The sequence below is a fragment of the Microtus pennsylvanicus genome, chromosome X (assembly GCF_037038515.1).
Source record: "Microtus pennsylvanicus isolate mMicPen1 chromosome X, mMicPen1.hap1, whole genome shotgun sequence".
In the NCBI taxonomy this organism is placed as follows: domain Eukaryota; kingdom Metazoa; phylum Chordata; class Mammalia; order Rodentia; family Cricetidae; genus Microtus; species Microtus pennsylvanicus.
The window spans coordinates 108211738-108283826 of NC_134601.1; the positions used below are offsets into that span (position 1 = coordinate 108211738).

The 72089-nt window shown below is 36.1% G+C and overlaps 2 protein-coding genes across 2 annotated transcripts in view; one reads left to right on the plus strand and one right to left on the minus strand.

The window, feature by feature from the left end:
- Window positions 1–31189: 31189 nt before the first annotated feature.
- Window positions 31190–35400, plus strand: LOC142840484 (odorant-binding protein-like). Its single transcript, XM_075956979.1, has 6 exons — window positions 31190–31240; window positions 31623–31762; window positions 32659–32729; window positions 34187–34297; window positions 34988–35089; window positions 35384–35400. Exons 1-6 carry the CDS (start codon window positions 31190–31192, stop codon window positions 35398–35400), a joined length of 492 nt encoding a protein of 163 aa, XP_075813094.1.
- A 31856-nt stretch (window positions 35401–67256) lies between these two features.
- The window catches only part of LOC142841084 (odorant-binding protein-like), a 6077-nt gene continuing 1244 nt past the window's right edge, over window positions 67257–72089 (minus strand). Inside the window, exons 3-7 of the mRNA XM_075957821.1 lie at window positions 71608–71678; window positions 69153–69263; window positions 68485–68586; window positions 68080–68109; window positions 67257–67465 (exon numbers count right to left, since the gene is read on the minus strand). Coding sequence (XP_075813936.1) covers window positions 68093–68109; window positions 68485–68586; window positions 69153–69263; window positions 71608–71678 — 301 coding nt within the window. The 3' untranslated portion in view covers window positions 67257–67465; window positions 68080–68092. The remainder of the gene's footprint in view (window positions 67466–68079; window positions 68110–68484; window positions 68587–69152; window positions 69264–71607; window positions 71679–72089) is intronic.

The window sequence follows — 72089 nt, forward strand, 5'->3', positions numbered from 1 at the left end:
CAATTATAAAAGTGTTAAATTGTTTTCTTGATTTCCACATTGACCCAATCTTTGTTCAGCAGTGAGTTGTTCAGTTTCCATGAGTTTGTATATGTTGCTATTGATGATTGCCACAATTCATGGTGGTCAGATAGGATGCAGAGTGTTCATAAAACATTCTTATATCTGTTGATAGTTGCTTTTTCCCTACCATGTTGTCAATTTATATAAAGTTTCATGAATGGCTGAGAAAAACTATATAGATATATAGTTTTATGTAGAATGTGCTACAGATTTCTGATAGGTCCATTTGATTCATAAGAAGATTAAGCTCGAATAATTCTGTTTACTCTTTGTCTTAATGACCTGTTTATTTGCAGGAGAATTGTACTGATGGTATCCAGCATAGTAGCTTTCTAGTCAGGACCATGCCACCAAATAATGACACAGAGACTTATAGTTAACTCTGAGAGGCTCAGCATTAGCTTATATTTCTTTTCAATTAGCTCTTATAACTTAAATTAACCCATTTATATTACTCTATGCTTTTCAACAAGGCATTGCTTCATCTCTGCTCTGCCTAACCTGCTTTCTCCAAGTCTAGCTGGCAACTCAGCCATTCTTCTTCCCAGAGTTCTCTCTCTGCCTGAAGTCCTGCCCATACCTCCTGTTTAGCTGTTGGCCATTCAGCGTTTTATTAAACAAATCAAAGCAATACTTCTTGATATGGTTTCCAACATTTTCTCACTTTTTTCTAAGTAAAAAGGAAATATTTTGATTCTAACATAGTGAAACTACATACAAAACATATTAGATAAGAAATTGATTCATAATGTTTAGCCCAATTGTATTTGGAAAACTCTGAAAAATTACTCTATTATGTATTTTATATTGATGAGTCCAATGTTTTATACCTAAACCACTTTTTATCATAACTTGTGTTACCATTGTAAACTAACTTTTTCTGCTGTAGGGAGTCTTACAGCCAGTGGTTACCGGCCCATTGGGGTGGGGCCTCTTATACCATTTATGCTGATGTAGAGCATGTGTTTATCCTCTTTTCTGACGATGGTATTTGGTTTCTGTTCTCCATTCCAGCAGAGCATTCAGATTTGTGCATCTACCCACAATTCAATAACAATTTTTTTTTCAATTCTGAGCTAGTATGGGATTTCTTTTAAGCATCCTTCATCTTAATAACTTGAACTACCATCCTAAAATATCTTTTTAAACCCTAAAACATCTTCTTAGATAAAAAGTTAAACTTTTATGACTCTCAACCATATACATTTTACACCTCTTTTATGAAGTTCATTCCTGAATTTAGTAATAAGGAAAGTTGTGAATATAACTATCTAGTCTTCAAGCCCATCAAAGACTGAGAAGGTTATAATTTTACCTGAGTAAGTAGGAAGAGCAGAGCAGTTAACTTCCAAATATCTAGAAATGACAGAAAAATTGACTAGAAAGTAACCCAAAGTTCCTCTGCAAGTTTGGGAAATCCAGGCCTAGAATACTTGATAGATTTTTCTGTGACAAAAGAATTTTGAAGGATTGTTTTATCTTGTCTTGGTAATATTTGGCAGTCTTTTTGTCCTGCTTGTCCAATTTTGAAAGCATACTGTCAGTAGTAGAATCAAGACAGTTTATTGCCCCATGGTTAACTTTATCAGAAAGAAAGCAAACTTCATTTGGAGGGCCTTTGATATCCATCATCTTTTTATGAAAGTAGGTGTTTTCAGGGGCAGACATGACTCACTGTCATGAAAAGCCTTATGTTATCAAAACACTTTAAATGCCACATTTTGTAATATCTCCAACATGTTTGAAGACACCTATCTATCTAAAATATGTTTGTTTGACCTTGAAAACATGCCTAACATGGCCATAAATTTGATTGTTAGATGAATATTAATGTATATTTCTTAATTATCCTATATAGTTAGTAATAATAATTTCAAGGTCTAGAATATTACATTATATTATTGAATAAGCTGCATAGGTACAATACTTTAAACAAGGGGAGAAACATATAAACAGTATAATAAATTATCATTAAATTTGTATCAATAAGTAAAATTCATATCAATATTAAATATTTGAGATTAGTAATAGTTTTTTTAGTTTAAAAAGAGATTCCATAATCAACCATTATCCTATCATTGTATTCCCCATTTCCTGTTCAGAAAGAGATCCTCAAATCTAACATCTTTTGTTTAGATTTTTTTTTACCATGACCAGTAATAACTTGTAACTAACTCCCCCTAAACAATGATAACCATCTACTGAATGGCCAGAAATCACCCATTCCTGAGAAGGTGGGCATTGTGTTCTCTAGACTGCTTTCTGTTGGATTTCTTGTAAATGTGATTTTGCTTAAACTCATGTGTGCTTCAACCAATGTTTACTTGAAGGCAAGCCAGTCAAATTGAAGTTGTTGAGGGTCTCAAGAGATGACTCAATAGTTAGAGTACTGGCTGCTCTTCTTGGGGACTTGGGTTAAATTCCCAGTACCTATTTGTTCTGGCTCAGAATTGCCTGTAAATCCAGTTTCAGGAAATCTAATGTCTTCCTCTGACTTCTGCTAGCATCGGGATAAATGTGGTAAACATACATACATATAGGCAAACACTTAAACACAAAAATAATAAAATAGATTATAATTTGTTTCTGGCAAGGGTTAGGATTACATAAGTGTCTTTTTGCATTTTTAAATAACATTCTCATCTGATTATCAAAGAGTATTCTATTCATGCACCTTTGAATATTTTGTTCAATTTCCTTAGTATATGTGTGAAATAAACCATGATGAATGGGATAAAAGAGCAAGATGCTTTATTGTAGAGATGAGGGATAAAATAGCCAGAAGTATCTGGAAGGGTCCAAACTGAACTGTGCCATAAGGGGATGAAAGGGTTGGGAGAGGAAAAGAGAGGAACCAGGAACCAAGAGGCCAGGAATAAGCCAAGAGACCAAGAGACCCCATATCCAAAATGACTGAAGGTATATAAAAATGTAAGGTTTTGTAAGGGAAGTGATGCTTAGGTACTCGATTTGTTTAGGGTAAAGAGTGGGTAGGGTGAGAAGTGATGAGAAGCCAGGACTTTGTAACTGTTGCAATGGAACATGTATTGGAAATACTGAGAAAGACTGGTTGGGAAGCATCTCCTTTGATATATTAAATAAGCATCTCAGGCACTTGTCCTGAATTTGAGACTTAACACATGTAATTTCTGAATCTATCTGGTTGCTTCATGGAGGACTGATTCAAGACAAATTAGGAGATATGAACTAGCTGGTTATGACCACGACAATTGTTTGGTTTTATAGGCAGCCTAAAGTTTTGAAGTTATGAAGATTCAATCAGCCACTGTCCCTACAGGTTGATGACTGTTCAGATGAGTGCAACCCTACAGTTCTAGAAGGCAGTCTTATTTCTAAAGGGGAAATTCCCAGTGATGGCTTTTTGCAGGACAAAAAGCATTGGTAGATAGGTTTCAGAAAACACATGAATCTGCTCATTTTTAGTCATGATTATAATTTTAGTAACAACTTCAAAATGAATACGAATTTAGTGATCATGTCATGACAGAATATCAGTAAAAAGGAACATGGAAAATGAATCATTTGAGAACAAGAGACAGATCCCTGCAAAGTGCTAGTAGGTAGAAAGAATTCATATAGCTTTTGTCTGCGACATCCCTGGCCAGCAAGGGGACCTGATCCTGTACCAGAAGATCCATCAGAGGGGTGAGTGTGTTTCTGACTGAGGGCAGAGCCCTGGAAATGTAGCACAGGCTTTCCTCAACCCCCTAATCTTTTGGGCCATTCTGCAGGGGCTTCTCTCCATGGCTACTGCCTCTCTCTTCCTATACCATCCCAGCTTTTGCACAGGCACTCCTTCCCTTCTTTGGAGCTATAAGACTGCCCAACTCAACGTGTTTTGGGGCTGGGATGGGTTGGTGACTGCAACTGGGTGGGAGTTCCTTTGTTTCACTAAGCATGCAGGCAGCAAGCTAGGCCTTTTGTCTGCAAGGTCCCTGGCCAGCAAGGGGCCCTGTACCAGAAGATCCATCAGAGAGCATTTGAAGGAGGAGATGGGCAGGTGACAATGCAAGAATTCCTCCAACAATCTGAAAAACAACATGATAACAACAGAACCCCTCAAACATACAACAGGAAGACTTGAACACCCTAATCCAAAAGAAATAGAAAAAAAAATTGACATTATGAAAGTGATAGAGTCCCTTAACCAGAATGTGAAAAACTCACTTAAAGAAATGGAAATGAGAAGAATAACAAATGTTTAAAGAAATGATTAAAACCATAAAAGATACCCTAGGAAACCAAGAAAAAAACAATCAAACAGCTAAAGGAAACAGTTCAAGACTTGAAAAATGAAATGGAGGAAATGAAGAAAACACAAACCTAGGGGCAGCAGGATATGAAAAATCTAGATAAGTGAACAGAGTCGACAGAGACAGGCATAAACAACAGAATACAAGAGATGGAAGAAAGAATCTCAGATGCTGAAGACACCATAGAGAAAATAAATGCACTGATCAAAGAAAACAGCAAATCCAACAAATTTGCATCACAAAACATCCAGGAAATCTGGGACAAAATAAAAAGACCAAAACTAAGAATAATAGAGGTAGAAGAAGGAGAAGAATTACAACTCAATGGCACAGAAAATATATTCAACAAAATTATAGAAGAAAAACTTTCCCAACCTAAAGAAGGATATACCTATGAAGGTTCAAGAAGCATACAAAACACCGAATAGACTGGATCAAAAAAACAATCCACTCACCATATAATTATCAATACACAAAATATACAAAATAAAGAAAGAATATTAAGCGCAACAAAGGAAAAAAGTTAAGTAACATATAAATGTAAACCTATCAGATTTACAATGGACTTCTCTATGGAAACCATGAAAGCCAGAAGGTCCTGGATAGATGTACTGCAGAAACTAAGAGACCATGGATGCAAGCCCATACTACTATACCCAGCCAAGCTTTCATTCACTATCAATGAAGAAAACAAAATATCCAAGGATAAAAACAAATTTAAACAAGGCATAGCAACAAATCCAGCCTTACAGAAAGTAATAGAAGGAAAATCACAACACAAGGAATCAAACAATGCCCACAATAACTCAGATATCAGCAGTCCTTCACCAGCACAACTCAAAGAAGGGAAACACACAAACTCTACTACCAAAAAGAAAATAAGCGGAGTAAACAACAACTGGTCATTAATATCACTTAATATCGATGGACTCAATTCACCTATAAAAAGGCACAGGCTAAGAGATTGGATGCGAAAACAGTATCCAACATACCACTGTGTACAAGAAACACACCTCAATCACAAAGACAGACATCTACTCAGAGTAAAGGGTTGGGGAAAAGGTTTTCAATCAAATGGACCTAAGAAACAAGCGGGTGTGGCCATACTAACTTTTAACAAAACTGACTTCAAACTAAAATCAATAAGAAGGGTTGGAGATGGACATTTTATATTCATAACAGGAAGAATTCATCAGGATTAAGTCTCAATCCTGAATATCTCTGCCCCTAATATAAAAACACCCACTTATGTAAAAGAAACATTACTAGAACTCAAGGCAGACATCAAGCCCCACACAATAATAGTAGAAGACTTCAACACTCCTCTCTCACCAATGGACAGGTCAATCAGAGAGAAACCTAACAGAGAAATAGGAGAATTAATGGAGGTAATGAATCAAATGAACATAACAGACATCTATAGAACATTCCACCGAAATAGGAAAGAATATACCTTCTTCTCAGCATCTCATGGAACCTTCTCGAAAATTGACCACACACCAGATAACAACGCAAACTTCCACAGATACAAAAAAATATTAGTAACCACCTGTGTCTTATCAGATCACCATGGAATAAAGTTAGAATTTACCAAAAATTCTACCCCCAGAAAGCCTACAAACTCATGGAAGCTGAACAGTCAACTAATGAACAACCCCTAGGTCAGGGAAGGAATAAAGAAAGAAATTAAAGTCTTCCTTAAGTTCAACAACAAAAAGAGACACAACATACCCAAACCTATGGGACACTATGAAAGCAGTGCTAAGAGGGAAGTTTATAGCTCTACGTGCACACATTTAAAAAATGGAGAAAGCTCACATTAGAGACTTAACAGCACAGCTGAAAGCTCTAGAAAAAAAGCAGACTCACTCAGGAGGAGTAGAAGACTGGAAATAATTAAACTGAAGGCTGAAATCAACAAAATAGAAACACAGAAAACAATCCAAAGAATCAATGAAACAAAGAGCTGGTTCTTTGAGAAAGTCCACAAGATTGACAAACCTTTATCCAAACTAATCAAAAGCCAGAGAGAGAACATGCAAATTAACAAGATCAGAAATGAAAAGGGGGACATAACAACAGACACTGAGAAAATTCAGAGAATCATTAGGTCTTACTACAAAAGCTTATATGCCACAAAGTCAGAAAATGTAAAAGAAATGGACTTATTTTTAGATAGGTACCATGTGCCAAAATTAAATAAAGACTGAGTGAACAATTTAAATAGTTGTGAGGAAATAGAAGCTGTTATAAAAAACCTCCCAACCAAACAAAAAAAGCCCAGAACCTGATGGCTTTAATGCAGAATTTTACCACAACTTCCAAGAAGAGCTGATACCTATACTCCTTAATGTGTTTCACATAATAGAATCAGAAAAGTCATTGCAAAACTCTTTTTATGAAGCTACAGTCACCCTGATTCCAAAAACCCACAAAGACCCAACCAAGAAATAGAATTACAGACCAATCTCACTCATGAACATTGATGAAAAATTCTCAGTAAAATTCTGGCAAACAGAATCTAAGAACATATTAAAAAAAATTATCCATTACCATCATGTAGGCTTCATGCCTGAGATGCAGGGCTGGTTCAACATGTGAAAATCTAGCAATGTAATCCATCATATAAATAAACTGAAAGGAAAAAAACCATATGATCATCTCATTAGATGTGGAAAAAAATTGATAAAATTCAATACCCCATTATGATAAAGGTTTTAGAGAGGTTAGGGATACAAGGATCACACATAAATATATTAAAAACAATATGTAGCAAGCCAACAGCTAATATCAAAATTAAATGGGGAGAAACTCAAAGCCATTCCACTAAAATCAGGAACAAGACAAGGCTGTCCACTCCCACCATATCTCTTCAACATAGTTTTTGATGCTCTAACAATAGCAATAAGATAACATAAGGAGATCAACGGGATTCTAATCAGAAAAGAAGAAGTCAAACTTTCGTTATTTGCAGATGATAAGATAGTGTACATTAGTGACCCCAAAAACTCTACCGAAAAATTTCTATAGCTGATAAATGCCTTCAGTGATATAGCAGGTTACAAGAGCAACTGAAAAAGATCAGTAGCCCTCCTATACACAAATGATAGAAAAGCAGAGAGGGAATTTAGTGAAACTTCACTTTTTATGATAGCCACAAATACCATAAAGTGTCTTGGGGTTACTCTAACCAAGGAAGTGAAAGATCTATTTGACAAGAACTTTAAGGCATTGAAGAAAGAAATTGAAGAGGACACCAGCAAATGGAAGGATCTCCCATGCTCATAGATGGGTAGGATCAACATAGTAATAATGGCAATTCTACCAGAGGCAATCTATAAATTCAAAACTATCCCCATAAAAATCCCAACAAAATTCTTCACAGACCTTGAGAGAACAGTATGCATCTTTATATGGAAAACCAAAAAACCCAGGATAGCCATAACAATCTTATACAATAAAGGAACTTCTGGAGGCATTATCATCCCTGACTTCAAACTGTATTACAGAGCTACAGTAATGAAAACAGCTTGGTATTGGCATAAAAACAGAGAAGTCTTCGACCAATGGAATCAAATAGAAGACCCGGATATTAACACACAAACCTATGAACACCTGATTTTCTACAAAGGAGCTAAAAATATACAATTTAAGAAAGAAAGCATCTTCAACAAATGGTGCTGGCATAACTGGATGTCAACCTGTAGAAGAGTGAAATTACATCCATATCTATCACCACGCACAAAACTCAAGTCCAAAGGGATTAAAGACCCCAATATTAATCTGAACACACTGAACCTGATAGAACAGAAAGTGGGAACTAGTCTACAACACATGGGCACAGGAGACTACTTCCTAGGTATAACCCTAGTAGCAGGGACAATAAGGGCAATATTGAATAAATGGGACCTCGTAAAACCGAGAAGCTTCTGTAAAGCAAAGAACACCATCATTAAGACAAAAACATAACCTACTGATTGGGAGAAGATCTTCACCAACCCGCAACACACAAAGGTCTGATCTCCAAAATGTATAAAGAACTCAAGAAACTAGACTTTAAAATGCTAATTAACCCAATTAAAAATGGGGCACTAACTGAAAAGACAATTCTCAACAGAAGAATTTCAAATGGCCAAAAGACACTTAAGGTCATGCTCAACCTCCTTAGTAATCAGGGAAATGCAAATCAAAACAACTTTGAGATACCATCTTACACCTGTCAGAATGGCTAAAATAAAAAAAAAAATAAAAAAAAAACACTAATGATAGCCTTTGCTGGAGAGGATGTGGAATAAAGGGAACACTCATCCATTGTTGGTGGGAATGCAAACTTGTGCAACCACTTTGGTAATCAGTGTGGCGGTTTCTCAGGAAATTTGGGATCAACCTACCCCAGGATTCAGCAATACCACTCTTGAGAATATACCCAAGAGATGCCCTATCATACTACAAAGGCATTTGTTCAACTATGTTAATAGAGCATTACTTGTAATAGCCAGAACTTGGAAACAACCTAGATGCCCCTCAATGGAAGAATGAATAAAGTGTGGCACATCTACACATTAGAGTACTGCTCAGTGGTAAAAACAATAATATCTTGAAATATGCATACAAATGGATGGAAATAAAAAACACTATCCTGAGTGAGATAATCCACACCCAAAAAGATGAATATGGTATGTACTCATTAATTAGTAGATTCTAGCCATAAACAAAGGACATTGAGCCTGTGGTTCACTATCCTAGAAAAGCTAAGTAAAACAAATATAGATCCTCTTGGAAATTTGAAGCAGACAAGATCTCCAGGAAAAAGTTGGGATCATAGGGATAAGGGGAGGGTTGGGGAGAGCTTGGGAGTGTGATATGTTTGAGATGGTCGAAGGACATATATGGGAACAGGGAAGAAGATATCTTAATTAAGGGAGCAATTTTGGGTTGGCAAGACCCTTGGCTCTAGAGGGGTTCCCAGGTGTTCAGTGGGATGTCCCCAGCTAGGAACCTGGGCAGTGCATGAGAGAGTGCCTGAACTTGCCTTGTCCCATATTCAGACTGCTGACTATCTTAAATATCACCATAGAAACTTATTCCGGTGACAGACGGAGATAGAGGCAGAGACTCACATTGGAACACTGGACTGAGCTCCCAAGGTCCTGATGAAGAGCAAAAGAAGGGAGAATATTAGCAAGGAAGTCAGGACCACGAGGGTTTACGCATTGAGACAGTGTGCCTGAGCTAATGGGAGCTCACTAAATCTAGCTGGACTGGAATTGGATGAGCATGGGATCAAAGTGGACCCTCTGAATATGGCTGACAATTGGGCCAGAGAGGCCAATGATATTGTCACTAAGATTTGTCTCTACTGCATGTACTGGCTTTTGGGGATCCTAGTCTATTTGGATTCATACCTTCCTACGCCTGGATGGAGAGGGGAGGTCCTTAGACTTCCCACAGGGCAGAGTACCCTGTGCTCTCTTAGGACTGGATGGGGAAGGGTGTCGGGTAAGTGGGAGAGTGGGAAGGAAATGGGAGGAGGGGAGGAAGTGGAAATTTTGAATGGTATTATTTATAAACCAATAAAAATAAATAAATAAAAGACAAAAGAAAAATAAGTAAAACAAAATAACACTGACAGTTCTTGCAAAAAGCCTGAGTTCAATTCCTAGCACTCACCTGGCAGCTCACGATAGCCTATAATTGAAGTTCCAGATCCTCTTCTGGCCTCTCTGAATTCTAAAACCATGTGGTACACTAATGTACATGCAGACAATCATCCATAGATGCAATAGAAAAGTTAATTTAGTTGGTCGAATAAAATAGGGGTAAATATACATTCACACTGTTCAGTCATCCCCAAGAAAACTGAGGACTTGAGAAGTCTAGTTATCTAGGGAACTCTCATTTAGTGACAGAATAATGACTGTGCCTGAGATCTCATCTTTGTTTCTTTTTTGTTGATTTTTATTGAGCTCTACATTTTTCTCTGCTCCCCTTTTTGCCTCTGCCTTCCCCCCTTCAACCTCCCTCCAAGGTCCTCATTCTCCCAATTTATGTGATCTTGTCTTTTTCTGCTTCCCATGTAGATAAGATCTATATAAGTCTCCCTTAGTATACTTATTCTTGTCTAAGTTCTCTGGGATTGTGGTTTGGCCAAGACGAAAAACACTGATGATAACTTATGCTGAAGAGGTTTTGGGGGAAGGGGAACACTTCTGCATTGCTTGTGGGAATACAAGCTGGTACAACCCCTTTGGAAGTCAGTGTGGTGATTTCTTAGAAAATTAGGGAACAGCCTTACTTAAGACTCAGTAATACCACTTTTGTGTATATATCCAAAGGATGCTCAATAGTGCCACAAGGACATGTGCTCAGGTATGTTCATAGCAGCATTGTTTGTCATAGCCAGAACCTGAAAACAATGTAAATGCCCCTTGACTGAGGAATGGATAAGGAAAATGTGGTACATTTACACAATGGACTTCTACATAGCAGAAAAAAATAATGACATCTTAAATTTTTCATGAAAATGGATGGAGCTAGAAAACATTATTTTGAGTTAGGTAATCCAGACACAGAAAGACAATTACCACATGTACTCACTCATAGGTGGTTTTTAAACATAAAGCAAAGAAAACCACCCTACAAACCACAATTCCTAAGATCCCAACTTTTGAGTCCCCAGTTTTTTTTATTGATTTTCACTAGCATCCACCATGAACAGAGAATTTGGGAAACCCTGTCTTAACAGTTGATGGCCATTCTTGACCAATAGCTAAGCAGGATTTTCAGACAGAGAGGACAAGTCGAAAATGAATGGGAAAATGAGCATTCATGAAAGAAGTGGGAAAGCAGGATAGACAGTACATAAATGAGTTAAATGAGTCTCAGTGCCACATATAGATCAATGGAAATGGGTTGATTTAAGTTACAAGAGCTAGCTAAAAACATCCCTAAGCTATCAGATGTTGTGAAAAGGGGAGGAGGTGGAAATTTTTAATAAATAAATAAATAAAATAAGAAAAGATTAGAGAAAAGAAATTTATATTATATTTTTAAATGAACTGCATACTGTAGATGGAAGTTTCTGTCCTACCTGGCTGAAGACGTAAGTCATAAACAATGCCACACCAGTTTGGAATTATGATTAATAAGGTGGTATTTATTTAAAGGGGAAAAAACTTACAGATCACTGTCAGCCCTCTGCGTAACCAGGAAGGAAGTCAAGTCACCGGTGGAGCAGGAAGTGAAGAGAGAAAGGAGAGGGAAGTGGCCGCTTTTTTAAAGGGAGAGAGACCACGCCCCAAGGGGCTGGTATCTCAGCGGCGATAGGCTGGAGGAGTGGGACGACCTCCCGTAACACCTCCCCCTTGTGTTTAAATAAGAGAGTTCTAAACCTACTATGAAATTATATACAATAAGTACAAATATCCTATTCTAACTAGCTTAGGTCTTGTATAATAAATAACTTGGCCAAGTCATGAGAGAAAAGTAACTACAACTATATAGTCTTCAACCCCATCAAAGATCTGAGAAGGGAAATAATGTTACCTGGTTAATTAGGAAGTTCAATAAAACAACTTCCAAAACATGCAACAAATCACAGAGACAACTAGCTACCTAGGCAATCACCCAAAGTCACATTAGCAGCGTTGAAGCAACCAACTTTGGCTAAGGCCTAACATAACTGACACACCATTTTCAAAGGCAAGCAACTTTTCAAAACTATCTTACCCTGTCTTGGCAGAATAAGACAGTCCTGTTTTATCCATTGATGCACGCTCTGTATCTTTGTCGGTGGTTGAGGTACGGGCATTTCTTTGCCCAAAGGCCAGTTCTGCTAAAAAGAAAGGCTCCATCCAGGTGGAGTGTCTTTGGTGCTCAACATTCTCTCGGGAATAGAGTGGTTTTGCCAGGAGCAATTGTGTCTCACTACCACAAAACTCTGAGTTAGATTAAAGGCCATTTTCTACAGCTCTTTGAAGAAGTTGAAGATTATCTATCTATACTGAGTATAATCTCTATATATCTAAAGAACCTGATTAGTCTAATTATAAATGACAAATTTAGATGACTATTAGTCTATATAATTCTCAATATCTATCTAACTTAAAGATTAAGACAATAAACAACTGTGAAACAAATGAGGACAATGACCTCCAAATATAAACAATGTACAAATATACATTGCAGTAGGTAAATATATATCAATACACAAATATTATATAAGTATCTTAATCAGAGGTAGAAATGTACACAGCAATATGGTAAATATATACAATACAATATATGTCAATACATAAAAATGTTTTAAACAAGGTAGAAACATGCATGCATACAATAGTCAATATAATTTAACTTTGTATCAATATACAAGAATCTATACCAATATATTTGTCTAAAAACAGTAACTCACAATTACAAATCTATTATCCCATCATCCCTCTTTTTTTTCCAAAATGATCCCTGAGTTTATAAAATTCCTCTCCCAACCCTCAGTCGTATACTAATTATAATCAACCCCTAAATGATGTCCCTAAACCCAAGGGCAAACTTTACTGGGAGAGGGGACGTTGTCCTCTAGAATTACTTCCAGCTGTCATGGGGGCAACATTCTTTCTGGGGGATCCTGTGAAAGTAAAATGATGGTTAAATTTCAAGATGAATGTCTTTTAAAATTGCCAAGAGTCTCTGAGTATTTTGTGCAGGTCTGGCCAAAATGTTGTATAAGATGTGCACCATTTCAGCTAACCAAGTTGGAACTGTCTTGTGCAGCTGGTACCCAAAGCAGGTCTTGTTGTAGCGCTATCAGTATCATGACGTCATATCAACCAGGTGGAGTTGTTGTTATGGGGCCCCATCTTCTTCCTGGAAACTTCAAATGTCACTTCAGGAAAAACTCATTGTTCATTATGAAAAACTTAAGCATTAATCATATAGACATATATATATATATATGTATATGTATATATATATATATTCAATGAAAGACATGATAGATATATTCAATGAAAAGTATGATAGATATGAAGAAAAGCAAAGATGTTTTCTAAACTCATATTTCTTTCTGTCCCACATCATGGCTCTTGACATGAGACAGAAACTCCAGAAACTCTGGGTTTTTCTCTTACTAACAGGCTTGGAATTGGAGAGGGACTGAGCCAGAGTCCAACTTCAAAACCAGCTTTATAAATTTAGAAATATGGTTTAATATTACTTACACAACCCATTCAGTTTTCTTGATATTTCCTATCGGGCAGGTATTTTTCCATCTGTCAGTATCCAAACATCCAGGGTCCCTTGAATTTCTCAAAGATGAGTGTTTTCCTGTGGAGATAAGAACAGAACCCTGCCCCCATTCTATATGTTTTTCTTACCACATGTATGAATATCATCATTGTGGATGAGTTGTCATTTCTCCTTTCCAAGAGGTTTCTCCTCTTCAAATCGAAACTTTATTAATTTTGATGGTATCCACAATTTTTCTTCTCCTGTGGAAACAAGAGCAAAACCCCTTCCCCAACGTAGCACATCTCCTGGCTTCCACTGAGAGGTCAGCACATCTTTGAAATAAATCGGTTGATTTAGTTCAGCAGACTTTTCCATTATCCAATGTCTTTCTGCTGCTGTCGTTCCTTTCTCATTAGCGTTAAGAAAATTCAAGGTTAATAAAGCATTATGTAATCTATTTCTGGGGGTATTTTCGGTCCCTTTCTGTTTGTTCAGCATATCCTTTATAGTACGATTTGATCTTTCTATAACTGCCTGACCTGTAGGATTATTTGGTATACCTGTAATGTGTTTTATATTATAATAATCAAAAAAGCGTTTCATTTTCTTAGATACATATGCTGGACCATTATCTGTCTTTATTTGCGCAGGTATACCCATGATGGCCATAACTTCCAATAAATGTGTGATTACTGAATCAGCCTTTTCTGAGCTCAGGGCAGTAGCCCATTGAAAACCTGAATACGTGTCTATGGTGTGGTGTACATATTTTAATTTACCAAATTCTATAAAGTGGAACACATCCATCTGCCAGATTTCATTTCTCTTAGTGCCCTTTGGGTTACTCCCTGCAGGCAACGGTGTTTGATTATAGAAAGAACAAGTAGGACATCTCTTTATAATGTCCTTAGCTTGTTGCCAAGTAATGGAAAATTCTTTTTTTAGGCCTTTACTATTGACATGATGCTTCTTATGAAATTCTGAGGCCTGCAACACACTTCCAATCAATAATTGATCAATCTCAGCGTTGCCTTGGGCTAGAGGACCAGGCAGACCTGTATGGGAACGGATGTGTGTTATGTACATCGGACAAAGCCTGTTCCTGATTATGTCTTGTACCTGGATAAACAATGAAGTCAACTCTGTGTCATCTGGTATAAATTCAGCGGTTTCAATATGCAAGATAACTCTTTCTGCATATTGTGAATCTGTAACTATATTAAGAGGTTCTTTAAAATCCCTTAGCACCATAAGAATGGCATATAATTCTGCCTTCTGGACAGAATTATAAGGGCTTTGTTCCACCTTACTCAATTCATCTGACTTGTAACCTGCTTTCCCTGATTTATTTGCATCAGTATAGAACATACGGGCTCCAGTTATTGGAGCATCACGTACAATTCTAGGAAGAATCCAAGTTCTTTTTATGAGGTTAAGTCTACCACTTTTGGGATAGTTGCTATTAATTTCTCCCAAAAAATTAGCACAAGCTCTTTGCCACGGTTCATTGTCTTCCCATAACTTTTTTATTTCTTCAGTAGTAAAAGGCACTATAATTTCTGCTGGGTCTATACCTGCTAGTTGACGAAGTCTCAGCTTACCTTTTATAATTAATTCAGAGACTTTTTCCACACAAGTTTTTAATTTTTTACTTGGTTTATTAGGTATAAATATCCACTCTAAAATAATATCTTCCCTCTGCATTAGAATCCCTGTAGGAGAAATTCTGGAAGGCAATATGACTAGGATGCAGCTAAGATTTGGGTTCACCCTATCCACATGTGCCTCCTGTAATTTTTCCTCAATCATTGTCAGTTCCTTTTCTGCTTCAGCTGTCAGTTTTCTTGGACTATTCAAATCTTTATCACCATCTAAGGTTTTGTTTAAATGGACTATTAGATCAGGTGTTATCCCAACAGCTGGTCGTAGACTGGAAATGTCTCCTAACAATCTTTGGAAGTCATTAAGAGTCTTTAACCGGTCTCTCCTAATTTGTGCCTTTTGCGTTTTAATTTTCTCTAACCCTATTCTGTAACCTAGGTAATTAATAGAATTTCCTCTTTGAATCTTTTCAGGGGCAATTTGTAATCCCCACCTAGGCAAGACTTTCTTTACTTCTTCAAACATCCTTTCTAAAGTATCTTTATTTGAATCAGATAACAAGATGTCATCCATGTAATGATAAATAATGGACTTGGGGAATTGTTTACGAATTATTTCCAATGGCTTACTTAGAAAATATTGGCACAGAGTAGGACTATTGAGCATACCCTGTGGGAGGACAGTCCATTGATATCTCCTATTGGGCTGAGAATTATTATAAGTAGGCACTGTGAAGGCAAATTTTTCTCTATCCTTTTCTTGTAACGGTATAGTGAAAAAACTATCTTTCAAATCAATAACTATAAGAGGCCATCCTTTTGGTAACAGAGAAGGCAAAGGAATTCCAGATTGTAGTGAGCCCATAGGTTGAATTACTTTGTTGACAGCTCTTAGATCTGTCACCATTCTCCATTTACCAGATTTCTTTTTTACAACAAACACAGGAGAATTCCAAGGGCTGGTTGATTCTTCAATGTGGTGAGCATCTACTTGCTCCTGCATCAGCTGTTCCAATGCCTGTAGTTTATCTTCAGCTAGAGGCCACTGTTTGATCCATATTGGCTTCTCAGTTAGCCATTTTAAAGGTAGGGCTGTTGGTACCTCTAAAGGTTTGGTATTTGCTGTATGTTCTTGTACAGCCTGAATGGCTGGTGACCTTTTTCCATAATACCTCATCATATACTTCCCAGAATTATGAGTTCCTGGAACTACAGGAATGTTAGTCTGGGTATTCCATTGCTGTAGCAGGTCACGGCCCCATAAATTTATGGCAATATTGGCTATATATGGCCTTAGTCTTCCTATTTGCCCTTCGGGCCCTATGCATTCAACCCATCTTGTGCTTTGTTTTACACGAGATAGGGTTCCAATTCCCAGGAACTGAACATCTACCTCTTGAAGAGGCCAATTTGGGTGCCAAGATTCTGGGGTAATGATACTTACATCTGCACCTGTGTCTAATAAGCCTTCAATAAAAGTGCCATTTATACAGACTCTTAGCTTTGGTCTTTGATCATTAATAGAAGTCTGCCAAAATATACGTTTACTCTGTCCAACTGGGTTTTTTGACTCATCCTCCACATGGATTTCATTATTTAGACCAGTATTACTTTTTACAGCAGAAATTGGAGCTTTTAATTTTCTTGGTGAGGCACGTTCTCCACTGTGACTGGGAATGACTGGGCCACTGTTGGCTTGGGGGCCTGCGAGAGGCCCCTCAAGGAGTTTCCCGACGGTATCGGGTTGCCTTGTTTGTCTGTTGTTGACCTGCATTCATTGGACCAATGTCCGCCTTTACCGCATCTCCTACATATACCTGAAGGCCTAGGTCTCCTATTTTTGTCATTCCCAGAGGAGATAATATTCCTAGAAATTCTGTGCCTGCAATCCCTTTTCAGATGTCCTGATTTACCACAATTAAAACACCTGGCAGTTTTATGTCTCCTCATTGCTGTGGAAATCGCTTCTCCTACCCAAGATTCATCGTTATAGCTAAACGTCTCAACATTCATCGTATGCTGAATCCATTCATCCATAGGTGCTGATCTAGACTTTAAAGGCCCAATTATCTTTTTGCATTCTATGTTTGCATTCTCAAAAGCTAGAGATTCAAGAAGTATTCGTCTAGCTTCTGGGTCTGTTACCCCTATGTCCAGAGCCTTAATTAATCTTTGCAAAAAGTCAATAAAGGGTTCTCTCTGTCCCTGCCTAATTCTGGTATATGATTCAACCCTTTTTGCTGGATCTTGTATCCTATTCCAAGCATTTAAAGCTGCTTGGTGACATAGACACAGTACTTCATCGTCATAAAGAGCTTGGACCTGTGGATCAGCATATTCTCCTGCACCAAGAATTTGATCTTGGGAAACCTCAATACCTTTTGCTCTTCCTTGCTGTTCCATATGTTTGGATTCTTCTCTGAAATAAATTCCAAACATCAAGCAAGGTCCATTATCTAAAACTGCAGACACTAACTTTTGGAAATCATGGGGGGTAGCTCTGGCATTAGAAGCCCAAGTCCTTATCATTTCCTTAACAAATGCAGAGTGCAAGCCAAAATTAACAATAGCTTGCTTAATTTCTTTTAGATCATTCATTGCTATTGTCATCCATCTAGCTTCTCTGACTCCCTTTGAGCCTTTAGAAGTTGACGCTTTGTCAGAATTAAGTATAGGGTATGCTGCTAAAACCTTTGGTAAGCCAGTTCTAATAGCTGGTGTTGGCATTGTATCCTGTCCTTGTGCCTTATTACTCTGTTCACCAGCTCCAATCATTTCTTCAATCATTTCAAGTCTTTTTATTATTGTCTCTTTTGAATCCTTAATCTCCTGACCTGCATGAGTTTCTAGTAAAGATTGTATGGTTCTTAGGAGTGCCATGATCTTCCTAAATGATAGACTATGCAAAAGAATACTGAAACCTAGTAACCAGTAAATTAAGTTATCCCCATAGTCATATAAACCTTGCATGATATAACCCATTGTATTGGTAACCAGAACAGTAAAATTCGCGTTGGAAACGAGAACTGCCATATTACCTAATATCCAGCAGGTGGCGCTGTTGCCAAGTCTCGACGAAAACACGGTCCTGTTTCAGAGTCCGCCTAGTATTTGTTAAAAACTGGAAAATGTAAGTTGCTCAAACAAAGTAAATGTAATTAAATCAATTCCAGAGATGGAACCAGAAACCAGAATCCAGGGGTAGAGAAGAGCAACCTGGAAGCCGCTTATGCCTCCACGTGACAGAGTCACCCTGAGGGGTTGCAGCTTTCAGCAACCGCGTGCTCTGGTTCACGCCACTTAAGAGCTGTGCTTGCAAGGGATATTTAAAAACGACTCAGAAAAGAGCAAACCAGGCGGGCAGAGACTACGCGGGCCTGTGGAGTTTAAATCCCACGTGGGGAGGCCAAGGCCGCAGCCACAAGGCACAGGCGGCGGCTGAGGAAGGGAGGGCTCCCACCAAGCCGTGGCCAGCAGCCGAGCGGGGAAAGGAGAGGTTCTAAAACCAAACGTTGGGTGCCAATTGAAGACGTAAGTCATAAACAATGCCACACCAGTTTGGAATTATGATTAATAGGGTGGTATTTATTTAAAGGGGAAAAAACTTACAGATCACTGTCAGCCCTCTGCGTAACCAGGAAGGAAGTCAAGTCACCAGCGGAGCAGGAAGTGAAGAGAGAGAGGAGAGGGAAGTGGCCGCTTTTTTAAAGGGAGAGAGACCATGCCCCAAGGGGCTGGTATCTCAGCGGCGATAGGCTGGAGAGGTGGGAGGACCTCCCGTAACACCTGGCCCTATAGTCTTTCAATCCCAAAGAATCACACAATGACTTTTATTAATTATAAAATGTTTGACCTGTTAGCAAGGCTTATTATTTACTAGCTCTCACAATGTAAATTAACCCATATTCATTATCTGTGTTTAGCCACATGGCTTGGTACCATTTTTTAGTGCAGCATTTTAACTTGTTTCCTTTTTGTTTAGATGGTGATTGCCTCTGCCTTTCCTCTTTTCAGAATTCTTTTTTCTGGTTGCCCCACCTATACTTCCTACCTGGTTATTGGTCAATCTGCATTTCGTTAAACCAATATGAGTGACAAATCTTTACAGTGTACAGTAACATTTCCTGCAGTAGCATAGATACAATATCTTAAACATGAATAGAAGTCCATATGCCACATAACAAAAATAAGCTTATATTTGTATCAATATACAGAAATTCATACCACTTTAATCTATTTGAGACTAATGGCTGTTTAAATGTAGATTCAACTATATACCCTTTATTCCATAATTTCTATACTATATTCCCCTTTTCTCTTCAGAAATAGATCCCTGAATCTGATCTCCTTTATTCAGTTTCACTCTGACTATGACCAGAAATGATCTGTAACCACCCCCTCTAAAATATGACAAAAGTCAATTTCCCACTGAATGACCAAAACCCACCCACTCCACCTATTGTGAATGTGGGTGTTATGTTCTCTAGACTGGTTCCTGTTGTTTTAGGGTGCTAGAATCTTTAAGGAATCCTGGAAAAATAATATAATGGTCAAGTACTGGGGGAGCTAGCTGTTGTTCAGCCTAGGTGTGGTAGGATAATGTAAGTCTTATCTAAAGCTCTCACTAGTGTAGTCTGTGAGGCTGAGCCATCTCAGCCAGCTGTCTTGAAATTGTTCTGGATGCAGAAGTTTGAGGAAACTGCAACAGAGAGGAATTATGAGAAGCTGGATCACTTTGGCCACCCATTTTTTTTTTTGGTAACTGGTCCCCTTGTTCTGAAAATGCACAAACTTTCAAAGGTAACATATATATTTGCATTAGCTCAAGTAACGGAATATGCAGTGTGCAGAAGTCAATTATAATTATTTTTTATGTTTGATCAGGTAAAATATGTCACATGTCTTGTAGGATTTTAGGTTTATTTGTTTATATCTATAGCCACGATTTTCAGGGTTTTTTTTCCTAATCACACTTGGTCTCTATAGACTTGAATTAATCCACAACCTTTCATTTTCTGTGGAAGCAAAAGCATAACCTCTTCTCCAAATGTAACATATTTTTGATTTCCATTCTGAAGTTAAGATACTTTTAAAATATATAAGTTGGTTTAATTTAGTAGTTTTTATAATCCAATATCTCTCTGCAGCTATTGTTTAATCTACAATAATTAAAAGAATTAAGGTCAATACAATACCATAAGGATCCAGATTCTGTGTATTTTCCACCTGTATGTGGCTTGTTCTTTTATATTATTTTATTTTCTCTTTAAAGACTTTATCTTATTATTTATTAATTATTTCCTATGATGGTCTATACCCATTTTATTTTCCTTTTTAAGCCTACATACATTTTAAATACACTGTAACCTGTTTAGAGAACTTTTTCTTGTCTAAATATGCTTTACTGTGTATCTATAAACTTTTCTGTATGCATCAACAAAACAAACTGCACATGGAGCCATGGCAGCCCAAGCCGAGATGCAGTGACTGTGAGACATGCTTCTGTACTGTGGTCCTCATGATATATTGTAGGATGAGAAAGCCACATTTGGGTCTATTTTTGTGTGTTCAGAATTTTTATTAATGTTTTTATGTAGTATATGGAAATACATATCTGAACGTTGGATACTATTTGTAATCAGACTTTTTCATTGGGAATGTTGTCTCTCAAATAATGACATGGAGGCTTATTATAAAATTATAAAAGCTTAACTGATAGCCTAGGCTTGTTTTTGAGCTGGATTTTATAACTTAAATTAACCTGATTCTAATGATCTCTGCACTTTCCTGAGACTCATTTAGTTCATTTACATACTGTCCGTTCTGCTTCCTGATTCCTCTTTTTCTATGCATGACTTCACCCTTCTTTTTCCCAGAGTCCTCTGTGCCTAAAAATCCTATCTATCTATTGACCATTCAACTTTTTATTAAATTAATCAGAGTGGCACTTCTTCATGGTGTACAAAAAGATGATTCCACAACATTTTCTTTTCCATTGCTCTTTCCTTTTATTCTGGCCTATTGTTTACATAGATGCCTCAGCATGACAATCAATGTTTCTTCTTTGTAGTTATAAGAGCTATGAGTGTAAGGGGAAGCCTCAGATTTCTACCCCTGATTGTCTGTAAGCATTAAAGCTCACAGAACTAAACCTGAATATCAAGCAAAGAAACATATCCGCACAGTTGTTGAGAACAAGTAGTGATTGATTCTTCCTTTTACTTGTAAAAGGTCAACAACCATAAAAATACATCCATCAATTATTAATCAAACAATAACTGGCATTTGAATCCCTCATTATTGTTCACTGGTAGATGAAAATCAGCCTTTCAAAGATCATCATTGACAAAATACAGAAAACTGCTGCGCACCACGCCCCCGTATCTGCGCTCAGTGTGCTGGCACCCAGTTCACAAGCCTCGGGCAAGGGGCTGGGGGTTGAGACTACACAAACACACACAGACAGAGAGAAAGAGACACGGGTCATCCTTGAATTCCCCAAGAATGCCCCCTTTATTGTGTTTAGGGGCAGATTATATAGAGATAGCAACGCCCCAGCCAAACCCACCAGAAACCACTCTCCTGCCATCAGGATCTCCTGAAGGTGTTGTGCTCAGAGCAGCTGTAGGCACTCCGATCAGGGGAAAACAAGTTGTTTACAAGAAATTCAGGATCTGGGTTCTCACTGCTCCCAACAGAAAACTAGGCTACATGATCAAATGCTGAAATTTATCACCCTTCCATTATTTATTCTGCAAGTTTTGAGACATGCAAATATCAAGAGTTCCACAAACCTTAGGATATGTTCTTTGGGAAGGGTAGAAAAAGTTTATGGACCCTTCCTTAAATCTGAAAGATAAAATGTCTCAATGTTTCATACTTCATTCAGGACACTGTAAGTATTTTCTAATTTGTTAAAATATCTGGTTTGCCATATAAATCCCCAATAACATGTACTAATTAAATAAAATAGTTCTTTGAATGTTTCAAACAGAAATACTCAGAGAGAGAGAGAGAGAGACAGAGACAGAGGCAGAGGAACAATATTCTTATTCTGTTTTCTTTTATCTCACACTTCTTAGATATTAATGTCAAGATCATCAAAATTCACCAACCAAGAGGTTACTTTTAGATATCAATGTTATTTATTTATTTTCCTGATGAAATATTTGTTATTTTTTCTTATTTTTTTCTTATTTTCTTTATTGGTTTTCTTGAACTTTACATTTTGCTCTGTTCCCCTCGATGCTTCAATCCTCCCCCAAGGTCCCTATGCTCTCAGTTTACTCAGGAGATCTTGCCTTTTTCTACTTCTCATGTAGATTAAATCTATGTGTATCCCTCTTAGTGTTCTCATTTTTGTCTATGTTCTCTGGGATTTCTGTTTTGTAGGCTGGTTTTCTTTGCTTTATGCTTAAAAACCACCAATGAGTTAGTACATGTGATAACTGTCTTTCTGTCTCTGGGTTACCTTACTCAAAATAATGTTTCCTAGCTCCATCCATTTTCCTGCAAAATTCAAGATATTGTTATTTTTTTCCTGCTGTGTTGTGTTATACTCCATTGTGTAAATGTACCACATTTTCCTTATCCATTCTTTGGTCGAGGGTCATTTAGGTTGTTTCCAGGTTCTGGCTATGACAAACAATGCTGCTATGAACTTAGTTGAGCACATATCCTTGTAGCACCATTGAACATCCTTTGGATATATACCCCAAAGTGGTATTACTGGGTCTTGAGGAAGGTTGTTTCCTAATATTATGAGAAATCACTACACTAACATCCAAAAGGGTTGTACCAGCTTGCATTTCCACCAGCAATGCAGAAGTGTTCCTTTTTCCCCACAACCTCTCCAACATAAGTTGTCATCAGTGTTTTTGATCTTGTCCATTCTTACAGATATAAGACGGAATCTCAGAGTTGTTTTGATTTGCATTTCTCTGATGAATAAGGATATTGAACATTTCCTTAAGTGTCTTTCAGCCATTTTTAATTCCTCTGTTAAGAGTTCTCTGTTTAGGTTTGTACTCCATTTTTTATTGGATTATGTGTTCTTCTGATGACCAATTTCTTGAGTTCTTTGTATATTTTGGAGATAAGACCTCTGTCTGATATAGGCTTAGTGAAGATCTTTTCCCATTCTGTAGCCTGTCATTTTGTCTTGTTGACCATGTCCATTGCTTTCCTGAAACTTTTCAGTTTTAGGAGGTCCCATTTATTAACTGTTTCTCTCAGTGTCTGTGCTCTTTTATCTTTAAACAATTTTCTTGTGTGACTCTGTAACTTATTCTATTAGTGTGACTATAGATGGCTCTAGGAGTCAGGGGCCCAGTGAGGTAAATAGTGAAGGCAATTTTTGTCTCTACAAGAAAACTTTCATTGACTCATATTTTACAATGGAAGTATAAAATCATGTACGTGAGTTTTTCATCCAGAAGTTTCTCATATGAACAATAATTAGTATAGGCTCAGTGTAGACAAACATGTAAGATGTGAATTAAGGTGAAAATTTTTCAAGTATGACTTCGGAAAAAAAGAAGATAGTTGAAGAAACAAACAAACAAAAAAAGTAGTGAAATGGAAGCCCATGGAATGGGAGTGAATCTTTGCCAGCTTTGTAGATGACAGAATTAATATCCAGAATATATAAAGAATGCAAAAAAAACCCAGAAGCAGAGCCTAAATATTCCTTTCAAGAGGTTGTACATGAAGTACATTTTAAATGAGAGAAAGAGAGGGAAATTGCTCAAAAACATCTCAGAAAAATGTCTTTCTGCCACAGTCATTTGAGAAATGCACATCAAAGCACTGCTTAGATTTCCTCTTATCCCTGTCAGAAGGGCAAAGATAAAAAACACAACAAACAGGAAAAGTGGGTAATGGTAAAGAAAAATGTAACATTCATTCATTCTTGGTGGGTTTACTAAACTTTATAAATCTGCAAACCAGTGTGAATAATTGTCAAGGAGCTGACAGTAAATCAAGTATATGAAACAACAACACTACTGCTTGTCACATGCCCAAAGGACTTGATTTCCTACTCAAGGAAACTTTCCAAGTCATGTTAACTTTTGCTCCATTCAAAGCACCTAATCCTCTTCAAATGAGGAATGGATAATGAAAGTATGTTTAACATATACTATGGAACATGATTCAGGTGTAGATAAAAATGGAATACTGAACTTTGCAAGTGAATGGAATGAAGCAAGAAAGATCATATTGAGTGAAATAACCCAGAACAAGTTACCCCAAATATCATGTTTTCTGGACTCCCTAGCTCCAAATCTACAGATTTGAGTATACAATACTGAGTAAACAAAGACATCAGGACAGTATAAAAGGACCATATGCAGGATAGGCCCAATGATTGGGAAGTTCATGCAGGATAATTGTTCTATAAAGATGAAAACGTAATCATAGGGACAAGGCTCCAAGTGGGGATGTGGGAGATAATTTAATACGATAGGGAAACAAGGTATGAGGGTAAAATAAGAACAAAGACATCTGATGAATCCTCAAGGAATCACATTTAAATTCATGTATAATTTTATTTTGTATTTATATTTAATATTTGCATAAAGTTATACTTAATGCACGAGAATGTAAGGATAGATAGATAGACAGACAGACAGACAGATAGATAGATATAGATGTGCACAGAAAATTTGTATCTTAAAGATACGAAGTTACTTGGACTGATAAATTCCCTATACAAATGATAGACTAAATAATAGGTAACATCAAGAATGATAAAACTTCTTTTGAATGATTTGTCAAGTTGACAATGTTACTGTCAAAACAATATAAATTCTCTATTCTGAGCTTGGTTGCATGTCAGAGGTTGTAGGTGGGTCTGTATGGCTGAAGTTAATGTACAGTTAGGACATAAGACTCACATAATCTAACTGGAACTAAGATCCTAAATTTTCTCTCTTGTCATTTCTTTCCCCTTCTTCAAGAACATATTATTTAGAATACCAAGGAGGAGAATCCAATGATGATTATACGCATTGCATGGTTAAAAAAAGCCACAAGAACTAAATTTCATGTGTTAGTAACAATAAATAGATGTCTGATAGGACTCAAGGACCATGTCCAATCAACAAGAGGAAAACATTCCTATTAATAGAAACCTTGTCAAGTGCCCAGGGTTAGAAAAGTATGTACGACTACAACTTTGCTATATGAGCACAGTTCCCTCCTTTATCTTTATAACCAGAGATAAGTGTGGGTAGATCTCACTTCAGAGAAAAGCTTCTCTTTACAGCAAATGGAAATCATCACAGAAACCCACACTCGCACACAAGGTGGAGAAATAGATTGTGGTGGCAAGGTACAAATGAATAAATCTACATCTCAGCTTTTGCATCTAGGGACCAGGCAACACCTCTGAAGAGAGCAAAGAAAGATACTAAGAGCAAGAATTCTTCTGTGACACTTTCTTTGCTAGAAATTATAGAATTAAAGATGGTAAAATGTCAATATCAATGGCAATATTAACATGGAAGGGGAAATTTATGCAGAGTCCCAGCAGTATAATGATCACAGATATCTAATGAGTGTGTGAATAAGGAGAATAGACTTGCCAAGGTAAGAGTGGTACTGTGGTTCATTGTTCAACATTAAGTTACAAATCATCTAAGAGTCCTCAACATCAACAATTACCTTTGGATTTGCTGTCTTGTTCAATCCTAGGCAATTTGCCTCATCTGTTCATGTTGAGGTCAATTCAGGACAATATTTAAATATTTCCTTCTTCTTCTGTCTTACTATCCTTTCTGTCATTAATGTGCCAGGAAACTGACTTTGTTTTTGCCTGTGTATTCACATATGCACAAAGTTAGTTAAGGATTTTATTTTCTGAAAAACTTTATGGAACAATAAACAAATTCACTCCATTTCCCTTGCTTCTATCTATACTCACAAAACAGACATATTAGTTCAAAACATTTTCACAATTTTGAATATGACAATAATTAGTTTTAAAAGAAGTCCCAATAATGACAGAGAATGGAGGGAATATGGAATGGTTCAGAAGAAGTAAGTGTAAGGAGCAATTGGTGTGGCTATACTATAATGTCTTAAAATAAACGGAATAAAAATATTTTACAATTTAAAGTCTGTTACAAATATATTTCTTTATCTGTTTTTTTTGGTTTGTTCAACTTTGTGTTCTAAACTTTAATTTTTTTAAAAAAAATGTATCTGTTTTTATAACACATTGAGACAGGTGTGTGTGTGTGTGTGTGTGTGTGTGTGTGTGTGTGTGTGTGTGTGTGTAAATTTGGGGAATTAAAAACACACTCCATAGTGGAAAGTGTGAAGGAGACAACAATGGATATCTAGAAGAATCTTGATTAGCACATATTTTGGAGGAGAAAAAATAACTGCATTCAAAATTTTTAGATTCATTTCTCCAATACACTAGAATTATGCCAAGTTAAATCATAAATCTTTATTATTAAAACGGGAATCTTAAGAAACATTAGAAAAACTGATAATGTTAAATTTTAAAGACTTGGAAAATGAACTTAGGAAATCATTTAGAGAAAACATCAATGAGTGAATGTTTTATTCTAGGATTTCCAAAAGGTGGAGAGGAGGGGTAAATTTTATTAACATTTAGATTATAGAGACTATGAGACAGTGTTGAGAATAAATATACTTACTGCAGCAAGGGCAGTGGGAATGTCCAGGGCATGTTCCTGCCATACAAAAGAGGAAATGATATGGGATTCTCCACTGTATGCTGTGACTATCATTGGTCAATAAAGGAACTGCTTTGGGTCTATAGCAGATCTATAGAGGAACAGAGCTCGGTAAGCAAAACTAAGCTGAATGCTAGGAGAAAGGAGGCAGAGTCAGAGAGAAGCCATGTAGCCTCACCGGAGACAAATACATGAACTTTAGTGGGTAAGCCACAGCCTCATGGTGATACACAAATTAATAGAAGTGGGTTAATTAATATGTAAGGGTTAGCCAATACGAAGCTAGAGCTAATGGGTAAAACAGTATTTTAAATAATATAGTTTCAGTGTGATTATTTTGGGGCTGTGTGGCAGGGAAACGAACAAGCTGCCTCCTTTCAACAAGGATAGATAATGAAAGAATAAAAGAATGAAATAAATCACTTCCAATTTAATGTCTACCTGGATGATGATAATTGAATTTGATGATACAGGAATCCTACACAAAAGGCACTGCTTGAGGTTGAGCACTCTATTTGCCACTCAACTGAAATGTAAAGAGTATTGATTTTCTGAATCATCATGGGAGATTCATTTTGGGGATGCTTAAACCATAGTATGTACTAAACAAATAGCACAACTCTTTTATAGATTAGCAGGGACCAAAAATGGTTATTAATTTGGGAATTGTAAAAACCGAACAGTTTCATTACAAATGTCAAGGAGCATATTGCCGGTCCATATTCTTTGAAGAAGGATTTTCATAAGCATTTAAATAACAAAATCACTTCTTCTATTGTATTTATTGTCCAGGAAAGGGAAAAACTAAATATGTTTAATCACTAAACCCTGAGTCATTTTCCACAGTATATAGAGTCAGATCCAGGAAAATGGAAGATTCATGCATTTGAGAGTGAAAGCTGAAAAAGATTTAGGAAAACTTATCACCTGGAGCTTTAAAATGTTGGATAGAGGATAGAGGAAAAAGGTTTTAGGAAAACCATTATTCTTCATTGTCCTATGAAACAGAGAGAGAGAGGCAGACAGACAGACAAAGACACACACAGAGAGAAAGACAAAGAGAGGAAGAGAGAGGGATAGAGGTGAACTTTGTCAGAATTTACATATTTGTGACTTTGAGATACACTGAAGAAATAGTTGACAGAAAGTTCATATATTGAGAAGTTATTTAAACACATTATTTATAACAACACATGTATCCAGAATGTTAAATACATTATAACAGCACATGTATTTAAAATGTATAGCAAAATCACTAATATCATTAATAAAAATACAGCTAATATAAATGAGTAATGATTTGAACAGAGAGCTATAGAAAATAATGAAATTGAATAATTATTTAACAAGTCACTTTATTCCTTCTAAAAATATAAAATAAAACTTCCAATGGAAACCATGACAAATGTATTATAATGTATCTGTGCCCAGTGGCTAAGTATTAGCAAAATGGTGGAGGCAATTATGTCAAATAGCTGCCTCCCTCTTTTCATATTGATCCTGAGCATCAAGCCAAGAAATACAGTAGCTGAGTTTTTGCAAAACAATAGTCAGTGAATCATACACTTGATTTGAAAAGGTCAGCAAACAGAGGAGCATAGCACCAGTCTGTAATTGGATTATAAAGAGGATTCTCCACTCATTCTTACTGACTGGTGGAAGAAAACAAAACACATGAAGAAATAATGAGAAATAATAATACTTTTCAGTCCACTGTTATTTTACTTTTTTGTTTTTTTGAGTCAGGGGTTCTCTGTGTAGCTTTGTAACCTGTGCTGAAACTCACTGTGTAGAACAGGCTTTCTTTGAACTCACAGAGATTCACTTTCCTCTGTCTCTTGAATGCTGTGATTAAAGACATGTGCCACCACAGCCTGGCTCTATTGTTATTTTTATATTTTTAGAATTTGGAGAACACATACATTCCATGAGTGCTACTAAACAGGAGATTGGGTCTTGGGGCAGGTTGGAAGGATATCATGGAAGAGCCTATGTGACTCAGGAACCCAGGTCTGTGAACCTGAACCTACATAATGTGTCAGTATTTCATATTTCATTCCATATTCCACAATTATTTCTTTGTAATTATTCAAAAAGTTGGTTTTTCATAGATATCTCTAGTAACATGCTTTTTAAAAATTGCTTGTTGATGATTTTCCACATATATAAAATATTCTGATAATTCTTCTCTCTGATGTCATCTCAATCTTGTCAAGTCCCCCCACCCAACAAGTATCTTACACACTATCAATAGTTTTAGCTTTTTGTGGCCCTATAAGTTTAATCAGGTCTATATGTGTACCCTTAATTTTGGAACTAATGCTTGGGCCTTAAAGACCTCACAAGTAGAAAGAATAGGGATAGACAATGTTCTTCCTACCCCAATTTATCCTTGGCCCATAGATCAGAAATGAAATGTATAATCCCATGAGACATGTCCTCTTTTATAACCTCCAGCACACAGGAAATGGCTAGTTTATGTCCAGTGTAAGCAAACATGCTAGCTGTGACTGATATCCAGAATCCATGACAAACTTAAAACAAAGTATGAGAAAAGTAACATAAAAAGTCAAATGTTGCGTGTCAGGTCTCTTCTGTTATTCCCAGCTCCACATCTTCAGATAAAAGTTCAGGACTCACCTGGAAACATGCTAAATGCCCCTCGACTGAAGAATGGATAAGGAAAATGTGGTACATTTACACAATGGAGTACAACACAAGACAGCAGGAAAAAATAATGACAACTTGAATTTTGCAGAAAAATGAATGGAGCTAGAAAACACTATTTTGAGTAAGGTAACACAGACACGGAAAAAGAATTATCACATCTACTCATGCATAGGTTGTTTTTAAACATAAAGCAAAGAAAACCAGCCTACAAACCACAAACCCAGAGAACTTAGGCACCAATGAGGTCACTAAGAGAGACTTACATAGATCTAATCTACATGAGAAATAGAAAAAGACAAGATCTCCTGAGTAAATTGGGAGTATGGGGACTTTGGGGGAGGGTTGAATGGGGAGGGGAGAGGCAAAGAGAAAAATGTAGATCTCAATAAAAATCAATTTAAAAAAGTTCAAGACTCACTTGCTATCTTGGAATATAACAACATTCAGTGAAAAAATACACAATATTGAAAGAGATGAAAGGAGTGCATATTGGAGGGTTTAGAGAGAGGGAAGAAGAAAGGCAGGGAATGAAGTAATTATGCTATAATTTCAAAATTGAAAGAAATAAAGATAGTAATAAAATATAATTTAAAGAAAGTGTCATGAATGGCTGACTCAATCTTTACAATGTTGTAGTTAGTAATCATGTTTAGCCAACCCAAAACACCAAAATGCTTACTGTAGGTTATTCCATGTGTCATAGAGGAAATCCACAGAGGATAAAAAAGTACTGCAGAGTCCTGATATTCTTGGTTGTTCCTAGAAATTGATAACAAGATTCTATGTCTAAACACAACACAGACCTTGGTTTTGATGTGTAAAGAAGTCAACTGGCCAGGGAGGGTTTTTGCTTTAGGAAATGTAAACATTGAATGTAGAGTCCATTTCCACATTATACAATTTTTCTGAACATCATTATTTTATAGACTGTTTTACTTGATTTGGTTTCTTCTCATTAATGATACCCGTATTTATTGCCAGTGGACATCTAGTAGCAGTTTTTCTATTACTCATACAGTTAAGCTTTGGTGATATCTCCTGTAACTCTATGTCACAGTCTTTGTTCAGTATACAGGAAAAATAAAGTAGTCAATATATGGAAAGACTTACAGATAGCACAGGACATATCAATAACCTTATAGGAGATCCTTCTTTAGTTTTAACATCTTATCTTCTAATAGCATGGTTACTTTGGCTCATAAAGCCCATGCCACAGTTTTAAATTCTTTTAACTGCACAGTATTATGCTTAGATTCAAAATGTGTTTTAAAGCACATGTGGTGTTTAAATGAATCCTATATGTCATATGCATATGCATTGTGACCTTTACCCACAAGTATAGTTCTGGAGGCAAAATGATTACTTAAATGCTCTCCCAAGGATAGTTCTTTCTGACAGGGACACTCAATAAATCATCCCAACAGAATCTGACCTTTAACTTAATCTTATTAGTTTAGGGATATGAGCTCATATACCATTCAGCAGGGCCAAAGATGAAATATTCGACACATGCAGGTTGTTGTGGTACTGAACCATTGGTTGATTCCATGAAACTCCCTCTAATTAACTGTATGAAAAGCTTTGTCAGCTCAGTTCCTTCACAACCAATATTTTGAGCTTCTGCAGAAGACTAAAGTCAGGCACTGCCATGGTAAAATTTCTACTGCTGGCTTTGGCATTTGGCCTGGCTCATGCGGAGGTAAATTCATTTGATCCATGAATAGGTTTGATGTTCTTCAATAGCACATTTCTGGGAATATGATGTGTTGTCCAGTTAGTCCATATTCATGAAATAACCTTTCTGACTTTTACTCAGTTACACTTTTCAGTCTGATTTTCTAGGATGAAACAAATGAAATAAGATAACAATGGGTTGAACATGCAGAGGTTAAGAGGGCAAAACATGAGCAACTCAAAGTTCCGGTTCAATGTGCTATGTTAATTGAGTTATTGCCCTGTGTTATTCTACATCCCTAGAAACATAATCTTGAAGTAATAAACAAAATATTATTTATTTATATTTCCAGTTAGCTTACGCATTTCTAGTGACTGAGATCAATTGTCTTTTCTGTTTTCTTTAGATTGAAGGAAGGTGGGATACCATTGCAATTGCTGCTGACAATGTGGACAAGATAGTGGAAGAAGGACCTCTGAGACTCTACGTTCGTGAACTTACTTGTAATGAGGGATGTAATGAATTGGAAATCACATTTTACGTCAAGTAAGAAAATGGTCAACCATGTAAACAGAGCAGAATATTTCCATTGTACAGATTTTATGTTGTTAAACTTACAGGGGAATGTTCTGGTTTTGGTCATGAAATTGAAGTCCTCATCTTCAGCAATGTGATTATTTTATTCTGTGATGGTTTAGCTCTAGACACCACACAAAAATTAGATATTGTCTCCAATTCCATGAGTGTTTCCTTAGAAATATGTTTGGTTGGAGGCCAGTGGTTGAATTTTGTGCCCAATTATTAGATTCAGGAGACTCTAGTAATTTAAGAGGTGTATGTGAACATTTGATTCAAAGTCACATATATTATCTTATTCAGTCAATGCCATCATAAAAAGTCTTCCAGGTCAGATAAATCTAATTTGTAAATCATTTACTTTCATGCTCTAGTTTCAAAGACATTCTATGACATTTGGATGACTATGTTCATTGTAAGAGTGTATAATGTCATAAGAACTAAGAAAGCCTAGAACTTTTTCTATGTTCTAGCTACAATTGTAAGGTTTTGTTTACAAATTAAATCACTTAAAACACATGCATATAATCCTAAATACATATTATGACTGGAGTAGAATAATAGAATTAACATATTGAAAGCCATACTCAGTGAATAGTGAAATTGGGATAAGAAAGCCATCAGAGTCTTCATAGCACTTGGAAAAATGCCACAAATAAAGGAAGTCATTTTTATGATTACACACAGGATAATATTTTATAAACAAGAATTAGGAGAAGTGAGGTAAGCTTAGGCACTTCTGTTCCAGCTCTGTACACTGTTCATAGATACTATTATTTCATCAAGTTTATTAAAATACTTGAAGGTCTTTATTATGAATTAAAGGTTATTAAGTATAAACCAGGGTTCCTCTGTTTGATTTTTAGTGCGAATGGCCAATGTTCAAAGACCAAAATCACTGGGTATATGCAAGAAGATGGCAAGTACAGAACCCAGTGTAAGTATTGGTTCTGGGAGCTTCCTCTATTAACAAAAAAACTGTGGGTATGAACACATACATAGATACCACAACCACTCATAGGTACATGAACCTAAAACTAATTTGGTTACTTGGAATGTTATCAATCCTTCCAACCAGCTGAGATATGCTACAAAGTTAGAGTACATTATAGGTCATCTGAAGCTTACATGGAGAAGAACACTATTAAATGAAGATGTGAGTAATGCTAACAAAATATCTCCAAATAGTGTCCTGCATAAAAATTTGTTTCTATATAATATTCAGTGTCTTTTCTTTCATACAGTATCTTGGTTTGTTATTGAACAGGGCTTCTATTCACTGATTGGTCTCAATGGCCTAGAAAATCTTTGCAAACTTCATGTCTCAGACTATCTAGTACTTATATTGCAGGCATTATCTATCATCCTGAATTCATGGAAAATTTAAATTAATGGTGCTATTTTAAAGTTTCATTTTCTCTTATTTCATACAGATCATAACATTTAGAACTTGGGATGAGACATTTCAATTTTGAAAAACAGGGGAAAATCTGTTTAAGAATTTCAGATTGACTAATTTAATTTTGTAAAAATTGCTAAGATAATAGCAATATTATTAAACTGAATTATACACAGAATGACCTTTGGTTTGATCTTAAAATAAGGGAGGGTGCATTCTTCTGGCAAGCCTATTATTTTCCAAGTTTAAATGGATATTTAAAGGAGCCCAGTAATAGAAAGTGACCAGATCCAAAAATCCTTTTTTTCCCATGAAACACACTTATCGTTTAATCAGTGTCAGTAAGTGGAAATACCACAGACAGACAGACAGACAGACAGACACACACACACACACACACACACACACACACACACACACACATACACAGAGAGACAGAGACAGAGGCAAATACAGAGATGGAGACAGAAACACACAGAGAGACAGACATACAGAATATGAAGGTCTGGAAAACCTAAAATGTTCATTCTTACATCTTTTGCATTCATAATCTTACAAGATGAAAACTTTTATGCATATCTCTAATTAGAACAGTAAGTCTTTTTGCATATGTATACATTTGCCCACTAAATATTACCATGGTGTGACACTAGAGTTTTACTGTTTCCAGAAATTGACATGTGGCCTTTTAGGATCTGGTTAAAGGGGAAAAAATAATCCCACAGGTCTTGATGCAAAGAATTCAGAGAAAATGGAATGTGTCTGTACCTAAAATTCACTATCAGGTTTAAAGAGTGGGGATATTGGTCACTGTATTATGATGAGATATGTAAAATGAATGACTATAGGAAAATATTTGCACACATGTGTCATATGATAGTGAATCAGACATGATTGCTAGAGTATGGATCAATATTAATGTTTAGTCAAAAGGTGACATCAAACAAAGTAGAAAGCTAAGTGACACTCATTTTGAAATGTTTCTATTATTACAGTTGAAGGTGATGTTAGATTTAAATCTGTGCATGCAACACCAGACAACATAGTCTTTATCAGTAAGAATGTGGATCGAGCTGGCCGGACAACAAACCTGATTTATGTTGTTGGTAAGAATGGTAGTGCATTTTTGGAATAGTAACAATGGTATCACCCTGTAAATGAAGATTATGTCAGATTCACCCTCGAAATACTTTATCATGGTATTTCCAAACTCCTGTCTACTAAATAACAATCTGATTGTTGTGTGGACCAACTTTTACATTATATTGTATTTTCAGTAGCATGGTCATTGCATACTAGAGGTGAGGGGAAGACTATTGGAAGTGTTTATGTTCATGTTTCCTCATTAGAAAGAATGAATCAAATATTATTATCTCACAGTTCAGGCAATTTTGAGTGTCATTTGACCCACTGTGTACTAAATTAAAACATGAACTCTAGAGTATAGAGTTGGGAGAAATGTGAAGGTTCCATTGACAGGCCTTCATGACTCTCTAGTGTTACGGTTTTGAAAGTACATAGGACTGAGATGAGTGAATTCTCTAGGAAATTTGTTTTATTTTTGATATATCATGAAACCCTGAAAATTGGTGTCATACTACCATATAGACTTCATTAAATATATCCATGAAATTTGAGGAAAATTTTTTATTGATTTTATTGATCCACCCAGAGTAGATAAATTTGGAGCAGTTGGGATTTTCCATTGTTTATCAAGGAGGGACATGAAGGAAGCAATGTAAATACTGAAGAATTCTACTGAACATGTCTGTGACATTGTCATTCTTGCAATGTAGGAAAAGGTCAACCTTTGACTCCTGAACAATATGAAAAACTTGAGGAATTTGCCAAGGAACAGAACATTCCAACAGAAAACATTCAAAATGTTCTGGCTACAGGTAACCTCAATGAATTTTATTTTTGCTCATAGCATACACACACACACACACACACACACACACACACACATATTATCTGTGTATCAATGTTTACATATATATATATATATAGCAAGTCTATCTATCTACAACTTTATATCTATCTATATACTCAGTAATATTACTGATTCAGATTATATATAGTCATATGAAATATTTCAGTTGCTATTTCCAGAAATAATCCTTGTGGGGCTGTTCTCATATTCTTATGAGAACATTTATGTCACTCTTTACCTTACTTATGTTCTTTTACAGATACTTGTCCTCAATAACGACCTTCTGTAGGTGAGTAGAAACAGAAGTCAGGCCTAACCATTTTGATATTTGAATAAATTTGTGCTTATTACATAAAAACTTATAAAAAATATGTGACCAAAGAAAAACATGGATTCAAAATTGGCAAAATCAAGAAAGGATATTATGTATCTTTTAAAGCAAAAATTCTTACAATGATAGAAATGAAGTATAGAATATTTTTATTTTTAAAACACTGTGAAGAATTTTATCTAATTCAGAATTGTTAATATTTTTATATTGAGGAATATTCCATCAAGAAAATATGTCTTCTCATTTGAAAAATCTTACTTTAGTTATGATTGTAGTGTATTATTTGTCACAGATATAGTAAAGCATGTTGATCTTTCAGTATATTCCTTGAAACCTTTCAATATAAATTTTTATGTAGCATCACAGAATGTCATTATTTTCTGTCAACTGTGCTCCTATACAATCCAAAGCACAAGATATTGGTGATTTCTGGGAAGGGAACTATTTGTGTACAATTTCTTCTCTATACTCAATATATTGTTATATTTAATTTTGCTTCTGTGAACTCTCAATGATGAAATCTTTCCTGTCTGTTCAATCATGTTTTAATTTTTGCTTTCATGTCAGCAGAGACGACAGGAAGAATGGAACTATGCATCATATCCTCTCACCATCACAACAGCATCACATATAAATCACCATTTCTTTTTAAAGCAATTCTCACCTCTCATGTGAAGTCAGAATACTACATACCAAACTCCTGACTTCCCTTTCCTTCCCCTTTTTATGATATGTGAGCTCATCTTACATTTTGAATGATTAAATAAAGTGTTTCAAGAAGCAATATTACCTTGTGAAAGGGATCTCATTCAAAAAGCATATAAACAGTCACCAAGCTAATTAAAATAACCACTCTAGTATAAGAAATGATATCTGCATTACTAAAACGTATAGAAATAATCAGAAATGTGACAATTACTGGAGATCATGAGCAAGAACACTGCAGAAGTGAATTTTATCTTGTGCTACATATTTACTTTCAGCTGAAAATTATGATTTGCAATTGAACAGTGCTAAAACTCCAAAATAGTTCACAGAACAAACTGTTTGGGTCTGTCTCCATGTTACACATTATTTAAAAGATAGGATGAAATATGTTTTCAAAAGTCAACATCCACTCTAGGTTCAAGGCAGGGGTTTTTAAAATACTGCCAGGATTCATGGTCAGGGAGCACAAACCAGAAGATGCACAAGAAATACCAAGCAGCAAGGAACATGGCAGTGAGTGAGGGAATGTTTGAGAGCTTGGAAAATTTCCAAGTAGCTGCATACAGTTAAATCTATGTGGCGGGGGTTTTACAAAAAAAAAAAAAAACACTTAGGCTATAGCAAATACTGACGAATATCTTGCATATCACCATAGAACCTTCATCTGGTGATGGATGGAGATAGAGACAGAAACCCACACTGGACCACTGGACTGAGCTCCCAAGGTCCCAATGAGGAGCAGAAGGAGGGAGAAGATGAGCAAAGAATTCGGGACCACGAGGGGTGCACCCACCCACTGAGACAGTGGAGCTGATCTATTGGGAGCTCACCAAGGCCAGCTGGACTGTGACTGAAAAAGCATGGGATAAAACCGGACTCTCTGAACATGGCGAACAATGAGGGCTGATGAGAGGCCAAGGACAATGGCACAGGGTTTTGATCCTACTTAACGTTCTGGCTTTGTGGGAGCCTAGCCAGTTTGGATGTTCAACTTCCTAGATATGGACGGAGAGGGGAGGACCTAAGACTTACCACAGAGCAGGGAACCCTGAGTGCTCTTTGGACTGGAGAGGGAGGGGGAGAGGAGTGGAGGGAAGTGGAGAAGGGTGGGAGGAGGGGGGAAGAAGGGTGGGAGGAGGGGGAGGGAAATGGGAGGCTGGGAGGAGGCAGAAAATTGTTTTTTTTTCCTTTTCTCAATAAAAAAAAGAGTATAAAAACACACAAAAAAGAAAATAAACATACTAAATTTATGATGTGTAAAATTAAAAAAAAAAAACCCTGTCACAGTAGAGCTAACTGTGTGCAGCAACTTGAAAATTTCCAAAGTTAGTGAACATCCTTATCCCCTACTACTGCATTCCTTGCCACATGGTGTCTCTTGTGAAGTTTCCAGTTTGTGCTCCCTGCTCATGAATCCTGGGCTTCTTTCTCCATGTACAGAATTGATTCAATTGTTTTTTAATTTGTCAAGCAAAGCATATTTCTCACTATTTAACCAGTACCAAGGCAGGAAAGTAAAGTGGCTCAGTACCATTCCTGTTGCCATCTGTTGATCGCAGCTAGTCATGACTCTGCAACCGCAATATCTGCTGGACAATAAAATTATTACATCTGAAACAATTTAATGGATCTCATAACAGGTAATTAATAAATCAATATGGCAAACTACTTTAACATTGAAACTTTTAGTAATGTTTTTGCTAGTAGTATGGATTATATTTTGCGAGCATTATATATGGTTATGATGATACATCCATTTATTGGATATTGGGACTCAGTGTTTTTTTTCATATTATATCCTTAAGAAAATGGTTTGATAACAGAGCCAAGAATGAGGCACTTTTAGAAATAATACAGTCTTTACAAACTAAGAATGAACAGCTAGTTAACAGGATTGATATCATCAAAAATCAAAACCATTTTCTTGTAAAGTATAGTGAAAAAACAATCATTCAAATCAATAACTATAAGAGCCACCCTTATGGTAATAGTGAAGGCAAAGGTATTCCACATTGTAGTGAACCCATAGGTCAAATTAGCTTTCTGACAGCTCTTAAATCTGTCACCATTCTCCATTAACCAGATATCTTTTTTACAACAAACACAGGAGAATTCCACGGCCTGGTTGATTCTTCAATATGGTCAGAATCTGGTTGCTCTTACAACAGCTGTTCCAATGCCTTTAATTTATCTTCAGCTAGAGGCCACTGTTTGATCCATATTGGCTTCTCAGTTAGCCATTTTAAAGGTAGGGTTGCTGGTTTGTCTAAAGGTTTGCTATTTGCTGTATGTTCTTGTACTGACTGAATGGCTGGTGACCTTTTTCCATAATACCTCATCATATCCTTCCCAGAATTACTAGTTCCTAAATCTACAGGAATGTAAATCTGGGTATTCCATTGCTGTAGCAGCTCATGGCCCCATAAATTTATTGCAATATTGGCTATTTATGGCCTTAATCTTCCTATTTGCCCTCCAGGCCCTATGCATTCAACCATATTGTGCTTTGTTTTACACGAGATAGGGTTCCAACTCCCAGGAACTGAACATCTACCTCTTGAAGAGGACAATTCCGATGCCAAGATTCCGGAGTAATGATATTTACATCCGCACCTGTGTCTAATAAGCCTTCAATCAATAAAAATGCCATTTATACAGACTCTTAACTTTGGTTTTTGATCATTAATAGAAGTCTGCCACATATATGTTTACTCTTACCCACTGGATTTTTTGACTCATCCTTCACATGTAATTCATCAGTTAGACTAGTATTACTTTTTACAGCAGACATTGGGGTTTTTAATTTTCTTGGGGAGACACATTCTCCACTGTAACTTGGAATGACTGGGCCACTTTTGGCTTGGGGGCCTGCGAGAGGAACCTCAAGGGGTTTCCTGATGGTATCTGGTTGCCTTGTCTGTTGTTGACCTGCATTCGTTGGACCAATGTTGGCCTTTACCACATCTCCTACATATACCTGAAGGTTGAGGTCTCCTATTTTTGTCATTCACAGAGGAGATATTATTCCTAGAAATTCTTTGCCTGCAATCCCCTTTCAGATGTCCTAATTTACCACAATTAAACCACATGGCAGTGTGATGTCTCCACATTCCTTTGGAAATCGCTTCTCCTTCCCAACATTCATTATTATAGGCAAACGTCTCAACATTCTTTGTATGCTATATCCATTTCTCCATAGGTGCTGATCTAGACCTTAAAGGCCCAAATATCTTTTTACATTCTAAGTTTGCATTTTCAAAATCCAAAGAATCAGGAATTATTCATCTAGCTTCTGAGTCTATTTCGCCTATTTGAAGAGCCTTAATTAATCTTTACCAAAAGTCAGTAATGGTGCTGATCTAGACCTTAAAGGCCCAATTATCTTTTTGCATCTTATGTTTGCATTTTCAAAAGCTAGAGATTCAAGAAGTCATCGTCTAGCTTCTGGGTCTGTTACCCCTATGTCCAGAGCCTTAATTAATCTTTGTAAAAAGTCAGTAAAGGGTTCTCTGTCCCTGCCTAATCCTGGTATATAATTTGACCCTTTTGTACTGGATCTTGTATCCTATTCCAAGCATTTAAAGCTGCTTTGTGAAATAATGATAATACTTCTTCATTGTAAAGAGCTTGGACCTGTTGATCAGCATACACTCATTCACCAAGAATTTGATCTTGGGAAACCTCCACATCTTTTCTTCTTCCTTGCTGTTCCATATGTTTGGATTCTTCTCTGAAATAAATTCCAAACATCAAGAAAGGTCCATCATCTAAAACTGCAGACACTAACTGAGAGAAATCATGGGGTGTAGCTCTGACATTAGAATCCCAAGTCCTTATCATTTCCTTAACAAATGCAGAGTGCAAGCCATAATTAATGACAGCTTGCTTAATTTCTTTTAGATCATTCATTTCTATTGGCATCTATCTAGCTTCTTTGACTCCCTTTGAGCCCTTAGAAGTTGATGCTTTGTCAGAATAAATTACAGGGTATGTCGCTAAAACCCTGGGTAAGCCAGTTCTAATAGCTGTTGGTGACATTGTATGCTGTCCTTGTGCCTTCTCACTCTGTTCACCAGCTCCAATAATTTCTTCAATCATTTCAAATCTTTTTATCATTGTCTCTTTTAAATCTTGAATCTTCTGACCTGCATGTGTTTCTGGTGATTTCACTAAGGTATCAATTTTTTGGTCCCCATTCTGCACCTGTGCTCCCAAGGCTTTAATTTTTTCCTTCAAAGATAACATGTCCTCCTGAAACTTTTCTTGTATATCATGTAGATTCCCATCTTGGAGGTACATTCTGTCTGTTACCTTATCAAAACTGTGATAACGTCTGAACGTCAAATTCAACAGCCTTAACCCTTTCAGGTAACTTCATAGTACCCTTGGATATGGAATCAGTTTTGTCTATCATAGTATCCACTTGTTCAGATAACCTCTGATTTGCAATAATTTTAATCCTTTCTACTAGTCATTAATTATTAGTCCGTAAAGATTGTATCATTCTTAGGAATGCCATATTCTTCCTAAATGATAGAATATGGAAAAGAAAACTGAAACCTAGTAACCAGTAAATTAAGGTATCATCATAGTAATATAAACCTCGCATGATATAATCCATTGTATTAGTAAACAAAGCAGTAAAATTTGCATTGGAAATGAAAACTGCCATATTACCTATTATCCAGAAGGTGGCACTGCTGCCAAGTCATAACTAGAACTGAGATGACAGTCCCAGACAACAGCCCTATGCACAATCAGGAAGTGAGCCTAGTCACTCGAAGCAGAGCTGAAAGCCAGAGTGCCAGAGGAGGTCAGTGGCTGCTTTTTTAAAGAGAAAGAGACCACTCCCCAATGGGCTGGTATCCCAGCAGCTATTGGCTGAAGGAGTGGAAGGAATTCCCACAACATGTCTGTTCTTGATTTAATTTTGTTAAATGATATTTATCCAGAAAATTGTCCATTAACTTTATCTTTTCTAATTTTGGACAGTACATGTTTTCGAAGTATGACTTGATGATTCTCTGGATTTCCACCATGTCTGTTGTTATGCCTCCATTTTCATTTCTGATTCCATTAATTTGGATATTCTCTTTCTACCTTTGATTAGTTTGGATAAAGGTTTGTTATTTTGTTGATTTTCTCTTAGAACAAACACTTGGTCTCATTGATTTTTTTTATTGTTCTCTTTGTTTCTGTTTTCTGATTTCAACTCTCAATTTGAACATTTCCTTCCAACTAGTCATCCTGGGATAGTTCTCTTCTTTTTGTTCTAGACTTTTCAGGTGTCCTGTTAGATTATTTCTATGGGATTTTTCTTGCTTCTTCAAGTAGGCATTTAGTGTTATGAACTTTCCACGTAACACTGCTTTCATTGTGTCCCATAAACTTGAGTATTTTGTTTGGTGACTTTCATTGAATTTTAGGAAGTATTTCATTTCTTCGTTTATTTTTTTCTTGACCCATTGATGATTCAGGTGAGCATTGTTTAATTTCTGTGTGTTTGTAGGATTTTTGAATCTAGTGTTGCTGTTGAATTCTAATTTTAAGGCGTGGTCAACTGATAAGCTACATGCGCTTATTCAATATTTTTGTATCTCTTGACAATTGTTTTGTTACCTAGTATGTGGTCAATTTTTGAGAAGGTTTCTTGAGTTTCTGAGAAAAAGGTATATTATGTTATATTTGAATGGAATGTTCTATAGGTATCTGCTAAGTCCATTTGAGTCATAACATGTTCTTTCCCTTATTTCTCTGTTAATTTTCTGTCAGATAGACCTGTCCAGTGTTGGAATGGGGTGTCAAAGTCTCCCACTTTAGTGTGTTTGTTTTGTTGTGTGATTTAAGCCTTAGTACTGTTTCTTTTACATATGAAGTTACCCTCATATTTGGGGCATAAATGTTTATTATTCAGATATCCTCTTGATAGATTTTTTTCCTGTAACTAATATGAAATGTCCTTCTTTGTCTTTTGGTTTATTTTAGTCTGAAGTCTATTTTGTTAGATATTAGAATAGCTATACCAGATTTTTCCTTAGTTCCATTTGATTGGACTTTTTTTCCAATCCTTTATTCTGAGGCAATATCTCTCTTTGAAGTTGAGGTGGGTTTCTTGTATGCTGCAGAAGGATGGATTGTGTTTTCATATCCAATATGCTAGCCTGTATCTTTTTATAGGTGAGTTGAGTCCATGTATATTAAGGGATATTATTGACCAGTGATTGCTAGTTCCTGTTTTTTCTAGTTTTCATAGTTGGAGATTTATTGTGTGTGTTTTTCCCTTCTTTGGGGTTTGTTTTGGTGAGATCATCTGTTGTCTGTGTTTTTGTGAATGTAGCCAACTTCCTTGGGTTGGAGTTTTCCTTCTAGTACTTTGTGTAGTGCTGGGTTTGTGTCAAGGTAATGGTTAAATTTGGTTCTGTCATAGAATATCTTGGTTTGTCTGTCTATGTTGATGGAAAGTTTTCCTGGACATAGTAGTTTGGGCTGGATACATGGTCTCTTAATATCTGTCTCTTAACTCTTGACCAGAACATTCTGACTTTCATTGTTTTCATCGGGAAATCAGGTGAAATTGTGATAGGTCTACCTTCATATACTACTTGGCCTTTTTCCTTTGCACCTCTTAATATTCTTTCTTTATTCTGTATGTTTTGTGTTTTGATTATGATGTACAAGGGGATTCTTTTTTATCTTTTTTTTTAATTTGGTGTTTTGAATGCCTTTTGTACCTTCATAGGCATATCTTTATTTGGGCTTCAGATTCTTTCTTCCATCTCTTAATTCTGCTGTTGATGTTTCCATCTGTGATTCCTGATAATTTTCTCATAATTTTTATTTCTACAATTGCCTGGGTTTGTGTTTTCCTTATCATCTCAAGTTTTCAAGTCTTGAATCATTTCTTTCATATCTTTGATTACTTTTTCATGGTTTTCTTGAAGAGATTTATTGATGTCTTCCAATTCTTTGTGTTTTTTTCTCCATTTCTTTGAGGGAATCTTCCATTTCCTCTTTAAGGGCTGAAAGCATTCTCCTAAAGTTATTTTTTAGGACATTTTCTTCTGCTTAATCTATATTGGGTGTTCAAGTCTTTCTGTTGTAGGGCCAGTAGTTTTTGTTGGTGTTGCTTTGTTCTTTGTGATGTTGAAATGTTGTCTATTCATCTATTCCTGATTGATATAACTGGTTTCTCTGGTGATAAATCTTCCAGGTGCCAGTGGATCAAAGGCTCAGATGGTATCTCCTCATGGTACAATCAGGGCCATGATTTCAGTCACCCTAGAGGTCAGTTGGTGTTCCCGAAGTCTGCTTAGCCTTCCTGGAAGTCACTCTGCAATCCTGGGGATAATTTTGGCATGTTCCAATGGAGATTGCTTGCTTGGGGCTGCTCCCATGAGGTTGCTGTCTTGGGCCTGCTCTAAAAGAGTTTGCTAGCTCAAGCCTGCTCCAGTAGAGGTTGCTAGCTTGGGCCTGCTCCCAGGCTGGTTCTTACTGACTCAAGCCCAGTTCACAGAAGTCTCTGACTTGGGCCTATGGCTCCCTTATACCTGCTCCTGTGGAGATTGTTGCCTTGGACCTGCTACAGCAGTGGCCATTGCCTCAGACCTGTTCCTCAGATGTCCCTTGCTTGGACATGCTTCCACAGAAGTCACTGACATGGGTCTGCTCCCTCAGGGGCCCTGGCTTGTGTCAAATACCGCAGAAGTCTCTGATGTGGGCCTGATCCCTCAGCGGTTGTTCCCTTGTACTTGCTTCTGTGGAGGTCACTGCATCAGGTCTGCTCTGGTTGAGGATACTGGATCATTCCTGATCTGATGGAGGTTGCTGGCTCAGCTCTATCCCCACGGATGTCCCTGTCTTGGGCCTGCTCACTCATAGGTCCCTGACTTGTGCCCAGTCATGCAGAGGTCTCTGGCTGGGTCTTCTCTCTCAGTTGTTGCTCCCTTTACCTGCTCCTGTGGAGGTTATTGCCTCAGTCTTGCTCTAGTGGAAGTCACTGACTCAGGCCTGCTGCTGTGGTAGGCGCAGGATATAATATTTTCTATGTTTGGATTATTAATAATTTGAAATAATATAAGCAATAATAATAAAAATATATACTCCATTACATTAATTTAAACTACTTAACAAAACATTACTGAAATTTATTTATACTTGCTCACATGGAAAAATATGAAGATATGTTTATGACTTGTGTTTAAGGGATTGGATCATCATTCATATCCAACTATTCACATGCTACTACTCTTCAAATTTAGAAAATCATAGACTGTAACATGAAGGGGCTTGCTTGTTAGGGATTTCTGTCCTGCCCAGTACCCCACAGCTGACAATCCCCAAAGAAAATCACACAGAGATCTCCATAAGTTATAAAACTGATTGGTTCATTAGCCCAGTCTTCTTATTTGCTCTTGTAGCTTATATTAACCCATCATTCTTATCTATGTTAGCCATGTGGCTCAGTACCCTTCAGCCAGGCAGGTTGCATCTTGCTTCTCAGTGGTCTGGGCTGGAATGGGAGGAATGGGCTTCCTCCTTCCTAGAATTCTTCTGTTCTCATCTCCCCACCAGTACTTCCTGTCTGGTTGACCCACCTATATTTCCTGCCTGGCCAATCAGTGTTAATTCAAAATATGAGTGACAGAATACAGACAATTCTCCCACACCACTTCCCCCTCTTTTTTTTTAAACAAAGGAAAATACCCATAGTCTATTTTATGGGAATGTGGGCATAGTATTCCAGGCTACTTCCTGCTGGTTTGGGGCACTGATATTCTTATGGGAACCTAAAGAAAATTTAGAGTTATAATCAAGTCCTGCCTGCAATATCCTGTGAGTCTTGATCATCTCAGGCAGCAGTCTTGAATCCATTCTGGATGTAGAACTCAGACGTCCGGGCCATCTGTTCCTACTGGAGATTTTTCATTTGATCTTCCTTGATCAAACTGGATTTTTCTTAACTCAGAATGAATCCACAGCCTCTCATTTCCTGTGGAAACAAAAACAAAATCTCTTCTCCACAGTAACATTCCTTTTGAGTTCAATTTTGAAGTCAAGGTATTTTTAAAATATCTATCTTGGATTAGTTTAACAGCATTTTTAAGCAAATATCTTATAGCAGCAGTTGCTCCTTTCTCAGCATTCAAACAATTCAAAGAGAGCATAATAGCATACATTATCAAGAATTTCTGTTGATTTTCCATCTTTATGTGGCATTACTTAACCTCTATTTCTTTTATTTTTACTTTTACTTTTGAGACAGGTTCTCCTTATATCTTTGTCCTGGAATATCTCTATAGACCAGGTTGTCCTTGAACTCACAGAGATCCGTCTGTCTCTGCCTTCCCAGTGCTGGGATTAAAGGTGTCTGCCACCATACCTTGAATTTAGAGAGGTCTGTCTGCCTCTGCCTCCCAGGCATTGGGATTAAAGGTGTGTACCACCACACCCAACTACTCTCTTTCTTTCTTTTTGTAAGGACTTTAACCTTTAGCCTGCATATATTTTTAACACACTGTAAACCATTTAGAGGTTTTCTTCATCTTTGAATCTCTCTTTACTGTATATCTCTCTTTTTTCTGACCACATGAGTCTTTATGGAGAGGATTAAAGCTGTCGGTGTCTTTTAAGGCTGGATCCAGCCCATTCCTTAGCTTTCCAGCCTCATGGTGAAGGTACCAGCTGTAGCCATTTTTATTGCCACGACTCTATGGCATTTCAAGGTCCCTGCCAGCAAGCAAGCTGCATCATTCTGCTCACATACCACACTCAGTTGGACTGCCTGCCTGAAAGAGTCAGAGTTTGCCCTGGCAGGACAACCCAGAAAACAAGCATTTTAAAATGGTGCAGCTTTTTTCCTGATATGGCTGAAAAACGGAAAGCATGAGGTCACCTTATTATCAACACTATTTAAGTGTTTTGTGGCAGGACCTCTGTTGAGGGAGCACCTTCTGCTCCTTCAGCCAATAGCCACTGAGATACCAGCGTGTTGGGTGTAGTCTCTCTCTCTTTATTAAAAATCAGTCCCTGTCCTCCATTCCCTCTCTTGCTTCTAGCTCTGCTTCTGGTGACTAGGCTCCTTTCCTGATTGTGCAGAAGGCTGTTGTCTGGGATGGTGATCTGTAAGTTTTCCCCTTTAAATAAATAACTATTCTATTAATCATAATTTTGAACCAGTGTGGGATTGTTTATGACTTATGCCTTCAGACCTCCTAAAGAGCTTCAGGGTTTTGTAGCTAAAGCTGAGTCAGGAAGCCTCTCTTAGATGAGAGTGCTTGCTTGCCTCTAGCAAGCAGGGCAGACCCAAGAAATTGCTGCTGCCAAGGAAATATGCTTTACTCTATTCTTTTTTCAAGCTTTCTCAGGCTATTTGTGGATGCAGTTATCCACACTGGGCACTGTTTGTAACATGAAGAGGCTTGCTTGTTGATGGTTTTGGTCCCACCCAGTACCCCCACAGCCAGCAAGCCCCAAAGAAAATGACACAGAGATCTCCATAAGTTATAAAACTGATTGGTCGATTAGCTCAGTCTTCTTATTAGCTCTTGTAGCTTATATTAACCCATAATTCTTATCTATGTTAGCCACGTGGCTCGGTACCTTTCAGCCAGGCAGGTTGTATCTTGCTTCTCAGTGGTCTGGGCTGGAATGGGAGGAATGGGCTTCCTCCTTCCTAGAATTCTCCTGTACTCATCATCCGCCTCTACTACCTGTCTGGTTGACCCGCCTATATTTCCTGCCTGGCCAATCAGTGTTTATTCAAAATATGATTGACAGAATACAGACAATTCTCCTGCACCAATAGATCACACAATTCATGTAAGAATATTTCGTTAAAAATTGCTGATGGTTGGAAATGTATTAGCAAAAGGTTAACTCACTTTTGGTGTTCATGTGGTTTTTTTTTTTCCTATTATCAGTCAATTAAAGTAAGTGAAGAAATCCATTTACATTCTTAATTCAAATTGATGATATGCTTTTCTGTTTGTTGACCTTTTCAAACAAAATGGATCACTCATTTACTACTGTTTCTTAATAACTCTTCTAAAGTTTTCTTTGATGTGATGGTCAAAATCAATACTAAAAAAAGGAAGAATGTGTTAGATATATCGTTGCCCATAAACCTCTCTTGTTCTATTGATACTATCCAGACCATACATTATTTTCATGGTAGTATGAAAGACTTTTAGTTTTATGAGATTGCAGTTGCCAATAATTTGCCTCTATTCCTTGGCAAATGGTATCCTGTTAGGAAAATCCTGACTAACACCTATAACTTGTAAGACTATTTGGAGAATAAAACAGGAGGAATTCTTCAGGATGTGAACTCAGGATATCATGAGGGACCACTGAGAATCTCCCTCCTGATAAAGCCATGTGAGTTGTGTCTTTATTCCCAAGACCTCATGCCAGACCAGAGAGGGAAAAATAATTTATGGTGGGGTCTGGTCAAGAGGAATAATTTATGGACTGGGCTAGCACTGGACCCCAAGAGTTAAGGGGCATTTATGTTCTTTTCGGGTTCTGGCTATGACAAACAATGCTGCTATGCACATAGTTGAGCACATGTCCTTGAGGCATGATTGTGCATCCTTTGGAAATGTACCCAAAAGTGGTATTATTGGGTCTTGAGGAAGGCTGTATCCCAATTTTCTAAGAAATTGCCACACTGATATTCAAAGAGGCTGTACCAGCTTGCATTCCCACCAGCAATGCAGAAGTGTTTCCTTTACCCCACAACCTCTCCAGCATATGTTGACTATATAAATAATAGAAAAAAATACTGCTACATGTCCACTATCATTAACTAAGGATGTTGAACATTTCCATTTTTTGATTCCTCTGTTTAGAGTTCTCTGTTTAAGTCTGTACTCCATTTTTATTGGATTATTTGTTCTTTTGATGACCAATTTCTTGAGTTCTTTGTATATTTTGGAGATCAGACCTCTGCCTGATGTGGGGTTAGCGGAGATCTTTTCCCATTCTGTAGTCTGATGTTTTGTCGTGTTTACTGTGTCCTTTTCTTTACAGATTTTCAGTTTCAGTAGGTCTATTTATTAATTGTTTTTCTCAGTGTCTGTGCTGCTGGGATTATATATAGGAAGTGGTCTCCTGTGCCAATACGTTCAAATGTACTTCCCATTTTTTCTTCTATAAGATTCAGTGTGGCTAGCATTATATTGAGGTCTCTGATCCAATTGGACTTGAGTTTTGTGCATGGTGACAGATATGGCTCTATTTTTATTCTTCTACATGTTGTCATCCAGTTATGCCAGCACCATTTGTTAAATATGCTTTCTTTTTTCCATTTGATATTTTTTGCTTCTTTGGGGTTTTGATTTTCTTAAGGTCAATAAAGCTGTTGTAATGAGTATTTGGATCTGGGTTTTCTACTTGATTCTATTGGTCTATACTTTGATTTTGTGCCTGTATCAGATTGCAAGTTTTATTATTCTGTCTATGTTGTAAGACTGTGATTGAATTACATCACCATATGCCTTTTGCAATCTCTTCCACATTTATAGATTCTTTTTCAGGAATTGTTCTTATTTATATATTTGTGCATGTTTTTTCTATGTTTTCCAAATAGATAAAGATATCCTGCTTGGTCTGTTTAATGTTAATTATGTGTTTACAAGCTGACCATTTGTTATGGAATAACCATTTACTCTTCTCCTCCATGGAAAGATAATATCTCGGTCTTCATGTTCATTAATTTCATGTGAGTTATACCTGAAGGGCTGAGGCCTCAAGTTTCCCCAGGCTACTCTGGCATGCTTGTTGTTGTCATCCATGTTCTGCTGCTATTGAGGCAGTCATATAGATGACACTCTTTTGGGGTAGCTTTTGATGTTACCAAGATAAAAAATTTCAGATCAAACTTTATGATCCTCTGGTTCCTTCTATCTTTCTGCCCTCTCTTACACAAGATTCCCTGATCCTTAGGTATGGGAATGTTTATATATATAATCCATTGGGACTAGGTTCCACATCTCTGTCTTCTGATTGATTGTGGTTTTCTGTAATGGTTCAATGTGTTGAAAACAGGAGATTTTATGAGAGATAAAGTATACACTTTTTTGTGGGTATAAGCACATAATTTGATTGTGCGTGTGTTTAGTTTGTTTTTGCTGTTGTGACTGCTGCTGTTTGTATATCTCTCTTGTTTTGAACACATGAGTCTAATTTGTTAAGCAATATGGCTAGAATTAAAACCGTGGCTTTGACAGCTGGATCTAGCCTAATATTTAGCTTTTTGTGATTTTAGGCTCATGGCAGAGGTACTGGCTGTAGCCACATTTATTGCCACAACACTATGGCATTTTAAGGTCCTTGTCAGCAAGCAAGCTGCAGCAGTCTGCTCAGAAACCAGATTCAAATGCTCCATAATTGGACCATCTGCCTGAAAGAGTCAGAGATTTCCCTGGTAGGATGGCCCAGATAGCCGACATTTTAAACAAGTGCAGCTTTTTTTCCTGCTTCAGCTGAAAACAAAAAAAAAATGCAGTCAGCTGTTTATCAACACCATTTAAGTGTTTTGTGCCAGGACCTCTTAAAAACTGCAAGGTTTTATAGCTAATGCTGAGTCAGGAAACCTCTGTTAAATGAGAGTGCTTGCTTCTAGCAAGCAGAGCACACCATAGAAAATGCTGTTATAAATAAGCCGTGTTTAGCTCTATTTTTTCTGTCAATAATTACTTCCCAAGCTCTGTCAGGCTTTATGTGGGTGCACTTTGCCCCATGTTGGGTGCCATTTGTTGTCAGGGTTTCTGTCCTTCCTGATTTCTGTCCTCCCACCAGGTCCCACAGTTATTTAGCCCCAAAGAAATCACACAGATGTATATATTAATGTTAAAATGATTGACCCATTATCTCAAGTGTCTTATTAACTTTTATAACTTACATTAACCCATTAATCTTACCTATGTTAGCCATATGGGTTGGTACCTTTTCAGTGGGGCAATCACAACTACCCTCTTCTGTGGTTGGGGCAGGACTGGGGAGGCATCGGCTTCCTTCTTCCTGTTTATTCCAAAACTCTCCTGTTCTCATTGACTTGCTTCTACTTCCTGACTGGTCATCCTGCCTATATTTCTTGCCTGGCTACTGGCTAATCCACATTTATTTAAAATATAATTGACAAAATATAGACAATTGTCCCAAACCACTGCTATTGTTAGGGACTCTGCTGGTTTAAGAAAGTAGCAGGTGTATGCACCATATATCATATCACTGGTCCTGGGTAGTTAGCTAGGTTTTTCTAGCAAGATGATCACTTACACAATATTAACTCAATCATTCTATGATTATTAAATTCCTTTTCATTTTATAGGATTTCTCCTTAAACTTTCTCATGACATTAGAAATTTATCTTCTTCTTGTTTATGTATAACCCACAATTTTTTCACTCATTTCATGCTATTGTAAATGGAATTTGATCCATGATATCTTTCTAAGGTGATTTTGTTGTTGGTATATAGGAAGGCTCTTGATTTTTGTAAGCTGATTCTTTCCTTGTAATGCTTCTGAATGTTGACTCTACTACATGTGTTCTGCTGCAATTTAGACATGTGTTACCATGTCATCTAAAAATGGGGATGATTAAAATTCATCTTTTCATAAGTGTGTGATTATAATTTCCTTCACTTTCTGTATTGCTTATTGTAAGGCCTCCAACACTACATTGTAGAATGGGGAAATTGGCAGTTTGTCTTTATGAAGATTTTAGTAGGTATCCTTGACAGTTTTCTACATAAATGATGATTTGACATTATGTTCCCTCAGAGATAGCTTTAATATTTTGAAGTATATTTCCTCCTTTCCTACTCTCTCTGGCAATGTTGTCTTGAAAGTATGATGAATTTTATCAAAGGTTTTTATTCATCTATTGAATTATTATTCATCTATTAAATGTGATTATGTTTTGTTACCTTAAGTATATTATATGATTTATTATATTTATAAAATTCTGTGTTAAACCAAGCCTGTGCATATGTGCACAAATGTATGTAAGCATACATGAATGCATCTCTGTGTGTATGTTTGTATGTGTGTATGTGTTCTTTGACGTGGAATAAATTAACACTGGCTATATATAACATATTTGGGGGTGATTCTTTACATTCTACCTTTTTCTGTTATTAATAATGAAAATTCAAACCCACATGGGTACTGGGATGCTTCAGTTAGGAAAAGTTTTTCCCTCCAAAGTATGACTGGAGTCAAATTCTTTTTATATTTTATTTTAAAAATAATCTTATTTTATATTCTAATCACAGTTCACTCTCCCTCCCATCCTTCCATTTTTCCCATTAACTCTTCAGAGAAGGTTAGGCCATCCATGGGGAATCAACAAAGTCTGTTGCTTCACTTTGAGGCAGGATCAAGGCCCTCTCCCCTGTATCAAGCCTGAGTAAGGTATCCCTTCATAGGGAATGGGCTACAAGAGCCAGTTCTTACACCAAGGATGCATACTGGCTCAACTATTAGTGGTCCTACAGTCTGCTAAAGTCACACAACTGTCACCCACATTCAGAGGCCCTAGTTGGTTTCATGTAAGTTATCCAGCTCTCAGTCTCACTATCTCGAGTCAGTTGTTTCTGTGAGTTTCCCCATCATGGTCTTGGTCCTTTGATTGTAATATCACTCCTCTCTTTCTATGGCTGGACTCCAGGAATTCAGCCCAGTGCTTACCTGCAGATCTCAGCATCTATTTACATCAGTTACTAGATGAAGGTTATATGCTAAAAATTAAGGAAGCCATCAATCTTATTACACTGTGAGGACATTTTAGGAAGCCTCTAAACTATTACTTAGACTCCTAGGTGGGCTCATCCTTGGATATTTCTGAAATAAAATGTTAAGAGAATTTCATTGCAATTATTCTTGTGGTAAACTGATATGTCTTTTATAGGATCTTCCCCATTGATTTTGATATCAACTAAATCTGTTTTGCCTTACACCAACCAGAACTAAGTGTAGCCCTTTCCCTGCATCATTTCCATTATTTATCTTGTTCATTCTAACAGCAGTAATACAAAATTTCTAAATAGTTTTAATTTTGTTTCCCTGGTGGCTAAGGATTTGAAACACTTTTAAGTGTTTCTCAGACACTTGTGTTTCACTTTCTGAGAACATGTTTTTTAGTTCGATAATCCAGGTTTTAAAATGGAGTCATCTTTTTCTTGGTGTTCTTTTTGCTTTGGAGACAAAAAAATGAGGATCCCTGGCATTGTTGACTTGCAAAGCTGATACCTTTGGGAGGTTCAGACTATTATAGCAACACATCGGCAGAAGCAATGCATTCTGTAATTTGATTAATAAAGAATATCTCTGGTCACCATGAGAGTACTACCAACTAAGAATCAACTTTAGTAGTCTTGATTGAGTAATCAACTTTAGTAGTCTTGATTGAGTAATTACCACGTAGAATACACATAGAAATTACACTTGTTGATGAAAATAACAATAGTAGTTGGAAAAGTTTCTGAAACCAATCGTGACTTAACTTCTATAGCTCAGGATGTAAGTTCAACTAATCATCTCTGAGTTACCTTTCAGATTCGGCAAACTTTATCTATGTTATCACAACATGAATGGTGAGCTTTAGAACTTCTATGCCGTTTGAAGGCTTAGCAGCTTTGAAAGCAACTTCTGATAGTAAAAGTAGTCATATTCCATTTACCTCTATATGAGGGTCCAGCACTGAACATGAATACATATTAGAAACACTAAATGGAAACCAGTGGACTATAAATGCATTTCAGTATCTTCTCTCTCAATACACACACACACACACACACACACACACACACACACATTCAAATAAATATGTATACTCATGCAGAAGTTGGAGAAATTGAACGAAAAGATTGGCTACATAGGAAGAGCAGCAATTATTTGGAGAATTTGAGTCAAATGATGTAAATATGCATTGAATACAGAATTTTCACAAAATATTAGTCAAGCATTTTTTTTCTGAAGTCACATTGTTTTACAAGAAGCACAGAGAAAGGTTTAGTAATGGATATTTTTTTCAACAAGAAAATATTTCATTGTACACTATTTAAGAATATTCTGATTCATTTGCTTAGTGAAGTCATTTAACATAAGATAATCTCTTCAGATGTACTTTTTAAAACATATTTTATTCTATCTTTTAAATAATGTGTAATACGGAGGCAGAACCAAAGAGTTTGTTATATGAAATCTTTCAGTGCATTAAGACTGTTCAATCGCAAATCACAATTTTCAGCTGAAAGCAAATATGAAGCAAAACATAGAATTTAATTCTTCAGTATTTGTTCACATTGCTCTCCATTAATTGCAGAATTTCCAGTTACTACAATAAGTTTTAGTAGAACAGATGCAATTTGTTACAACAGAGTGACTCTTTTAATTAGCTTAGTGTGTATTTATGTGTTTTTTTGAATGAGATCACTTTCACAAGGTCTTTATTGTTTCTGAAACGCTTTATTTAATCATTCAAAAAGGAAGAAGAGTTTATAGATCATAGGAAGGATAAGGAAAGAGATGTCACAAATTTAGTATGTGGTATCCTGATTTCACAGGAGAGGGGACAATTCATTTAAAAAGAAATGGTGATTTATATGTGATGCTGTTGCAATGGAGAAGAGGATATGATTCAAAATTCCATGCGTTTTTATGACTAGTGAACATTTTTCATTTAATTTTAGATTATTTTATATCTTTCTATTTCATTAGGCAATATGTGAACTTTGATATTTCAAAAGTAATCAACAAAGAAGGAATTTTAAATTGTAACAAAAATCTGCCTGCATCCCTGTTTTAATCCACGTGATGGAAAGTATTCAGTCAAAAGAGTCATAGGAATGACCTCTTGGAGGTCCTAATTAAGATTAAAGAAATTTTACTCCATCATTATTACAACATCCTTAGGGAAAGTTGTTGTTTTCCCTGTGTTTACCAATGTTGCAGTGTATACCAGTACTAGAGTAAGCTAATATACTCAATCAGTTATTTCATGTTGTTCAAAGGACTATAATTTTAAACATTAAATTAATGGTAAATAAAATGGAATGTTATGAAGTAGTATTACATATATTGTTCCAGATTATAAGAGTAAACAAACACTGTGAAAGTTTAAAATCAGTCTATGTTGAATTTAAAACGCATTTGGACAAACATAAGCATTTGTGAAAATTAAAAACAATAAAAAATTGAAGTAAAGATATATTTAAAGAAATAAAAGTTGAAGAATTCTGAACAGCTTGATTTAAAGATATAATTTGAATATATTTATAAAGTGTAGTATGGGTTTTATATATACCTTTCAGTATTCCTTTGTTACTTCTCAACTTCTATGTAGTGTTTAGATGTCTTGAGCATTCTGTCACCCACATTAGTATATCTGTTTCTTTTCATAGTTTAACTCATGTGCAGTCACTGAAGGAAAAAGTATTTTCATAAAACCCAAAATAGCAATCTCTCAGCAGAAAGGAAATTTCTTTGTCGCAGAAGGATAGAAGGCAGGAAATAAGATGCAAACATGAGAGTATTAGGTAAAGGGGGAGAGAAACAAGGTAAAGTGGACAGAGATATTTGTTTCAGAGTAACAAAGAATCCCTCTGATTAGAGAGGAAAGATGTACCTCATAGAAAAACAATTCAGAAAAAAGGGGGTAACATGAATGTTGATGAGGTGTTCCATTTTAAATTAGCATGTTAATTAAGAGACCCTAAGAGGACTTTGTTGCTGGACTTCAGTATTTTTATAGTTGGATGTTGGTTGTCAGTCTCAGCAGAAGGAAGTGGGCAATTAAGAAAATGAACTTTGGTGACTGGCTTTAGAAATGTAATATAATGGTTTATATTAAGACAGAGAAAACTGAAGCAAAGGATAAGGTCTATCAGGGCCACTCATACCATGCTGGAGCTAGTCAGAATCTTCTTAGTCATTATCCTGAGTATTTCTGAATATATCTTCTAATATTAGTAGGGGAAACTGGCATAAAGCAAGCTCCCTATTACACTGGCTCTAATAAGATTTCTGGAAATGATCAACAGAAATATGTTCATAACAACAGCAAATAACTAAAATTTTCAATGTTGAATAATCAATTATAAGCCTGGTGGTGTTGGCACACTCCTTTAATCCCAGCACTTGGGAGGCAGAGGCAGGCAGATCTCTGTGAGTTCGAGGCCAGCCTGGTTCCAGGACAGGAACCAAAAAAGCTACAGAGAAACCCTGTCTCAAAAAAAGTTAATAATAATCAATTATATAGGAACAAAACTATTTAGTGAAGTATCGTGCAAATATTTCTGTATTTAAGATTTATTTATTTATTATGTACACAGTGTTCAGCTTTCATGTATGCCTGCAGGCCAGAAGAGGGCATCAGATCTCATTACAGATGGTTGTGAGCCACCATGTGGTTGCTGGGAATTGAACTCAGGACCTCCGGCAGAGCAGTCAGTGCTCTTAACCTCTGAGCCATTTCCCCAGCCCTCGTACAAATATTTCACTTATCAATTTTCTATTAATATGTTTCAATGTATTGGTAAGCTGTGAGTAAAATGACAAATATTGTAAACAAAAACAAACAAATGTGATAGCAAATCCTGAAGAAACAGAAAAATCTATTTCACCTTGTATTGTTTGCTTCTCTAGAACACACTAAAGTTGAGAAAAATGTGAAGAAGTTGTCAGTAAAGTTTCTGGACATTTCATTATGTCACCATCAACATAATCACATGCCTAAAATTAATAACCTATGTATTTGGAATCATCAAAAAGAAGATTAATTAATGTAAAACTAACAATTGAGATTATGTTAAATACATGAAATATGTACAATACGTCATATAGAGTGAACACTATGTGACTCGTTTTTTACTAATAATCTGAAGATTTTGGATTATATGAAATTTGAAAATAATAGTTACTTTATGATTCAAGAATATGAGCATACAAATAGAACAGTTAAAAAGAGGTAAAATTAAAGAAAATATTCAAAATAAAATAATACACATTAATAAAGGAATGCACATTAATATGTATATTTAAAAGATAACTTTATTTCAAATATTATTACCAAATAAATATTTAATATATTATTAAATCTGAATAGGTAATAAAATATATTAAATGACGTGCATCTGTTGATTATAAGGTTTTTCTAGTTAATTGTTCTATTTTCACAAGTTTACGTTGTTATAATTATTGGTGATTAATACATTTTCTTCAACTATTTTTGTATACACAATTTGATATCCATTATCTGTTCATATTTTGATAACTTGTGAGGAAGAATTTTTGGATAATATATTTTAGTCAATTTATTGGATAGAAGATTTATAACTCATTAATAAATGTAAAACTTATCTGTAAGTGTAAATGTGTGAAAAACACATTTTTCCCACAGTTCATAAGATAATATATAATTTTTATATTTTGTATATTAACTATGTGTTCAGTATGTATCTCATAACTATATGTTTTCTCATTGAGGTACAGCAAGGTAGCCCTGTCCTTTGTACCTTTGGCAGTCATTAGGAATTGGTAGGACTTGTCAGTGAATCCTCAATGGCATGTGAAAATCCTATTCTTGTTATCAAGACAGCCCCATATCTACCATGGATGAGATGGCTTGTCAACATGAATGAGAAGCTGCTGGATCCTATTTTTTCTTTACTTTTCAGTTCTAATCCTGGAGTAGAACATGATCTTAGTAATGATATAAACCATGCTAATATTTCCTTTGATGGATTATCTCTCCAGTCATCGAGTAGATTAGTTACTTTCTCACAGAACAGACAGTGACGAAATCCTCCTCCAGTAGTTTTTATTTCAAATAAAAAAGACTCCTTTCCAGGCACCAGACAGTTATATTTTCAAGGCGATCATCTCTCTTCAGCCAGTAAATTTCCAATGGCACATCCCTGGACAACTATTTGTTCTCTGCAGTAACCACATATCTAATCATTTTGAGTGCATAATTCATTCTGAGGCCCAGATCCCCAAAGTAACCTATATATCATCCAACTTTCCTCAAAGTCCCATCTTCCAGTACTGTTACCTGGATTCACAAATTTCACTTCATTCATGTTTTCTTTGTTTTGATATTTTCCATCTTTTCTTTCTGCCTGGAGTATCCTTATTTTCTCACCCTAAGAAGCCTCTTTTGCTGTGTTCCTTGAGTAATTGGTGGAGGAGCTGTCCTGTGGTTGTATCCATTGTTACTAGACAAGGCCTCCAAAGGTATCCACAATAATGCAATAGTGGCTCTTCTTATAGCTGGTAACCAACAATTCTCTATTAAATTTGCATGTCCTGATTGCACATAGGAAATTTTCACAGTTTGATAATGGTAATTTGTTAATCAGCACTTCTAGGGAAAGTTTAAATAACATGGTAACTTGGCAGCATTTTCAGGTTGAACTATGTACATAAAGTGTTTCAAAAGAAAATTTTTAATTTAATTCTGTTAGCAAAAACTTAAAAAGGGAAATTGAAATTTGCTATAGACAGTGAGTTTTAGACAAGCAAAGTAAACTGACCATGTTGTCCCTTCTTTTTCCCAAGACATACATATTTTTAGTCAATCCTCATTAATGTTGTGCTTAAGTGTCATGAATATGGAAGGTAAACTTAGGTGTAGGCAGAGGGTGTTTTGTTTGTTTGTTTGTTTCAGGCTGCTCTGACCCTGAAATAATGACACAGAAACTATACCATTCACAATACTGTTTTGTCAATACCTTAAATGTATTTTTTAGCTAGCTCTTATACTCAAACCAACCAATCTCCATTAATCTGTGCATCACTATGAGGTCATTGCCTACTGGAATATTTTTGGCAAGCTATGGTGGAGGTATCTGTTTCCTATGGTGGCTACATGGCTTCTCTCTAACTTTGCCTACTCTCTTTCTGCATCTTTGTTTGGATTTCCCACCTGGCTTTACTCTTTTAAGCCATTGACCAAAAGAAGCTTTATTCATTAACCAATAAAATCAACACATGTACAGAAAAACTTCCCACACCATTCAGGAACCCTCAAAGTTTATCTTCTTATGTCAATTCTCAGGAGCCATCCAGCTGATTTTTCAGACATGTTCTTTCATTGCACTGAAGCATCTCAAATATCTTAGTTTAGCGGTTTGCTGATGCCTAGGGATCCTCTTGTTATTATTTCCTCACCTTAAGATCAACAAGTATATAACCCACATCTAGTGCATTATATAGTACATGCCTATAAACTTAGATCTACAGGCTTACCAGGAAAATACTTTGTTGAAGGAGGTATTTCCCATGAAACTAAAATGACAATTAAAATGTGAGACAAGATCTACATATGTAGCACAGTTTTGTATGCATTTGTGCAACCACCATTGTCATTTTCAGCAGGTAATGATCCACAGGAGGCAAGAAAGTACTTTGGTTAAAAAATGACTAAATAATCTTTGTTAGTCTGGCACCAAATAGTTTATTCTAGAAATATTTAGACACCACACAATTGGATGAAAACTGGCCTGGTGTTTATTAACTCAATGTCATGTACACAATAAATCACAAAGTAAGCTAAAGAAAAGATCCAATGTCAAAACTCTTTACAAAGTACATGTGACACATTCCATAAATATTTGTTCTATAAATTGTGTACATGTGACACATTCATAATGATGGGTGCTATAGAATGACTGCATTCAACACTCTCCATTAAGTCAGGTTCTATAGACGGATGAGATAAACTAGATCATAATAAGAATCTAGGAGAGGCTCTGTTCTAGTCTCTGTCACACAGATAGTACAAAGGACACCCAAGCCCCAAGCCTTGTGGGCTGATAACAGGTTATGCATTAAAATCTTTGAAGGAACAACCCTGTGTGGTTAACATCCCAGAATCCTATTAATTTTCTCTGAGCACAGGACCTCAGTTTCTCCTACACTGTTAGACCTTGAAATCATAATACCCCTGCCTCCAATCACCATATCCTAAAATCAAAGAAGTTAGCCACACCATAGGGAATTTTAGTATGACTAGTACAAATAACTTCAAAATTGTTTATGTATAGTATAATCTATTTTATGCTATTTCTATAATGTTTGGATATTTAATATTTTGAAATAATGTATACAATATTAAAAACAAAATATATACTTTATTACATTAATTTAAACTACTTAATAAAATATTATTAAAACAAAATTTATTTATAATTGTTCACATGGAAAAATATCAAGAAATGGTTATGATTTGTGATTAAGAGATTAGATCATACTCACTTCCAAATACATGTTTTGCTTCAAATTTAGAAAAAATATAACTCATATAATTCAGAGAAGAATATTTCTAAAAAATAACTGACTATCAAAAATTTCTAGAGATGTGCAATTCACTTTTAATCTTCATGTAGATTTCTTTCCTGTTATAAGTAAATTAAAGTAACTGAAGAATTTCCATTTATATTCTTGTTTCAAATTGAATAAATGCTTTTGTGAGTTCCCGATAGAACATCCCCATTGTCTCAGTGTGTGGGTGCACCCCTTGCTGGCGGTCCTGAGATCCTTGCTCGTGCTCCGTCTCCTTCTGCTCCTGATTTGGACCTTGAGATTTATGTCCGGTGCTCCAATGTGGGTCTCTGTCTCTGTCTCCTTTCATCGCCTGATGGCCTGGGTCTGAAAAAGCATGGGATAAATCCGAACTAGCTGAACATAGAGGAAAATGAGGAATACTGAGAACTCAAGAACAATCACAGTGGGTTTTTGATCCTACTGCACGTACTGCCTTTGGGGGAGCCTAGGCAGTTTGGATGCTCACCTTACTAGACCTGGATAGAGGTGGGCGGTCCTTGGGCTTCCCACAGGTCAGGGAACCCTGATTGCTCTTCGAGCAGATGAGGGAGGGTGACTTGATCGGGGGAGGGGGAGGGAAATGGGAGGCGGTTGCGGGGAGGAGGCAGAAATCCTTAACAAATAAATAAATTAAAAAAAAATAAATGCTTTTGTGTTTGTTGAATCTTCAAACCAAATGGATCACTCATTTGCTACTGTTTTCTCAAGAACTCCTCTACAGTCTTTCTTGACATGATTGTCAGGATCAATACTGACAGAAGAAAGAACAAGTGATATATATATATATATATATATATATATATATATATATATAGCCATTGATCTCTCCAAATCTATTGATATCTGTTAACACCATTCATTATTTCCATGACAGAATTGAAGACTTTTAGTTTTATGATGTCACAGTTGTCAATAATTGGCCACTATTGCTTGGCAAATGGAACCCTGTTTGGACAATCCTGTCTTACACCTATATCTTGTAAGGTATTGGCTATGTTTTCTTCTAGTGTATCTACTGTTTTATGATTCAGATTGAGGTTTTAGAGCCCTTGCATCTAATTTTTGAGATAAGTAATAGATTTGGTCCAATTTCCTTGTACTGCAAGTAGATATTCAGTTTTTTCAGCAGCATTCCTTGAAGATGCTGTCTTTTCTCCAATGTAGGTGTTTTGCCTTTTGTTAAGATCATTATGCCCATAGTAATGAGTACTTTTAATTGGGTCATCTTGATTCTATTGGGATACACATTTATATTTGTACCTGTACATAATGTTTGTTTTTATTTTTCTGTCTAAATTTTATGATTATGATTAGAATTACATTACCATATGCCCTTTGTACTCTTCCACATTCACAGCTTTTTTTTTTGGTGGAGGAATTGTTCTTACATACATATTTGTGTACGTTTATTCCTCTGTTTTCCAAATAGATAAATATAACCTGCTCATTCTGTAGGTTAATTATGACCATTTGTTATTGAACTGTTCCTCTATGGAAAGATAATACCTGCAATTTTCACATAATTAGTTGCATGTGAGTGATATCTGTAGGGCTGATGCTTCATGATATTTCCCCAGGCTACTTTGGCATCCCTATTGTTGTCATCCTTGCTTTGCTGCTGTTGAGGCAGTCATATAGATGACACTTTGTGGGTGTAGCACCTAATACTATTAGCAAATAAAATCTCATACCAAATCTCTTGGTCCTCTAGCTCCTTCTATCTTTATGCCCTCTCTTAAAAGGTTCCCAGAACCTTAGGTATGGGAATGTTTTTTCATATATTTATTGGGAATATGTTTACATCTCTGTCATATGATTGATTATTGTTTTATGTAATGTTTCAGTATGTTAAAAATAGAAGTTTGCTTTAAGAGATGTCAAGAAAATACTTTTCTGTGTTCATTAGCACATAATTGTGTGTGTGTGTGTGTGTTGATGTTGTTGTTATGTTGTTGTTGTCATTTTTATTGTTGCTGTTAATACTGTTAGGAGATAACCTGGATATATATATATATATATATATATATATATATATATATATATATATATATACTGGTCCTGGGTAGTTAGCTAGATTTTTTCATCACTCCAAACCTATAAAATACCTTGAAGACTGAAAGATCAATTCCTCCTATATTGAAAATTTTATCCCAGGATTCCTTAAGAATCTAAAGTCTTTTCAGGTTGTATATGAAAAATAGGAAGCATATTAATTCTTATTTCTGTGAAGAATGTCATATGTCATGTCTTTTTGGCATTTTATTATATCTGTGAGTTGTTTCTTGCAAATCAATCACTCCCATGATATTAATTCTACCATTCTGTGATCATTTAATGTCTTTCAAGTTCATAGGATTTTTTTTCAAACTTCCTTCTGAGATTAGAAGTTTATTTTCTTTTTCTTCATTATGTTTAACCCAAGATTTTTGTCCTTTGTTGCTATTTTAAATGGCATTTTGCTCATGATTTCTTTCTAAGGTGGCTTTGTTGGTAGTGTATAGAAAGGCTTTTAATTTTTTAAACTGATACTTTCCTTGTCATGTTCCTAATTTTTTTTTACTCTACTACATGTATTCTGGTACAATTTGGGTATGTCTTAGGTATAAGATCATGTCATCTGAAACAGGGGTTAAATTAGATTCATCTAATGTCCTTCAGTATCTGTATTGCTCACTGTATTACAGCCAACTCAACATTAATTATAAAGGAGTGTGAAGAGTAGGCAACCAGTCTTTTTCAAGATTTTAGTGGGTTTCCTTGCAGGTTAATACCTGTAGGATATGTATTGACAGTGTGATTGTCAGAGACAGCTTTAATATTATAGAGTATATTTCTCCATTCCTATTATTTTACAGAATTTTATCTTGAAAGTATGAGGCATTTTATCAAAGGGTTTTTTCTTAAAATATTGAATTGACGGATTTGTTGCCTTAATTATATTGTATTATTTATAATTTTTTAGAATTCTATGTGTTGACCCAAGCCTGTACTTCTGGAATAAAGTCAGCTTAATCATTGTGGATGATATGCTTGATATGAATGTGTATTCATTTTTCTAGTACTTTATAATGGTTTTCAGCCTTTATTATCACCAGTTATGCTTTCCTCTATGTGTACACATGTGTACACACACAAATAAATGCATGTGTGTGTGCTGATTCAGATTAAATTAATAAGGCTATATATAACAGGTTTGGAAGTGATCTTTTACATTCTATGTTTAAAAAATGTCAAGAGAGGTTCATTGTAATGTTTTGAAGGACTTGTGGTAAGACAGATGCTATCATGTTAGGATCCTCCCCGCTGATTTTGATCACAGCTGAATCAGTTTTCACTTCCATCCAACCAGGGCCAAGTGCAGCCCTTTCCCCACATCATAGACAAAATCTCTAAATAGTTACAATTTTATTTTCCTGATGGCTAAGGATATTGAACACTTTTAAGTGAGTCTTGGACATCTGTGCTTCACTTTCTAAGAATATAATTTTTAGTTTTATAATACATGTTTAATATGGAGTCATATGTTTTCTTGATGTTAATTTTGCTGAGGATATAGAAAAATGAGGATTCCTGCATTGTAAACTTGTAAAAGTGACACCTTTGGGAGTCTTCAGGCTGTCATAAGAACATATCTGCAGAAACAATGCATTCTGCAATTTAATGAAGGAAGTTTATTCCTGGTCATCATGACAGTACTACCAACTAAACTTGATATTGATATCATCTCTAGTAGTCTTGATTAAGAAACTACCATTCAGAATACACATAGAAATTACAATGGTTGATGAAAAGAACAATGATAGTTGAATATGTTTATGGAACCAAGAATGAGTTACATTCTACAGCTCAGGATGTAAATTCAACAAATCACCTTTGAGTTAACTCTCAGATTGGCCAAACTTTACCCATGTTAAATCATGCTGTTAATGGTGATCTATAGAACTTCCATGCCATTTGAAGTCTTGCTAGCTAAGAAAGCAACTTCTGATAGTACAAGAAGTAGGTGTATTCCCTTTACCTCTAGAATGAGACTTTTAATTAATAAATAATTAAAGAACAAGGGGCCAGCACTGAATACAAATGCATATTAGAAACCATAAATGGACACAGTTGGGCTATAAATTTCTGTGTCAACCTCCTCTTTCTTAACACATATGCATTCACACGTATATTGAAATGAATTTGTATATTTATTAAGAAGGTGGAGAAATTGCAAGAAGAGGGCAGAAAAATAGTAGTAATTAGTTGGAGAATGAAGGTGAAATGATGTAAATATACATTGAATATACCATATTTTCAGAAGACATTATTCAATATTTTTCTAAAGTAACTTTGTTTTTCAAGACACACAGAGAAAGTTTAACTAACAGGAGTTTTCAAAAGAAAATTATCATTGTTTCTTATTCATCTCTCTTTTGTTATTGAGAAAAGGAAAAAAATGTTTCCGCCTCCTCCCAGCCTCCCATTTCCCTTCCCCTCCCCCATCCTTCTCCCCCTCCCCCCCACTCCTCTCCCCCTCCCTCTCCAGTCCAAAGAGCAGTCAGGGTTCCCTGCCCTGTGGAAAGTCCAAGGTCCTCCCCCCGCCCCGTCCATATCTAGGAAGGTGAACATCCAAACTGGCTAGGCTCCCACAAAGCCAGAACGTTAAGTAGGATCAAAACCCCGTGCCATTGTCCTTGGCTTCTCATCAGCCCTCATTGTTCGCCATGTTCAGAGAGTCCGGTTTTATCCCATGCTTTTTCAGTCACAGTCCAGCTGGCCTTGGTGAGCTCCCAATAGATCAGCCCCCCTATCTCAGTGGGTGGGTGCACCCCTCGTGGTCCTGACTTCCTTGCTTGTGTTCTCCCTCCTTCTGCTCCTCATTGGGACCTTGGGAGCTCAGTCCAATGCTCCAGTGTGGGTCTCTGTCTCTATCTCCATTCATCACCAGATGAAGGTTCTATGGTGATATGCAAGATATTCAGCAGTATTGCTTTAGGATAGGGTCATTTCAGGTTCCCCTTCTCCCTTTTCTCCCCCATCTCCCCTTACCCCCATCCCAACCCACCCCCAAGATCCCAATTTTCTCCCCGGCAATTTTGTCTACTTCCCATAGCCAGTAGGATAACTATATGTTTTTCCTTGGGTTCACCTTCTTATTTAGCTTCTTTAGGTTCAACAATAGTAGACTCTGTGACCCTTATTAATGGCTAGAAACCAATTGTGAGTGAGTACATCCCATGTTCATCTTTTTGGGTCTGGGTTACCTCACTCAGTATAGTGTTTTCTATTTCCATCCATTTGCATGAAAAATTCAAGAAGTCATTGTTTTTTACTTCAGCGTAGTACTCTAATGTGTATGTATTCCACACTTCCTTCATCCACTCTTCCATTGAAGGGCATCTAGGTTGTTTCCAGGTTCTGGCTATTACAAATAATACTGCTGTGAACATAGTTGAACAAATGCTCTTGTCATATAATAGGGCATCTCTTGGGTATATTCCCAAGAGTGGTATGGCTGGGTCCAGGGGTAGGTTGATCCTGAATTTCCTGAGAAACTGAAACATTGATTTCCACAGTGGCTGCACAAGATTGCATTCCCACCATCAATGGATGAGGGTACCCCTTCCTCCACAGCCTCTCCAGCAAAGGTTATCATTGGAATTTCTGATTTTAGTCATTCTGACAGGTGTAAGATGATATCTCAAAGTTGTTTTGATTTGCATTTCCCTGATTGCTAAGGAGGTTGAGCATGACCTTAAGTGTCTTTTGGCCATTTGAACTTCCTCTGCTGAGAATTCTCCTTTCAGTCCAATGCGCCATTTTTAATCGGGTTAATTAGCATTTTAAAGTCTAGTTTCTTGAGTTCTCTATATATTTTAGAGATCATACCTTTGTCTGTTGCGGGGTTGGTGAAGATCTTCTCCCAGTCAGTAGGTTGCCTTTTTGTCTTAGTGACAGTGTCCTTTGCTTTACAGAAGCTTCTCAGTTTTAGTAGGTCCCATTTATTCAATGCTGCCCTTAATGTTTGTGCTGCTGGGGTTATACATAGGAAGTGATCTCCTGTGCCCATCTGTTGTAGGGTACTTCCCACTTTCTCTTCTATCAGGTTCAGTGTGTTCGGACTGATATTGAGGTCTTTAATCCATTTGGACTTGAGTTTTGTGCATGGTGATAGATATGGGTCTATTTTCATTCTTCTACAGGTTGCCATCCAGTTGTGCCAGCACCATTTGTTGAAGATGCTTTCTTTCTTCCATTGTATACTTTTAGCTCCTTTATTGAAAATGAGGTGATCATAGGTTTGTGGGTTAAAATTCGGGTTTTCTATATGATTCCATTGGTCGACTTCTCTTTTTTTATGCCAGTACAACACTGTTTTCATCACTGTAGCTCTGTGATAGAGTTTGTAGTCAGGGATGGTAATGCCTCCAGAAGATCCTTTATTGTATAGGATTATTTTGGCTATCCCAGGTTTTTTGTTTTTCCATATAAAGTTGATTATTTTCCTCTCAAGATCTGTGAAGAATTTTGATGGGACGTTGATGGGGATTGCATTGAATCTATAAATTGCCTTTGCTACTATGTTGATCCTCCCAATCCAAGAGTAAGGGAGATCCTTCCATTTTCTGGTATCCTCCTCAATTTCTTTCTTCAATGCCTTAAAGTTCTTGTCAAATAGATCTTTCACTTCCTTGGTTAGAGTTACCCCAAGATATTTTATGCTGTTGTGGCTATCGTGAAAGGTGAAGCTTCTCTGATTTCCCTCTCTGCTTCCATATCCTTTGTGTATAAGATGGTGACTGATTTTTTTTAGTTGATCATGTATCCTGCCACATTACTAAAGGTGTTTATCAGCTGTAAAAGTTCTTTGGTGGAGTTTGGGGGTCACTTATGTACACTATCATATCATCTGCAAATAACGAAAGTTTAACTTCTTCCTTTCCAATTCGAATCCCCTTGATCCCCTTATGTTGTCTTATTGCTATTGCTAGAACTTCAAGCACTATATTAAAGAGGTATGGCGAGAGTGGACAGCCTTGTCGTGTTCCTGAGTTTAGTGGGATGGCTTTGAGCTCTTATTCATATCTCTTGTTTGTGAATATTAAATGCACTTTGCTTTCTTTTTATCTTTAGACCTCATTAGACTGTATGTAGCAACAGTGTCTAATATATTTTGTTTTTCCTTGTTCCAAGTCCTTAAAGAAGATTGTATCTGTCTTTTCTAATTTGATAGATAACTACATCCTAAAGAATTGTTGTAATACAAGGAGAAAATTGTAACAAACACATGCATATATGTAGGGCTTGGCATCTTTGGAATATAATTCTCATGAATTTTTTCTTCAAATGCGACTGAATCATATGTACACTATTTAAGCATATCCTGATTAATTTGCTTACTGAAGTCATTTAATAAAAGATAATCTCATCAGATAGACTTTTGAAATCATATTTCATCTTCTTTTTTAAATAATGTGTAACATGGAGGCAGACCAAACAGTTTTTTTTTCTGTGAAATCTTTTAGAGTATTAGGATCGGTCAACGTCAAATCACAAATTTAGCTAAAAGTTAACATGAAGCACAACATAAAATTTATTTCTTCACTGTTATTACTCATGGGTCTCCTGTAATTTTCACATTTGTAGTTATTTTTTCTAATTATTTTGATAGGTTTTAGTAATACAGATATTATTTGCTACACCAGAGTGGTTATTTTATTAGTTTAGTGAATATTTATGTGCTTTTTGAATGAGATACTTTCCACAAAGTCTTTATTGCTTCTTGAAACACTTTATTTAATCATTCACAAAATAAGAAGAGTTCATACATCATAAGAAGAGAATGGAAAGGCAAGTCAGGAATTTAGTATATGGTGTTCTGACTTCACAGGATAGAAGACAATTCATTTAAAAGGAAATGATGATCTATATATGATACTGATTCCATAGTCAAGAGGATTTAATGCATAATTCTATTCCTTCTGTCATCTGTGCAGACACAAAAACAAAAATTAAAACATGATTGAACAAACAGGAACAATTTTATCATTGAGAGTTCATGGATGCAAAAATAAAAATAACAATATAATGAGTATAGAGAAAGGATGGTACACAAAAAATTCCTTTCCTAGATATCACCAATATTTTGCACTTTCAATTGTATAGAAGCACTGTTGACTGAAAATAATGACATTCTGTGACCTTACATGAAAATTTGTATCAAAAGGTTTCAAGAAATATACTGAAAATATCAACAGGCTTGCAGCATATCTGTGACATTGAATACCCCACAATCATAAGTAAAGTAAGATTTTTCAAATAACAAGGCACATTATCTTGATGAACTATTCCTCAATATAAACAAATTAGCAATTCTGAATTAGATAAAATCTTTCATATTTTTTATAAATTAATATATCCTCTCCTTCATTTCTATCTCTGTAAGATTTTCTGTATTAGAAGACACATAATATCCTATCAACATTTTGCTAATTTTCAGTTCACTTTTTCTTGGTGACATACTTATCTCTAATTTTTTCTGCAATAAGCATGAATCCATTCAAATATCAAGATGATTAGGAATGGATTCTGTTTCTACTTACCTACAGAAGGTCATTATTTAGGACAAGTATCTGTAAAAGAACATGAATGGGGTAAAAATTAACAGAAATATTTTAATAGAAATATGAGAACAGCTCCCCAAGTATTATTTCTGGAAATAGCAACTGAAAGATTGTATATGACTACAAATAATCTAAATCAGGGATCTTACTAAGTAGATAGGTAGGTAGATAGATTAAGTATGTTTAAGTATGTATATATACATACATGAATTTATGAATACACACACACACACACACACACACACACACACACATATATATATATATATATATATATATATATATATATATATATATATATATATATATATAGAGAGAGAGAGAGAGAGAGAGAGAGAGAGAGAGATACTTTTTTTTGGCTAAAATATTTTTCACTGGGTTTACCTGCGTCCAGAACTTCTCGAATGTTTTCTATTGGAATGTTCTGTTGCTTAGCGAATTCCTCAAGTTTTTCATATTGTTCAGATGTCAAAGGTTGACCTTTTCCTACATTGAATGAAAGACAATGTCAGGGACATGTTCAAAAATTCTGGATAAATTACATTGCTTCCTTAGTGTCCCTGCATAATTTTCAGTATTTCATGATATATCAAAAAATAAGACAACTTCTCTAGAGAATTCTCTCATCTCAATCCTATGCACTTTCAAAAATATAACACTGGAGAGTCGTGGACGCCTATCATGGGAACCTTCATATTTCTCCTGAGCTTATACTCTAGAATTCATTATTGAATTTAATACACACTTACCAAATGACACTCAAAATGGTCTAAACTTTGGACAAATAATATTTGTTCCCTTCTTTCCAGTAAGGAAACATGAATATAAACACTTCCAGTAGCATTCCCCATCACTCCGAGTCTTCAATGACCATGCTACTCAAATTATAATATAATGTAAAAGTTGGTCCGCACAACAATCATATTATCATTTAGTGGAGAGGAGTTTGGAAATACCATGATACTGTATTGGAGTGTGAATCTGACTTAATCTCTATTTGCAGGGTGATACTTTTTTTTCTACCACATTAGAAAACCCACTACCATTCTTACCAACAACAAAAATCTGGTTTGTTGTCCGGCCAGTTCTATCCACATTCTTATTGGTAAAGACTATGTTCTCTGATGTTGCATACACAGGTTCAAATCTGTTGTCACCTTCAACTGAAGTAACAGAAATATTTCAAGCTTAGTGTCACTCATTTTTCTACTTTGTTAGATGTGACATGTTGACTAAACATTAATAACGACCCTGACTCTAGTAATCACCTCAGATTCACTATCATACGACATACATGGGCCAAGGTATTCTTGTATGCACTCATTTTGTATATCCTATCATAATACAGTGACCAATTATTTCTACTCTTTAAACCTGATAACCCTAGGTACAGACACTTTCTCTTTTTCTCAATTCCTTCTGTCAAGACCTGTCTGATCACTCTATTGGGTATGCCTTTCCTTTCCACCAGTTCCAAAAGGCCACTTGTCCATTTTCTGAAAGTGTAAAACCTGGGTGTCATATCATAGTAATACTTGGTAGGAAAAGTGATACATATGCAAAAAGGCCATACTATTGGACATATGCACAAAAGTTTTCATTTTGTAAGATTATGGATGACAAAGATATAATAAAGAGAATTTTAAGTTTTTCAGACATTCATATTTTGTTTGTGTTTGTCTTTCTGTGTGTGAGATGTTCTGTCTTCATTTGCTTCTCTCTCACTCTCTCTCTCTTGCTGTGTTTGTGGGGGGGGGGGAGTATGTGTATGTTTGTGTGTTTATGTGGTATTTCCTCTTGTAGACACTGATTAAATGATAAAAGCACTTCGCTCAGGAGATCTTGTCTTTTTCTATTTCCCATGTAGATTATATCTATGTATGTCTCTCTTAGGGTCCTCATTTTTGTCAAGGTTCTCTGGCATTGTGATTTGTGTGGTGGTTTCTTTGCTTTATGTTTAAAAACCACTTATGAATGAGTAGATGTGATAATTGTCTTTCTGGGTCTGGGTTACCTCACTCAAAAAGATGTTTTCTACCTCCAATATTCACCTGAAAAATTCAAGATTTCATTATTTTTTCTGCTGTGTAGTACTCCATTATGTAAATGTAGCACATTTTCCTTATCCATTCTTTACTCAAGGGGCATTTAGGTTGTTTCCAGGTTCTAGGTGTGACAAATTGGTATCATGGGGACCTTGGGAGAAGGTCGAAGGGGAGTGAAGTGGTAGGGAGGAAAGTAGAGAAAAATGTAGAGCTCAATAAAAATCAATAAAAAAATTCATGGGAAATAAAATGATTTTAGGATCTACTAATTTTCTATTACTGGAATACTTTATAATGTTCATGTGAATTTTGGAAAGTAATAAGCTTGACAGAAGATTTGCTCTCCCCTCATTTAAGATCAAACAAAAGGTCTTCCCATTCATAATTCAGTTGTATACTGTTGCTATTATTTTAGCACATTTTGTAAAATTGAAGGAGTCTGTCTGAAATTTTTGAGCGTTTTTCCCATAACAGCTTTTCAAAATTGAAGTTTATCATCAAATGATCTAAATGTTATGATCCCTACAAAACAATGGAATAGGAAGCTTTAAACTAGAACCATTCATTAAAATTTTCCACAAATCCAGTACGGCAGTTAATGCCTATAATATAAGTGCTTAAGAGCCTGAGGCAAGAAGTTTGCAGAAGATGTTTGAGGCCACTGAAACCTATCATTGAGTGTCAGGCCTGTCTAATAACAGAGAACTGTACAAACGCATCATTATCTGTCACAGCCAGGACCTGGAAACAGCATAAATGCCCCTTGTTGGAAGAATGGATAAGAAAAATATAGTACATTTACACAATGGAGTACTACACAGTGGGGAAAAACAACATCATGTAATTTGGAGGCAAATGAATGGATCTAGAAAACATCATATTGAGTGAGGTAACCCTGACCCAGAAAAACAAATTTTATATATACTCACTCATAAGTGGTTTTCAGACATAAAACAAAGAGAAACTAGCCTACAGTTTACCTAGACAACAAAGAAGACCCTAAGAGAGACATACATGGATACAAGCTAAATGGGAAGTAGAAAAAGACAAGATCTCCTGAGTAAATCAGGAACATGGACATCATGGGAGAGGGTAAAAGGGGATGGGAGAGGAAGGGAGGGGAGCAGAGAAAATATATACTTCAATAATAAAAATTTTAATAAAATAAAAGATACTGAATATTATATAGAAATAAATTTTCATGCAGGAAACTATTTGGAGACATTTTGTTAACATTAATCACATCTTCAGGTAATAGTGTTCTTCTCTATGAAAACTTCAGGTGACCTACAATGTACTCTGACTTGGTAGCATATCTCAGTTGGTTGGAAGTATTGATGAGTTTCCAAGTAGCTGATATTGTTCTAAGTCCATGTACCTATGAGTAGCTGAAGTGTCAGCATGAATGTGCTCATTAAAAATGGTTCGGTTCATAGAGGAATCCCCCAGATCCCATACTTACACTGGGTTCTGTACTTGCCATCTTCTTGCTTATACCCAATGACTGTGGTTTCTGAACATTGGCCATTTGCACTAAAAATCAAACAGACAATCCCTGGTTTATTCTTTATAACCTTTAATTTATATTAGAGATTTTTAAGTATCACAATGAACTTGATGAAGTAAAAGAATTTATGAATAGTGTGCAGAGCTGGAACAGAAGTACCACTTACATCTCTTGATTCTTCTTTTTTAGAAAATATCATCCTATTTTAATCATATACATAACTTCCTTTATTTGTGGCAATTTTCCAAGTGCTTTGAAGGCTCTGATGACTTCCTTATCCAAATTTCACTATTCACTGCACATGATTTTCAATATCTTAATTCTCATATTCTAGTCTAATGATAACATGTACATAGGTTTATATGCATGTGTTTTAAGTGATTTAATTAATAACCTAAAACTTACATTCATAACTAGAAGAAAGAAATGGTTCTAAG

Coding starts and splice junctions, on each gene's coding strand:
- LOC142840484 (XM_075956979.1), top strand. CDS start 31,190: ATGGTAAAATTTCTACTGCTGGCTTTGGCATTTGGCCTGGCTCATGCG. Junction 31,763..32,658: donor GAAATCACATTTTACGTCAA/GTAAGAAAATGG, acceptor TTTGATTTTTAG/TGCGAATGGCCAATGTTCAA. Junction 34,298..34,987: donor AAACCTGATTTATGTTGTTG/GTAAGAATGGTA, acceptor CTTGCAATGTAG/GAAAAGGTCAACCTTTGACT.